The 72,089-nt window shown below is 37.6% G+C and overlaps 1 protein-coding gene and 2 long non-coding RNA genes across 3 annotated transcripts; all 3 read right to left on the bottom strand.

Annotated features, from left to right (window-relative positions):
• Window positions 1-5,512: 5,512 nt before the first annotated feature.
• LOC124153858 lies at window positions 5,513-7,329 on the bottom strand. Its single transcript, XR_006863774.1, has 3 exons — window positions 7,223-7,329; window positions 6,677-6,773; window positions 5,513-5,723 (listed from the first exon to the last, which is right to left on the bottom strand). It is a non-coding gene; the product is annotated as an uncharacterized LOC124153858 (long non-coding RNA).
• Window positions 7,330-38,066: 30,737 nt separating this feature from the next.
• On the bottom strand, window positions 38,067-40,632 carry LOC124170868. Its single transcript, XM_046549920.1, has 6 exons — window positions 40,440-40,632; window positions 40,180-40,316; window positions 39,781-40,060; window positions 39,579-39,700; window positions 38,399-38,591; window positions 38,067-38,313 (listed from the first exon to the last, which is right to left on the bottom strand). Exons 1-6 carry the CDS (start codon window positions 40,630-40,632, stop codon window positions 38,270-38,272), a joined length of 969 nt encoding a protein of 322 aa, XP_046405876.1. The 3' UTR covers window positions 38,067-38,269.
• An 11,883-nt stretch (window positions 40,633-52,515) lies between these two features.
• Window positions 52,516-62,356, bottom strand: LOC124153851. The gene is made up of 4 exons (XR_006863773.1): window positions 62,203-62,356; window positions 59,990-60,114; window positions 57,038-57,199; window positions 52,516-52,584 (listed from the first exon to the last, which is right to left on the bottom strand). It is a non-coding gene; the product is annotated as an uncharacterized LOC124153851 (long non-coding RNA).
• Window positions 62,357-72,089: the final 9,733 nt, after the last annotated feature.

Here is a 72,089-nt window from a genome sequence, read left to right as displayed (position 1 = left end):
AAAACTAATGGCATATCATTTTTAGCAATTGAATAGGAACAAAAATGCACTACATTATTACAATCTTGGTCGTTGATAATTTCCTTAATCGCAGGTCGTTGTTAATTCTTAATCTTTTCTTAATTTCTTCCCTTAAAACATGGAGTACAACCAAATGAGCCTGTGCTGGATATGGTTGGCGAGTAGAGGTAGCTTTTAGATGAGATGGAAGGTTTAGATGAGTGGCCGCTTTTAGGAGGAGACTAAAGGCATGGACGGTAGGACTATTTAGCGGGAAGTGGATGTTGAAAATGGTGTTAGAGGGTAGAATGTTTGGGAAACGAGGGAAGGAAAAGAATGGGATTTTTAGATAGATAGAAAGGGAATAGGCCTCACAGAGAACTTAAGAAGGCAGAGCTGGAAGGAGAGGGTGGCTCCCAGATCACGTCGTACGTACTCCATGGAAACCTACCTTAATCGGTAGAATAATATTATAATATTAATAATAACCTGATAACTTTACTGTCCTCTGATATTTATATTCGCTACGTTTCAAAATGGCGGACGCAGATTTCAGTATTATTTTTGCCCGTAGTAATATAAAAAGAAAGACATCGAGTTGCTCTCACATATCTAAATCAAACCTTTTGTCCATCCCAAGAAATCATCTACGACCGCACGCAGCACACATAAAATATGATTGATGTTTTCACCGTGCCGCACAGTCCGTGGTTGCTCCCTGGACACAAGAAATGCCGTAACACGGCGTACATTGCAAAGATATAAAAATATTGTTACCAGTGTATCGCTACAGAAGATTTGTATATTTTCACATCATAATGTTGAAATAATTATCACGCAGTGTTCCTCGGAATTACCTTACAGATGATTTAAGTTAGCATAAAATATATACATATCCCTATGGCGAAAGGCTAGAAAACGTTTTTGTGGCAAAAAGGCATAACTGTATGCTTGAAAACCTTGTTGATTTCACAGTGGTCGCAAAAGTAAAGTAAGAGGCATGTTGATCGTTACCAGAAGGAATATAAAATTATCAAACTTATAGATGTCCAATGCATTTCATTAGGGTTATGATATATCAGTTATGTAGAACACACAATAAATTGGTGTAAATACCTCGATACATATTTTGTTATTTTTCTATATGCCACCATTATTACCAATGTCTTATATGAAACCTTCTATTTTTTTTAGCCTATCACCACCCCTGCTAGACAAATGACTGTTGACGTTGATTGCATCCCTCCAAAAATAGGGTTTGACACCTTGGTTATCCGGATACTTGAGTGATCATTTACATCCGTCTAGCCGTTGGAGGTCAACTGGGTAATAAAAGGGATCTGTGGACCTCTTCAATAACTATGCTACCTAAACTCCTCTGGTTAATCACGTCGTTTTTCATATAGTGCGAAACCAGCCTCACAAACATTTGACCCATGCATGAACCTCATAGGCAGGGCAACAAGTCCACAATGCAGACCTTACCATTGCTTTGAGCACACTTAAAAACTTAAGGCGCGACACCTTAGTAGCCAAGCTTCTTTTGCCATTCCTTTGACATAGGTAATAACCACCCCTGTCACCTAGGCGGGGCCACGGTTAGTTTTTTTGGAAATAAATATAATGCTATAATTTTCCCCATGACCATGAACACAGGATATAACCTTTGGACCCACAATATTAGGCCAAAAAAGTTCTCCTTTCTGCTGTGTTTTTTTTTTGCTTAAATTAAAATAGCAGCCAAAAATATTAATACCTTTATATAATTCACCAATAAAAATAAAAACAGTAAAAATCCATGAGCAAAAAATTAAATTGAAAAAGCGCAGTACTTTAAATATTTAATGATTAAGGCTAACCTGCATATACTTAAAAAAATATTATGTACACAGGTAATAAAATAAATATTGCTATATATTTGCACACAAAACTAATGTCGAACAAATAAATAATACAAAATCAACGAAAAAAGATGTACACCTACAAACGTATTTTAAGAAAACAAATGCATTTGACCTGCACAACTGTCAATATCACTTTCTTTTTTAACATAATATATCATACCATTTGCAAAACATACCAATAAAGAACGTTTTTAACACTAGGAATACCGGACTTGACACCCCTCCTAGAACTACCAAATGGAGTCATTTTGACTCCTACCTTATAATTGTTTATTTTTCCAGTTTATCTATGTTTTTATGTATACATTGCTTTAGTTTATCATTATTGTTTATTATTGCATTATTTCAGACGTTATTTAAACAAAAAAAATCATATTTTTTTAAAAATGCGAGTTTCGACGGCATTGCTTTGAAATTCTTTTTTCCTACATGTTATGTTGTTTTAATAGGATTTTCACAGAGTAATTGGATAAATCAGCAAACATAGACATTTCAACACATTTTATCATCATGTTTGAATGATCAAAAATATTACCTAGGCAACATGGAAGTTGGGAAAATAATTAAATACAGCAAAAAAACTGCATTTGATAAGCCACGCATTTGGCTAAGGTGCTTTACAGTTCAAGCATTGTCGTTCATTGTCCACAGTTGCCCACAGAAATACTTTTGGCAGGTCATACAATTCCATACTGAGCGATTCTTTCTGCACTTTGGTATTGCCCGGAAATATTTTTTTGCAGAATCCCGCCAGGAGAATATTTAGCATTGGACACGCCACGCTTTTGTCGAGATCTAATTTGAGTATCAGCCGACTCTGTATAGAGCTTTTTCAAAAGCGTCTTGCGCGAAATGTTTTAGGTAGTCTCCTTGTACACTATCCATGAATACCTGCTAAGTCAGAAGTATTTTCCAATGAGTGGATAGGCCATCGCTGAGTATATGTTCTTGTGGTAATAATGTGATTTCATTTCTTTTGGTACTTCTCTTCGAATTATTTACCTTTCCCATAATGCTAGTACCCTAGCTTTTTCGCTGTTCGGCGAGTTTGACTAAGGTAATGTATTTATCTACAATAACATTTCACCATTTTTCAGAAACGTTTGCATTAGTTTCAGTACTACTAAACGGCAATCCGCATGAAGTGAATAATCTTTTCCATCATTAGGGAAGGTATTTGCAAGATATTTGCTATCATTGTTAACAGCTAGTCCATATTCATGGCCGTATTTTTCCGGCTTAGATGGAATGGACTGAGTAAAATACACCTGATTTTACTGGGGAGAATTTGTTCAACAACCGTGATGTATGGACCAGGTTTGTAACAAGGAATGTAATTATCTGTGAATCTATCCTACACTATTGAAAAGATGGCAAAATTGACAGTTTTAAGCCGCTGGAATCGATTAGATTTCTCATCAAATCATAAATAATGCAAAACTTTTACAAACCGGTTCCCAGTCGTTCATTTTAGATAATGGTATTCCCCAGTCGTTTGACCAAATACTTGCAATAGAGAGATCATTTGTACCTGATATTCAACGGGCATAAAATATGGCTATACATGCATCTAGCTCCCCACCGAAAAGAGTAAAATCTTCATAATTTTGTTTGCGTGCTTCCACAATTTTACATCACTTTATGTGAGTCAGTATACACGAATCGATAAATAATTGTAGATAATATCTTTGTTTTGTAACTCCTTATGAAAGGGAAAGTAAATGTAAATTACTGCATGTCTTTTGCACGTATTATGTCTGAATCTTCAGACTAGCTAGAAACGGTTTGAGGAATAAAATCTTTGACTTCGTCAGAGACGAAAGATCTTCCTTTTCGCCTTCCGATTTACCTTCCGGTATAGAATGCAACATAGAAAGGACTTCACGCTTTAGCCTCCTTCTTCTGGTCATACTGCCAGTCAGAAAAAATGAAAGCCTTACTTCACTAGAGTTCTGCAGTCCACTCCAGAGTTCACTGGATTCACTAATGCGAAGGACAGCGCACGATTTTCCTGTGCGGCGCGCGACAGCCAGCGCTGTCAGAGCCGACAATGACTTTATTTCATTCTACTGATTTATTTTCCTGGTTCATCCTTATATCAATGGAAGAATACAAAGGTACTTTTTCAGGTTTGAAAATGAACTTCCACGAGGTCAAGGGTGAAATAAAAGCGCTGCAGTGCAATACAGTATTGAGCTGTAGCGAGCCTGATAGGCGGGGAGAAGGGAGGGGTAAGGGATGAGGGCAAGACACGACGGCTTCTAAACACATGAATATGAAAATGCTCAATATGAATAGCATATTCACCTCTTTATCGCAGGATAAAATTATATCTGGACATTCATATGGTTTGTAATTCCAAACACGGACCCGTAAAATGAGAAATGCCTTCAAATTCTCGCAATTATTGACCTAAAAGCGAAATAATTATATATTTAAGCCATCGATTGATTTAAATTAATTATTAACATAAGAAGAAATAAACTCTAGAACAAATATTACTATTTGGCGAAAAGACGAGCAAAATACAATAGGGAGTCAAAATGACTCCCTTTGGTAGTCGAAGGTAAATTTTAAAAAATGAGTACTATTTGACTTTCTAGAACTATTTTGATCGCAAAGTTTTATTTAGTGTCAAAAATGAATAAAAGTCACGAAATTTCAGGAAATTCGGAAAATTTTAGTCAGGGCAGAGAAATAAAAATTGCGAGGAGTCAAAATGACTCCATCGGTAGTTCTAGTGTTAAAGCAATGAAAATAAATGTACAACTGAAACTTTCATTGAAATAAATTAAATTGGTAAATTAATAAAGAGATAAAATGCATTTCAATTTAGTTTAATCCTTTAAAATGGACATCAATACTTATTCAACAGATCATAGCAATGAGAAAATAAAAATTAATTCCTAAAATTTGTGCATTACAGAGAAACAAACAATAACTAATAAAAAGGTATATGATAATTTATTCTGTAATATTATCATATTATATATCTCAAGAGAACGAACTAAAATGATACACTGTGCAAAATAATACAGACGGAACAAAATTATACGGGAAAAAATTTGGATAAAATTCTGTCACTCTTCACCTCCCAAATACAAAAAAAAAATACAAACAATCAGACACCAGATACCATACTGCTTTAGCCAGAGTAAAGTCTTATGCCGCAAATAAATGTTGAGTTGTTATTTTGAACTCATTCACGTTAATAGTTGAATTGTAGACTTTCCTCTGTTTATCCCCCTCCCCACGTAGAGGGAGCAGTTTGGATTTCGAGGGGGAGGGAGGGTGGGGAGGGATTGATAGTGAAGGAAGGGACATTTAGTGTTAGTATTAGTATTACTACTACTACTACTACTACTACTACAAGCAAACAAACTCACTCACTCACTCATACCAAACAACATTCACACACCTACGATACGCCCCCATGATAATCTAAAGTGGGTACCCATCATCGCAGCGATCCCCTGACCTAAGTTCCCGCTCCTATAAAAGCCACCTAAGTAAGAAGTCAGTACTATCTAATTCCCTGGCAGATAAGCTACGCATGTCGACGACCTTAATAATCATATTTCCTACTCTCCTGCCTAAGTATATATTCCCCTAATGCTGTAAAAAAAACAACACATTACAATAAATAAATTACAATTAAGCACACAGCAATAAAAAATCACACTCAAATAGTCCAAATTCCACTGATGATAACAACACGAGTCCTGGCCTTCTGCTTCTTCGGTTTCTTCAATCTTCGGCTCTCGAGAGAGCCTTCGGTGCACCTCTTCTCCAGGGTAACACAGCATTCTGCAGAGTAACCTGTTGCAAAAAGAACAATCACTTGTACTGACGATATGACTAACTACCGTATAGAGGTTATCCCTTTGTATAAAAAACTAAATATGAAACAAGAGTAACTGAAGAGAGACAGGTTTAGTCAGCACTGGATGAGGCACTTCAAATAATTCATTCTCCAATGCATTCAAAATGATATATTGGTTGGTAATTTGGAATGAATTGGTTCCTGATATAAGTAAGAAGAATTTAAAAGTGCAATACGTTCTATAAAATGAACCCTGGGTAAATTGATTAATCAATTTCTTTAAAAAGACGAACAGCGATAATCTTACGTTTCAATGAAATTTAATCCTGGAATGGATCACAAAATAAGACTGAAGAGTAGTACTGAAGTACTGAAAAAATGAATTTAAGCATGAATGGGTAAGACCTTTTTCACATTAATACCACACGACAAAATACAACGATTCCAACAAACTATTAGAAAATTGTAATTACTATTTAAAAAATGTAACATTTTCAAGTATCAAATATAACGAAGGAAATAAGAATCTAAATGAAATTGATATGTCTAAACAGAAATAAGAACAAATAGCTTCGCAAAATTTAAATGAAGGATTACAATGAATTTAATGAACCTTTTCGGAAACTACAATGAAAAAAAAATTAAAATGACCCATCTTCCTAAAATATACAATCACATCATCTGTTTCGTGATGCGAACCTGTTAATGCTAGGTGATTCCCAAAAGAAGAAAAGTTCACTATTACTGGATCGTAAATTTTGATATCGAAATGGAAAGGCAATACGCAAAGATGAAAGGAAGCAAAACGCAATTATTTGTACTAAGCCAAAATTACATATTTCAAAACAGTGACTGACTTTTTCTTTATGCATGAATATTTTAGATTTTCTCGTGTAGGGTCAAAACATGTGCATAAGTTAAAAAGTAAATTAGTTAAATCCATTCCTACCTCAAGGGTGACTGGTCCAATCCGTTTTGAAGTCTTCACAACCCACAGCAATTCCGTTTCTCCCAAAATGGAACTCAATTTCGGGAATGAGTCACGGCTATAAAGAGAAAAATACGTATGTTAACATAAATGCAGCATTGCAAACTCTAAAAGGCTGAACAAAGAGCTCTAAAATATCAAAAAATGAGGCAGCTACTTAAAATAAAACTGTATAGCCACTAGTTAGAGAATTTTATGGGTATTTATGATAAATCGTAAAATGGAAAATGTTAACGGAGTATGATATTTATTAACTGCACTCACTTTTTATTGTCATGAAATTGTGCTAAAAATATTTTTCTAAAAACTTCCCAATAACGTTAACATTTAACTGGAAATGTAAAACGTGACAACAGAATGATTTAAAGGTTTATGTTCGAAATTAAGTGATTTTCAAAAGAAAATTCCTCTATTATTCAATGGATTTTATAAAATTAATAAGCTTATCAATTTAAAGGTGAGACCTCGATCCAATTGAATGCATGTGAAAGTGGAATTTATTCTTACTGTGACGTGATGGCGCCATGAACTTATGTTCTTCAAGAAGCGGAGAAGCATGCTGCACGTCCTCTTCGACCGTTGTCTTCTGTCTTCTTCTCTTCGTCTCCGGGGATGACTTGAGCCTGGGCAGAGGTAGGATTAGTCGGCACATACAAAAATAAAAAAAACCCTTGCACTAAAAATGCCCAAAGCCTCGCATACACTCCACGACAACATACAGGGGGTATCGTTGCACTTAAACCAAGTGAAAGTCCCATTCCTGCATGCTGCAATGGATTAGCGTGGATACAAAACTTTGGTTCAAAAGGCTAAAATTAACGCACGCACAAAATCGCCTAGCCTTACGTTACGCAAATTATTCGGCCCAAACAGCCCAAATCAAAGCTAACGCTCGCATTTTCTTCTTGTCTTCGTCTTCGTCCTTGTCTTATCTTCCGTTTTCTATTCTTCAAATCCAGAGGTGACTTTGCTGTCTTCTATACCTTGTCCTCTTCTACTGATTTCTTCTACTCTTCAAAACCTGGGGAGAGGTAGGATTAGTAGGCACATACAAAAATAAAAAAAAACCCTTGAACTAAAAATCCCCAAAACCTCGCATACACTCCACTACAACGTAGAGGGGGTATCTTTGCACTTAAACTAAGTGAAAGTCCCATTCCTGTACGCTGCAATGGATTGGCGTGGATGCAAAACTTTGGTTCAAAAGGCTAAAATTAACGCCCGCACATAATCGCCTAGCCTTACGTTACGCAATTTATTCGGCCCAAACAGCCCAAATCAAAGCTAACGCACGCATTATCTTCTTGTCTTGGTCCTCTTCGACCGTTGTCTTCTTTTCTTCAAATCCAGCGATGACTTGATTCTGTGGAGAGGTGGGATTAATATGCACACACAAAAATATGCATGACACTCCCAAAAACACAATCAAAAAGGAAGGGGAAAGACACAAAAATATGGCAACATCGCACACACACACACACGCACACACACCCCTACCTACGTTTGAGCTCATAATCTAAATAAACCATACTAAAGGTTTATAAGGCCTTTCATTTTAGTATTCATTTTGGACCATACCTTTAGCGCTATTTTCATCGTTTTTTTACCATGTTCTTGGCCAATGACCTTTGTAATTTTTATTCTCGTGATCTGGTACCAGTTGTTATAACCTCTCATTAGTTGCAACCATTTAATATGTGTTTATATTTTACCCTTCGAGTCTATTCTGACTCTTTTCATTTTGTTCATTCGAGTGACGTCACCACCGTTGGAGATCTCATATACCTTTGTACCTTGATTCATACCATGTGTTATTTGTGTGTAAATGTGAATGTATGTGTAAAAGACGGATACATTAAAACCCAGTGTATTGCAGAATATCGTCACTTATCAGCCATAAACTTCTAGCGACGAAGAGCCTAACACCCCACCCCTTAAAATTAAAGCAACATTTCATCCTCAATCTTCTTTTCGGCCGACGATTTGAATTTATTCATTTGGTGATTTCACTTTCCGTTGCTTCGAAGACACTTTTCTGCACCCTTTCATTCTGCAAAGAAGAGAAAAGAGAATTAACGTTAGTTTGTAGGTGCGACATAATCCATGAGAACATGACCGCATTGCACGATAACTTTGCTAACCTTTCGCTCAGAATATTATTAATACGTCAAAAGCAAAATTTACGGAATGCAGTAAATGATATTTATTATGTAATTATAGAGCAATGACCAGGAAATGAAAAATAATATATTATTTTATATTTAAATTGAAATGAGGCCATTATTTCATTTAATCAATGGATGAGGTTTCATTCCCTTTGGCGGATTGTAAAGTTTGAGCAAATACTTAGTGCATATGAGTTAAACAGAGGTCATACGAAAATTACTTATGAAATTTACTAAAACGTCATGTTCTTTTGATATTCCCATGCATTGATCTTCTCTTCTCTAACCAACTAAATTAACAATTACCACAAAAACCAGCTAAATTACGATGTTCGAAGGCCTTCGTTACATTCAAAGTCACTTTGATACTCGTTTAAAAACAGGTTCTCTGATGTGCTCACGGAAATATTTCCTTCAAAGCATACACTTACCATACATAGAAATACATACAAAATGAGATACCAAAGGAGTCAAAGTCAAATGGGCTCAAAATCCCGCTCTCGATGAGACAAGAAATCGTACGGCCTAATGCACAAACCAATGTGGAAAGCAAAATTCATCGTGCAAAGCCGTAAAGAACATAAATGCATGAAAAAAACAGAGACTGTTCATATTCTGAAATAAATGTTCTCTCGAGTGAGGAAAACATCACCAGTTGGGAGATGAGAAATTTCTTGCCCTGTGCTTAATCAATTTAGAGAATCGAAATGAGCATGCAATACAGAAAATTATGAGGGCACTGCTCCAGATCTCTTTGTTCGCCGCGTGTCATGAAGTAGCCGACAGTTAATACTCGTAAATCTCAACAACTACGTTTCCATTGACGTTGAAAATTAATCCAGCAGAGAAATATTCCTATACTAATTGCTAGGATAGTGCATCGAATGCTATACATCATAAAAATCTACCATTTGGAATTTCCCAACTCATTATCCTTGGCATTGAAAAAAATAAGATATTGTATTGAAGCTTAATTGGGAAAATTTCAACACACTGATTCCCTACGGAATGGGGACATGGAAATTTATTACATCAGAGTAATCAAAAGTAGTGGTTTTTGAAATGTGGAGCTTCAGAAGAATATTGAGGATCTAAAGGAGAGGACCATGTAAGAAATGCTGAAGTCCTAATCAGAGCAGCGGAGAAGAGAATGAAAACTTTGAAGATATAATGGAACCCCTTTGTAGGCGACATCTTGAGACACGATGGCTTGATGTAGACAACATTCGAGGGGCAATTGGATGGAAAGGATGGAAAAGAATTACATCGTGTTATATATGCGGAAGAGACGATAGAAAGAAGAACATGGGAAAGTAAAGAAGTACGTGAAATAGAAGAAATAAGTATGGGCGAAATGACTAGCCGACAGGAAAATTAAGCGGAGAGCTGCGTCAAAGCAATATTAGGATTTTTTACCAGTGATGATTCAGTAAATCCATATGTAACAAATAAATAGTGGACTCACAATAATAATACTATATAAATATAAGTTAAATATATAGTAATTATTTGTATCTAAGCATTATATTTACTAATGTAAGTCGAGTGTCGCACCAGTTTTCAGAGGGTAAACAAGCCAGTGGCGAACCTTCGCTCAGTTTTAGTTTTCTGGGAGGCGAACAGGCAATTTGAGAGTGATAGTTGACAAAACTGAAGGAATCTTCGGCTCGATTTTCAACCAATCAGAATGCACGCCCGCTAACAGTAATTGGAAAATGGGACGGTGTGAATGATAGTCGAGGAATCACTCTTTTGGTTCCTGAAAACCTATAATAGCTATAAATGATAGCTTGATATTTAAAAGCTACAATAAATTATAGCTTGACCTATCATTCTAGGGATGGAAAAATATCGAAATCCGAATCAAGAGCAAACGTTACAAACTAAAGAGATTCTTAGCTGACATTTAGGCTAAATTCTAGTTCAGTAAGTGAACGAGTAAGATGATTTAAAATTGATAGTATAATTCCCCTTAATATGATGCAATATGACGATGATTTTTGGGCAATTAAATGCAACATTATTGAATTAACGCATACAAAGGATGCGCTTTAGCCAATGAACCGGTAATATTAACGAACATGATCAATGAGTCGATTCATTTACTATCATTAAATATATCAAGCGTCACAAATATCCATTAGAAATTCAACTAATGAGGTCCATAAAGGAAATCCAAAATAATATTTTACCTAAAGTAAATTTACACGTTCAAACACGCCGCGCAGTTGGCTGAAATCGAAAAAATCTGGACAAAAATGATTTTTCTTCCTTTGATTTGGGAAATCGACGATTATTTTCCCAATTATAGAATAATAAGTGAACTTATCGCGGAAATAATTTCATTTCTTAGCCATTTTTTTAAGCAGGAGAGGCCTGCGAAGTTGATATAAAATGACCTCAAAAGTTTTTGAAAATTTTACTGCATTTGCGTTTTGCTTTCTAGGTGCCGAAATTATAAGAGAGTCATGATAAAAATGAACACTTAGAATTTTTAACATAGCGTAGAGGAAAATTTTGTAAAGAAAAGCGAAAGATATTAATATATACATATCAACAATACACGGAGTGGGCTCTCGGGAACTTGGAGTGATATGCGAAGCAGTCTGTTTAAGAGACTGGATTTTCCATATCACTCACTCAATTAATTATTATTTGCGGTGACTTTACGGTATGTGCCCTTTTCCCACGGTTTTACCATCGGGTCTTTGCGCGAAAGCCGCGTTCGGACGGCAAAAATCGTAACGGTTCCCCTCTCCCCCAATCCCATTTTCCTAGACGACTTTCCGCTTATGCAATCAGATTTGTTATTTTACATTGAATATTTGAAAAAGTTGGCATTCTACGGATTAGCTTTTCCCTATGAATGTCGTCTAAGCGATTGGCTCATTCATTCCGAGTGCTTATCATTAGACCCCCTTCCGTATTCCTTGTCTAAGCCTGTTCCAAAGGACATTCACATTCTATTTACCCAGTTATGGATGCAACGATATGAATCGCAAAGATTTACATAGTACAGTCTCGGCAAATAGTCCATGAACGACCAAGGATGCGTTGGAAGCATGGGAAAAATGTACAAGAAGGTATCCTGAAAAACATGCCAGAAAAGTGTCGAGGATTGCCACTAACCATGAATTTTCAAAATTATTCTGCTAACATCAGATCCTTTTATTTATTGTTCTGTGGGGGTTACTCTTAAAGTAAAAGAAGCCAGAGGAGGTGAAAAATATTCTGATTGAGAAGAAAATATTTTGGAATATTTGAAGTCTTATTCTTCTGAATAAAAAAAGAAAGTGATCCAGCACGCCTCGGTTTTTGAGAAAGTAGCAATAAAAATATTTGTTGATGGCATTTTTTGAAAATATTATGAAGATTCTATGTCTAAAATTTCAAGTTTAAAGACCAAATACCAATATTCAATCAGCATTTACCTTATGCTTAGGAAGGTACAAAAATATACCATAAAATTTGGCAAAAAAAGCATTAAATTCTTAAAAACCTACACACCAATACACTAATCATAGTAAAGTATTATCTCGAGAAAAAGAACTTATGCGTAACAGTCGTTCCGGAAACCGACAAGGAAGGCAAGGATTTGTCGTTAAATGCTGATAAAGACAGCCTAGCTTGTACACCCATTTTCACGCTGTTAGAACCTGTGTGCTTCACAAAAGTACGAAACGCCACCTCAGCGAAAGTAGCGTGGAAGAATTTTTGTGATGCATATGAGACCAAGTGTTGGGGCAGACGCCTGTGACTTCAACGAACTCTGTGGCGTCGCAAATTGGAGGCATTGCGATCAGTGGACCATTATTTGACGAAAGTAATGAATCTTGATCATGAGCTAGAAGGCATCGACGACATGGTTAGTGAATATTGGTAAATATTTGTAATTATTGTCGAGCATAATAAACTTTTATGTGATAGTAACCGGCAACAATCCAGTGAAGTCTAGAATAGAGACAATGTGGCCCTGAACATCACAGTGAACTAAAAATACCTATGATTAAAAAAAATGGCGCAAAGGTAAACAAAGGATTGATAAGCAAACATAAAAGACGAAGATTACATTCAAGTGGTTTAAGTGCCCTTTGGAACTCACAAAGTGTCTGAATTTCCAGAGAAGGATGACCCCGAACGAAATGAATTCTTTGGAGTGAGGAGAAAGAGTCGGAAATGTGACGGAGTCGTGACGAGAAATTGGGCAAGTCTTAACGGTACAGTCACTTTCAAAAGTCAGTCCCCACGGCCAGCGCGAGCAACTACGTTTTCCGCTGCGCTCGAACATCGGGTATTGCTAATGCCTTCTTGTCTTGTGTGCCTTGAATGGGCCTGTTTGACTTACTCTCACCATCCGCAAAATCTTACTGAGGCATTCTACTCTATTCCTAGATTCTTCGCGACCTACCCGATTCCGGGTGCCAGAACACAAGGCGAAGCATAAGTTCTCAGTCACGCGATATTCACCGTGATAGTATTCTGGGACAGACGATCTGTAGCGTCAGTAATCTGGCTTGTACTAAAAAATACCGAGACGTATCTGCGTCACAACGCACATATAAGGAGGAAACGAAAATTGGAATTTGCGTCCGAAAGAGTACTCTAAAAGTTGCCTCCAAACTAACATTCTAGATTATACCTTTAACACATTATTACCAAACACGATCAATGCATATTGTTTTATATATTTATAAGTATTTTAGACACACCGATGGGCGCATTCATCATTCCTAAGCATTTTCTTGGGATATATATATTATCCTACAGATTTCTACGCGTCTCATCATACGTGAAATAAAAAATACTAATGTGCGCTAATTAATTTTGTTTACTTCGTGATAACATTTATTCCAGTCGTTACTAACATTTCCATAAGAAAATATTTAAATAATGCTTAATGTATTCCAGGTATTAGTAAGTAATTAACACAAATCTTATAAGATATAATGTTCATAGAATATTAGTTATAATTTTATAATGTTCATAGAAAGTTGGAATGTCTAAATAGTTATCATAAATATATTTTCGATTGTCAAGAAAACCATCGGAAAAATTAATTACATGACTTAATGTTTGCCTCTTTCTTACTATTTTAGGGCATATTTAGTACCTATGTGTTTTATCTTTTACCCTTGCACTGAGAAGTCAAACTAAGCCTTTCCCGTTTTTTTCTTTATTTTTTTCTGCAAGAATCAGTCGTAATTGGCGCCTGGTGATATCATGCATATCAATGTCCTCTAAATTATTATGTATATGTGGTTTCGCACCAATAATAGAACTTACACTCACGTAATGAATACCTTGTGGCAGTCTTACGGGTGAACAAATACTGATCATTATCCTACAAACAAAAATACTACGCATGCATAGTTTTCATCTGATAAAAATAAACGGTGTCGGGTACCTGATGATCATTTCTGCGCAATTAATAAAAACGATATGTATTAGCTACCAAATATAAAGCTTGTGATGTAACGCTTCACGGTGTGGAAACTTAGACTACGACGAAAAATGGACAAGAAAAGAATGAAGGCATCCGAGATATGAGTATAAAAAACGACGGAAAAGGTGAGAAGCACGGAGAGGAAAAGAAATGAAGAAGTGCTATCCATAGAGGAGAGATTTGAGGAGAAGGATGAAGGTAAGGCTATGGATAGAATTCTTCCATGAAGAAAAAAAATCTGCCATGTAATAAAAAATTACCAGGATATCTTTCATAATGATCAAATATACTTCCTTTTTCATTTCAGAAGGAAAGGTATATGTTGCTTTCTCATGACCACCATAAATGATTAACTCACAATCACAACGCCACGCCGATGTTGCTCGCACAATTTTTATTAAAAAAAAACACCGAACAATACTAATGTACGAGTATTCCCAGAGAGAAAATTACAAAATTTCCTGCGACGCATTGCGGTCTGAAAGCTTTCCATTTTTCTCAATGCCCATAAATATCTCGCAACTTCTTTCAGTGAAAAATTATATTTATCTTCAAAGCAATTCAAGGCAATCCGATTGCTCATCTGAAAAATATAATGCAAGAATTATCTTCTCTCATATGAAATTCTTTGCCGGTGGTTTTTCTAGGTAAAAATTAAAATAATTCTTATTTTATATTAACATGATGGGAATAAGTTACGGTATTCAAAATGTAGGCACCACTTGTACTCCGAATAAGCTTAAACTTAGGGAGAAACTGATATTTGACTTGTAAACATTGAAAAATATCTGAAAATCCTTCACCCTCGACACGGGTGAACGCGAGCATGGATAGTAGCCGTGACTCGAACGACAATATTAACAGTGGCGTACATATTTTCGTATTTTTATCAAGACCACGCTGAGAAAAAAATATTGGAGTATTTTTCTCGAAATATTCCCAAAATTTTAATTGTACTACATGTACGGTATAAGTTTACGATTTTGTTGTCCCTCTCACGATGGGTTACTCTCCAGAAAAATCCTTAAATTCTTCTCCGCTTTCTTCGAGTGGTGGAATTGTTTGGTTGTGGGGGGGCGGCAGTGTTCACCAGGACCTTCCTGCCTCTGAAATCGTGTTTGGGGCTCTGGGCGAGGGTTAAAGTAGTCAACTTGCCCATTTGCGCTACCCGATCAAATCAAATCGGTTCCCAGCGGACGCGTAAGCAATACGCGAAGGTCGACTTCGGAGAATATTAGAGACGGCTGCGCCAGATATGTGGACCGACTTCTGAAAGTGACAGTACATAATGAATGGATAATTCCTGGATAATATTATACGTAGACAGCTGGTGTAGTCACTATGCATTACCCAAAAGGAAGATGGCTAATTTTTCATCTCGGAGATCAAATCTTGAAATATCTGTTACTATCAATGAAGTTATCAAGGCTGCTGGCAGTGATAATGTCCCCAATTAATTGCCAAACAGTCGTGAAATATAGTCAATATCCGCTCTCCTGTATGTCCCAGAAACAGCTACTAATTTGCTCTCCTCTATTTTTACTGTTCGAAAGGGGTTTTCTTTATTTCAGCGAATGAAGAATTCCTATTATTCCATAAAAATGGATGTACCATCGCCGGTGATTTGGCAGCTGTGAACAAAGACATCGGTGGGATTTATCAGCTGGAGCTTGAAACTAGGGAAGATTTAATTGAGCATGGGAATCAACAAGTCTGCCTCATCCTTACCAGTACACGACATGATCAGGAGAAAGCAAATCTTAATGCTGAGGCTGAGGATCTGTGGAATCGGAGACAGGCACACCAGGCAATATATGATTAAATCAAAGACATTTGCTTAGGCTGTCAACTAAACAGGCATTATTGAGATAACTTGCACTCCATTCACACTTGGGAAGATGAGATGATCTCCATTTGAAGAAAGCTTGTCAAGCAAGAAATTGGATGTTGTGCATGCTGATCTGTGTGGGCCAATGAAAGAAAAATCATTTTGAGGGGCAAGATATTTATTGCTGATAATGAATGGCTATTTCAGAGAGATATTAGGACATTTCCTAGAGCTTATGTGTTGCAGCTGTTTATAGAATTTTTATTGTCTGTTGAGAATCAGCTGGATGAAACTATAAAACTTCTATTCGAGGGCTCGAATCCGTAGTAAATATATTGTTTCACATTTTGTAAGAGACATTTTTAACATCAATACAGTATATTATACCGTTGGCTAAAGAAAAAGTGGATATTTTGTGGACATGGATAAAAGTGGACATAGATATTTTTACGTACTAAATTTAAAAATTATCATATCCATAAATTATACTTGGGTACTCGTGCATTTACTCCTAGGCAAGAAGCCAGTGTAAAATGAATGGGTACTTATGTTAATTAAAACGATAGTACAAGTGTGGCGCCAGAGTCTCTGTCTCAGGTTTTGTCTTCTAAGATAGGGTGTCTTCTAAAGCGGTAAGCAAGTGAAAGCCAGGCATGAAGAGTTTAATTCCCTGAGGGTAAATGATACTTTGGTACTCGTACATTTACCCATAGGTAAGAAGACAGTGTAAAAGGAATGGGTACTTAAGTTAACAAGTGACAGTAAGGGTAATGTGATCAGGTACAAGGCAAGATTAGTGGACGAAGGTTTAACTAAATATGGCGTAGCTTTCTTTAAGACATTCCCCCAGTACTCAACGTTGACGGCGCTTTTTGCTCTACCAGCCTACTTGGCTGCGATATGGACAATAAGGACATTGAGATGGCATTCTTGAATGGAGCACTGAAAGAAGACGTGTATGTGATGCAACCGAAGGGTATGGAAATTTCAACAGAAGATAAGGTATGCAATTTAAAAAAAGACATTTTATAGTCTAAAACAATCGTCTTGAGTATGGAATGAGGGATTACGTTCTCTTCTACATCAGTTAAATTATAAGCAGTGTGTTTGCAAAAAACAGAGGGAACTGTATTCTTGTTTTTGCGTTATTTGCTGACATTATTTTCGTTTTTGGAAATTATGTTAAAAAGGAGATACTCAAAGGGAGTAAAATTTTGAATTATAAATGTTTGACTTGAAAGAACTCGGAGCAGTAAAAATGTCCTTGGTATGAGAGTAACAAATACAAGTGATAGCAAATTGGCATATCAAAGTAAGTGCATTAATGAAGTGTTGAACAAATTAAAAATGCCTGGCTGTGAACCAGTTGTTACACCTATCAACGGGAACGGAATTGTAAAAAGGCAATTGTGATACTAATTTCCCATATCAGTGATGTTTGTTTGTTGTATTGTATTGTATGTTTGATACATATTGCTATTTGCTTTATACCAAATTTTCTTATGCTGCTAACGGATTATGCCAACGTAATACATGTTACAGTGATGAAAACTTAAAAATGGAAAGATAATGTTGCGCTATGAAAAGGGGAGTTAGGTTAATGTTTATTTAAAAAAAGGAAACCAATCAAAGCTTAATGTACGGTTATATATATATGCATCTCATGATAATTATCGTCTAGATCGAAAATCATAAACAGGGTTTGTTTTTAGTTCAACTGAAAGTATTGTTTTATGGGATAACAGAGAGAAACTGACTGTAATAATTTATAAGACAGAAGCAGAATACAGTGTTATCACTGAAGGTTCCAAAGAATGAATTCACTTAACTAATCTTCTCCATGGTTTAATTGGAAAGATGAATTTTATTCCAATTATCTTCAATGATAACCAGTCTGCTCAAAAACTTGCCATGAAAAATCTAGAACTAATTAAATTGATGTACGTTATCACTTTGTAAGAGAGGCAGTAGAATATCAATTGCTTGAACTTCGGTACTCAGCAGCTGAAGAAATGATAGCTGATATTTTAAATCTCTGAGAACATTTAAAATTGCAAAACTTCGAAAACGGTTGAGTTCAGCTCAAAATTTTATCATACGACAATTGTATCTTTCTGGGCTAGGAGTGGGTTCTGGTTAGCGTTTGTAACCAAGAACCCACTTAGACACTGTTTTGACGTGGTTGTGTGTTTTCCCGTTAGGCCGAGTGAGTCAGTCTGTTCCCTGGCCTACTAGAGAGTAGCTGCTCTTGCATTGAACTAATTCATTGAATTTTTATGAGGTAATAAAAGCCTCAAGTGCATTGAAATCAGGCTGAAATCGCAAGAGCGTGAACTATTTAAGGACATCTTCTAAGTTAATCAGTCCATATTAGTGATGGCGCTCTGAAACTTCCTCCCTCAACGAAATATCTTTGGCCCAACCCAATAGCCTTACAACTGCAAAAACTAATCAGTAGATTAATTTTACCTTTCAATTAGGAGTAACTCTATGTTACCATTTATATATAATTAAGGGAACTGTGGCTGAATTGAAGGAGTAACTTTGTTTATATTAGTGAAGGAATACGCTAGAGAGTATTGATAGACGCAAAAGAGGCCTTTGTAAATGTTCAGGCTGATAAATCCTCCCTACACGTAGCAACAATGCATTAATGTGTCATCTTCAGGTATAACAGGGCTATCGCAAATGTATAGATCAGGAAAACAAGGGAAAACTCGTGGTATATAAAATATTCTTGAAAACGAGGAATAAGGCTAACTTGTTGCAGGTTGCTATTCTGTGTTGTGTTTCAATTGAATATTCAAGTGAGATAACTCGCGATAGGAGGACGCCAACTACTATTCCTGCCATCACGAGAGGGAGAGGACAGCTGCTCTTTTTCATATGTGTAATGGCGCGAGATGAAATGATCAGTAAAACGATACACTTTCTTAGCCACAGGGGTCATAATTTAATCTTTTTAACGGCTAAATTACTGCTATGCAGAAGGCTAGTAGCACCAACCGCAACTATCCTAATAAGTTATATCCACTACACTCATTACCAATATGATGGTATCATCTTTTGTAACTTATACCTTAGTTTATAAAAAGAAGTCCCCCATTCGAATTTTAGGACTGGGACTACACGAGGGAGCATATCGATCTACTGCGATAAATTTTCTTCAAGATAGGAAAATGGAATGAGAGAACGATTCGAAGTTACAGAAGGCCAGAAAATCTGAAGGTGGCAATTCAAGGAATGATCCTGGACGCATAAAGAATCAGCGAAATAAAATGGCCTGAAGTGAGAGACTTACGGAATGGAAGCTAAAAATTATACACACAAGATCGCTGAAAAGGTAATGATGAAGTGAACATAGTGCTAAGAAAGAGAGCAGATGAAAAGCCTACCCACAGTTTAATGAAATGTCGGTGATGGTCAAGATATAAACGAAAAGCCATTAACTACTGCAACTCCGAAGGTTTGTAAGCCTATACAAAATTGCTATAACATCCAGAAGAGGAGCAAGTCTATCAAGATATCTCAGAAATAATCAAGAAGTTGACAGGTAAATAAAATGTAATTATTATTTGTGAAAATAATTCTATCATTGGGGAAGTTAATACGGGAGAATAGCCGGGAAACAGTAATGATTTAAGCAAAATTGTGGACTGCAACATACCACAAGCTAGTGGTTGCAAATACAACATTAAATAATCACAGCCGAAGAAGACACACAAGGTAAATGCCAGTAGATATGAGAAGATTCTTATTTCATTAGATTCAAGCAAAATAAGATTCCGTAACCAGGAAAAGGACGGAAAAAGATAACGTAGTGTCCGACCGACAGTTGCGGCTTTAACTCAATAGAGATGAAATGTCACCTAAAATAATAAAAGAAAATGGAGCATAAAGCAGTAAAAGAATTTGGCAAGCAGCAAAAATTATGGGGCAATCGGACAATCGTTATCAGGTGTAATTTTAGGAAGCAGAGGAAAACAAAAGAGCATCGTATGCGACTGAGATCTCACAGATAGAAAAACATTTATAGTATGGAAGGAAGTAGTTAAAGAGGTTCTTTACAGTGCAATAACAATCAAAATGGAACACCATAAAAGTCATGGATTAGATTGAAGACAGTGCTAGAATTCGAAAACTGAGGAATTCTAAATGATAATAAGGAACGCGATTTGTCGTAAAACCAGAGAGGCTTAGAGAATGGTGTGAGAGGAATAAACTTGAAGACGCACATAAACATAAAAGAAATCAGCGAGGTATTACTCAACATACTTGCAAATCACTCTATCGCCCAAGTAGTTGACAAACCTACGAGAGGAAACAAGCTATTAGACCTTTTAGCAGTAAGCGATCCTAAAGCTTGAACTTGAAGCTAAAGAAAGTTACGCTGCTCAACGCTCAATAACCAAGAAATCAATGCGAACTGCATTGCGAAAGTTTAAGAAAAAAGTACTTGGTGAATTACTCGAAGAAAATCCGAAATCCTTTTGGTCGTACGCGAGAGAGCTTCAGGGAAAACATTCAACCGTAGATTCGTTATTTGATAAAGATGGTAAACTTGTCACCGAAAATATTGACAAAGCTAACACTTTAAATGCCCACTTCGAAAGTGTATACACTACTGACGATACTCAATTCAATTTAGACATCCCATATACTGAGGATTTGATGGAAGAAATATCTATAAAACGTGATGGGATAACTAAACAACTACAATCGATTAAGAATAGTAAATCTCCGGGTCCGGAGGGAATACCCGCGCGTGTCCTCAAAGAGTTAGCCCCACAGATAGCGCCTTACTTAGAGATCATATTCAAGAAGTCACTCTCCGAAGGGAAGTTACCGCCCGACTGGAAAATTGCAAGCGTTACACCCATTTTCAAAAAGGGAAACAGAAATGACCCAGGCAACTACCGTCCAATTTCACTAACATCAATTATAGGCAAGATACTTGAACATATCGTTGTTAGTAATATTATGACTTTCTTGGACAGACGTAACTTCCTCCATGACTGTCAGCACGGATTCCGAAAAAATAGATCCTGCGAAACACAGCTCGCGCTCTTTCTTCACGACATTATAAAATCTGGGGAATCGAAAAGACAAGTTGACGCACTATTTCTAGATTTTAAGAAAGCTTTCGACACTGTACCTCACAACAAACTTTTATACAAATTACAGTCATGCGGATTAAACGAAACAGTTGTAAACTGGATACGCGACTTTCTCAGAGATCGTAAACAAAAAGTAGTTCTTGACGGAATTAGCTCTGATGTTGTAAAAGTTACATCAGGTGTTCCACAAGGAAGCGTAATCGGCCCCCTGTTGTTCATTATATACATTAACGATCTCTGCTCCCGCATTAGCAGTAAAATACGTTTATTTGCTGACGATGCTGTCATCTATCGCGAAATTAGTGATCACTCTGACTATGGAAATCTATCATCGGACTTAAACAACGTTCATTTGTGGAGTCAAGAGTGGGGACTCGAACTTAATCTGAGCAAATGCATGGCGGTACATTTTTTGCGGAATTCGTCCAACACTAACAATGTTTATGCAGTGGATGGCATTAACATAAAGGCAACAGACGAAGTGAAGTACCTGGGAGTTACGATAACCTCGAACCTCACGCGGGGAACACATATTAAGAATATTTGCGGCATAGCCCTGAAGAAATTAGGATTCGTCAAGCGTATTGTGGGAAGATTTTCGGATGAGAAAGTAAAAGAAAGGTGCTATTTCGCTCTCGTCCGACCGCACCTTGAATATGCAGCGAGTGTATGGGATCCAGTGCAGAAAGACTTAATCCGCGAACTGAATAAGATACAAAGGAAGGCTGCGCGTTTCGTCAAAAACCGCTACGGGCGTACAGACAGTGTTACCCAGATGTTAAGCGAATTAGGCTGGGAGCCGTTGGAGACTCAGAGGCTGCGCGCTAGGCTTAGATTGCTTGAACAATTAAGAATGGATATCTTTAAGAGCGACACAGAGAACATAATCTTAGAGCCACACTATATTTCCAGGTCCGACAGAAGCGATAAATTAAGAGAGATTTTTTGCCGGACGGATAGATATGGGAATTCGTTATTCCCCCGAACAATAAAGGACTTTAATAAACGCTTGTCCCAACCTCGTTAGAGCACTTCTTTTTTTTAATAGCTGTAAACGGCTGGTGTCCTAACACCCCCTGCCACACGCCTTTTAGGCGGCTTGCGGGGTATTATGTAGATGAACATAAGGTACATGGAAAAGTAAAAGTTGCCTTGAGGATTGCTATGGAACCACTTCAAATATTGAGCATAAGATATAATGTTTCAGGTGACGAAAAAGGAGAACTAATGACTGAAAACTAATGCAAAGTGAAGAGATGGATTGAATACCTAGAAGAATTGTGCAAAGCAGGGCGACTTAGTTCGAAAGCAATCGAAATGGATATCGAGTCATACTTTGACGTAGCAGTAGCGTGCATTGGAATTCAATGCTTAGAATCCTGAGAGAAGTCGGGTTCTTAGCAATGACAGGTGAATCATCCATAATTCGTTTAAAAAACCAAGTAGGGGTGGTAAATTTAGTACCAAGCTATGAAGTATCAAGCATTAATAACGGACTGAGCCCAGGCAGTGATATTTCTCCCCTAAATTCGAAACTAAACAACTAAAATGGCGCCGTTTAAATCAAAAGGAAGCCGTCAGGTGTCTTCGTGGCATAAACATCCTTGCAGTGGCGCCGACTCCATGGGGTCTGAGACCCCTCAAAAATTCGTTATGGGTGTGAAGAAAAAATGTGTCAGACTTGCCGATTTTCCCCGGAGTGTCCAGATATCGAGATTCGAGTTATCAGGGTTCTAATATTGATCTTATGACTCCTCTAAAATGCTTAAAAAAAACTTAAAACTCACTACTCATAAAATTTCGCAGGGCAAGATCCCCGGTTTGGACCCCCCAATATTTTTTGCAAGTCGGCGTCCCTGCATCCATGAGCACATTGGCAGAAGCTTACGAAAAATTTAAAAGATTTTGGCAAAGTTAGGTAGGACAATCATTATTGCCATCTGAGAATCATCATCTAATATTAGAGTGTAGCAAACGACAGGTAAAAATAGCATATTTGGCATTCAACTAGGAAAACAGACATTGGAAGAGGTTGACCAGTTATAATAAATGGGAAGCTGAATAACCAGCGATGAAAGAAACAAGAAATTAATCATCAGTAGAATAGCCCAGGCGTAGAGAACTTATCTGATAAATGAAGGATATGCTCACTTGAAGAAGCAGATAATTTGAGCATAAAGTAAGGAAAAAATGCATTACAATTCACAATTTGAGCCACTAATCCATGGCAGTGATACATGGACAATTACAGAAGAGTAGAAACAGATGGTTATTCGGCCGTGTGGAAATTAAATGGATCGTTCGGTTGAGAAATGCTGAATTCCTCGGAAGAGTGGGAGAAGAATAGAAGCCTAGTGATAATTTGGTAGAGGACAGATTATTGTAACCGGACGTGTATTCAAGCGTTTATCTTGGTGGTCTGATAAAGGCAATCCTCGACGGACAAGTGGATGACAAGAGCGGGAAAGTAAGGCCTCGGATATCGCATATACGGAACCAACAAATGAAGGCTATGAAAGAGAATTCGAGAGATTCCATTTGCCTCCGCCTGGCATCATTCAATATTAAAATGTAATCAGTCAACATATACACAAGCTGAGTAACCTAGTAAATTATTTATTTCCTCTTAGTTGCCTTCTTAAGTATCACAGTCACAAAGTATCACTCTAATTAACAACTGGGTATTCGTGGCATAAATAACTATTGGAATATTAAAAAATGATGAAATACCGTATAAGAAGTTCATTTTTGCAAACTGTACAGCATTTAGTTCAGATGTACCAAGTAAGAGACGAAAAGAGAAACAGAAGACATATGCACAGGAATATTTAAAGATCTATAAAATAATTTTCATAAGGTGAATGATGTTGACTCACCATACATCTCCAGTCTTCTTCTTCCTTGAAGCTTCATCGCAATTCCCCCATTAAACCCCACCCGTTCCATGGAATTCACCCGCTATCCCTATATTATTCGTTCACCTAAAAAGAAAAATTTTCGCATTAAAGGCTGGCAATATTCGCGCACTAGAAGTTTACAGTTAACATAACTACAGCAAACTATCTTACTAACAACCTCCGAAATGGCGAAATGTGTAGAAAAAATAAAATGCCAAACAAAGTGCTCTAAATCCAATTTTGATCGCCAATATTCCCTTACTTTAGCTCCTCATAAAATGTAGATAACCAATAATTGCAGAGCGGTTTCGGAAAGGCAGTCAATTACCTTAACTAAATTAGTTGACTGCAATTTCGTAGACTTAAATATCTAAATTCTTCAAAATACCTATTATAAGCTGAAGAATAACTCACCAATCAAGTACCAATTAGAGAAAATTATAAAAGGGCGAATTAGGTGTGATATCTGGCAACTGAAGCAATCACGGAGAGAAGCTCCATTTTAAAATTAGAAGCTGTACGGCTGGCATGAAACACACTGTTCGACGTCTACTGTTAATACCTCAAATTTACAGTCACAGCAATAACAATCATATGTTTGACGTTCGATAAAAAAGTAGCTAAACATACGGAGTACTGGAAGTAAGATACCGGATTGCCGTAAGGGCCTGTATTGATACCGTTATTTTGGATGCTCTACGAAACACAATGAATGTAAAGGTAAAATTAATCACTGGTCACTTGTTCTTTCATTTTTCGACACTCCAAACCGTTATGTGAATTTCATAAGTTACGGATATTCCACTCGGGAGCGAATACACACGAACTTAAAGGGGGATCTAACAATACCGTATAAGAAGTCATTTTTTGCAAACTGTACAGCATTTAGTTCAGACGTAGCAAGTAAGAGATGGAGAGAGAAACATAAGACATATGCACAGGAATATTTTAAGATCTATCAAATAATTTTCATAAAGTGAATGATGTTGACTCACCATATATCTTCAGTCTTCTCCTTCCTTGAAACCTCATCGCAATTCCCCCAATAAACCCCAACCGTTTCATGCCATTAATCCGCTATCCCTATATTAATCGACCACCTGAAAAGAAAAAGTTCGCATTAAAGGCTGGAAATATTCATTACAAAGAAGTTTACAGTTAAGTAACTACAACAAATTATCTTCCTCACGACCTCCAAGGTGAAATGTGTGGAAAAAAGAAAATGCCAAACTAAGTGCCCAAAATCCAACGATGATCGCCATTATTGTCCTACTTAAGCTCCTCATAAAAAGGAAATAACCAATAATTAGAGAGCGGTTTCGGAGAGGCAGTCGAACACCTTAACTAAACTAGTTGAGTGCAATTTCGTGGACTTAAAGATCTAAAATTCTTCAAAATATCTATTATAAGCTGTACAATAACTCACCATCCATGAGCAAATAAGAGAAAATTATAAAAAGGCGAATTAGGAGGAATATCTGGCAACTGAAATAATCACGGAGAGAAACTCCATTTTGATATTTAAAGCTGTACGGCTGGCATGAAACACACAGTTCGACGTCTTCTGTTAATACCTCAGATTTACAGTCACAGCGATAAGATTCGTAAATTTGACGTTCGTTAAAAAATAACTAAGCCTTCGGAGTACTGGAAGTGATTTCTGTAAATTGACACGGTTATATTTGATGTTCAAAGAAACACAATGAATGTAAAGATAAAGTTTATCACTGGTTACTTGTTCATTTCATTTGTCGACACTCCAAACCGTAACTCGATTTTCATAAGTTTGGGATATTCCACTCGTGAGCGACTACACGAACTTAAAGGGGGATCTAAAAAGTTGAACAATTCAGTATCTGTCTCATAAAGATGCTTTGGCAGCGAATCAAGCATGGCGTTTCATCCATTGCCGCAATGCTTTCCACCAAAAGAATTATTTCCAATTCAAAAACCACACGGTTGAACATACGATTTATATCGGAGAGGATGTTTCATTATCACTCGCGTTCCATAAAAAAAATACTCTGAAACTCATTTTAACTTCACAACAAATTCCTCGGATGGCGTAAAAAGTTGGAACGTGAAGAAATTTGCGAAAGAAATTGGCGAAATAAAAATTGTTCACTCAAAAAAATAGTCACAATGATCACGATTACTTAATAAATAAATTTGAATAAATAGTATTTACGAATTATTCCTCCACTTGAGAGAATTGAAACTGCATTGAAGATAACACAAAGAAATTTTCACCTAAGGGATAGTTGATGTTCTCACCTCTTAACCCCATGAGAGCTCGCCGCGAAGTGATGTCCAGGAGCAGAGGGAGGGAACTTCTGTTGGCCATGTGACGTATGCATGTGACGTCACGATAAAATTCTAACCGATTTCTTTTTAAAGATACGAAATAAACAAACAAACTAATGAAGATCGTAGATGTTAGGTTATTTAAAATTAATATAGTAAAATACATCAATAAAGACGTCGATATTCCACAATATTCATAATAAAATATATATCCCGCGGAAAACCAATACAACGCTTAACCAATAAGATTTGTTCACAAGTTAGCACAAAAATAGCGCGGGATTTCCTTAAAAGGCAACGGTCGCTACACACGTGATCAATTTTCCAGAATATTCTAGTCTTCTACGAAGGTCAGTGGGTGCGTTTGCAGAACACGTAATCGCCTTACGAAAAACAATACATTAGACTGTCAACGATCTACATTCAACAGTCGTTTCTTATCCAGCACTTCCCCTTCCCCCTATTCACGAAGAAAGCACAACACACCCCATTTCGTCACCAACCGTCCATGCAGAAGGGTCATGTTTTTGCGAAATTAAAATTTATAAAGTTAATTTTCTAAACTATTTCAGCCGTTACTTCGTTCGTTGAAGTCACCGTTTCATTCCGGGGAAACGAAAATGGGGAGCGGTAACTATCAACAGAAATGAAAAGAAGAAATGCAGCGGTATTGATTAAGGTAAGTGAGAACAATTAATATTTTTGGTATGAGTTAACGGATATTGTAATTGTAATTTTAGTGTAATCACGATAATAGTCACGCATAAGTATGTCACTCACATAGTTCATCATGTAAAATAATTGCATACGAAAGTGAGTGGCAGATATAAGCAGTGTATTGACATTGCGGAGTTCATGAGCGAAAAAACATTTCTAATCTAACTTTGCGATATATTGCGGTATATTCCATCGATTTCCCAGATGCGAATGTACTATTCGATATTCATAAAATTGCTGCCCTACGTTCAATCGCAGATAAAATTTCAAATGACATCCACAAATTATTTGTTGCCTTGTTAATTAATCAAGCATAAACAGTGAAACCTATGCAGTGCCAAAACAGAACCTTTAATAGCAATCACGGCCTCCAATCTTCTAAAGACTGTATGCTATTACATTAAGTCAGAAATTTTCTTCCACCAAGTCACAGATTTCGCTAAATCTTTCTCAGCCTTTTTGCATCTGTTCATTTATAATACCGTTAGTTAGTATCTGACACACTTTTCTTGCCCGCAAAGTAGTGTCATTAAGACTGAATAATTATACCATAATTCTTTCATTCACATGTCGATAAAATGAAAAGCTCTGGATTGTAAGGTATGAATAACATAATAGCATTTATTTTTTCTTGTCATTCGCAGATTCGTTTCCCAGATAGTCATGCCCAACTCAAGCACTGCCTTGGTGGAATAACCTGATGCCGTCATCATTCCAAAAAAAAGTATTGCTGAATGATTCATTGGGAGCAACACCGGAGTCTCTACAACTAACTAAAGATATAATATACTCGCGAAAGCTACTGCTAAGGAAAATTTAATTTAAATTTAAATTGATTTCTTTCCGTGAATACAGTCTAAAATCTTGGTCTTCGTCGTCGAAAATCACTGCTGGTAAGTCATATCGTTATCATTTTCATTATTAAGTTTGTCACCACAAAAATTAATTTTCGTTGATATAATCGACGTTTATATCAATTAATAGTATAAAAACTGGCATCTTGAGTATGTTTAAACATGTTTTAAATTATTAGAAAGTTTTGTTAATTTTTCTCCAAAATATAACCTTTGTTATTTACAATTAATTGTTCACTTTAGGTGCCACTCAGAAGCATGGCTATTGGATGTTTTAAGGTTATAGCTTCTAAGCGTAGGAGAGTCTATTAGCCGTCAACAAAGCCCCATTTTTACAATAAAATGTTGCATACCGCAAGAATAAGCAATATGAAAATAATTCAGTGCATGTCAGCTCACCAAGTTCATACTTCGCTAACCCCCACGATAGCGATTTTCAATTACCTACTACCTGCTGACTTAACGAGTAGATGGATTTTAATAAACACTTTTTGCGTGAGTAATTTTCAAGAATATTTCACTAGTAATTCGGACTGGACCTGTGAGGTTTGCTTATCAGTATAGTGTAAATCTATAATATAGGTCGTAGTCAACTAAAATTGAAGAGACAGCCTTCGTCTGCCTGTGGACGTGAGTGAAGCTGACAAAGCTTTCGTGAAATCAACGTGAATTTTTCAAGAATTCAACGTGAAAATCACGATGAGTTTTAGGAATACTCTAGGAAAGTTGTCTCTGGTTTAACTTCTGCTCCCAAACTGTTTAAAAACTTCGAATTTCCATGGACTACGCGAAGAAGCACAAAAATGGTGAGGGGTTTAACTTTGATAAACACAGAAATGAAGCAAATATTTGGGCCGAGTCAGCAATAATGGCTTGTTTTGCGTTGAAGAATTGGACGGTATGAAAAGAATCTAGTGAAGGTATGTACCATCAAAATTGCAAAGGAATATGTCAAGAAAAAGAGAACAAATATAACCAAAATTTATAAGGTGCATTCGGTCGAGCTGTTGTGGTAAGACCTTTGAAGTAATGTCATTCACGAGAGAGAAAAATCATCTTAAGCCAGAGAACATTTTCCAGCCATCACCATAGGGGGTGAAATGGGAGAAAGACGCGGTCAAATACGGTCGTGCCCGCCGCGATCACTGCTTGACGTTGGTTTGCACGTTCATGGGTCAGGAGCGCAGTGGGAAGAGGGGAAGAATACTTCCCCCGACCAAAAACGACTCTCACTCTAACCCATGCGGTGATTCAGATGTTATTTTCTATCTTACCCAATTTTTGCTCGAATCGTACTTCCTTGAGAATTTTGCATGCACGTAACTTCCACTTTAAGACACTTTAATGCAGTTTAAACTACAAGGACTGACACACGAGTGCAGTTAAATTTAAGTACTATAATATGAAGAAGTTTATTGTTCTTCCAATGAATTCGTAATTCAAGTAAGTCGAGGCTGTGAAATTCGATGGCCGGATTATACGATCATAAAGCTATAATAATTGCATTTAACACCCATTGAATTTATCTGAAAATAATTTTTTTAGTATACCCGTTACATTACAAAAACATTAGACCCAGAATTCAAAGAAAATTTTGCATTTTCAAAAAGACCCCACATTGTGTCAAAGAATTTTCATTTTCGTCAGAAAAAGTGGCTGCTAAAACATATTTGTTTTAATTAAATTTCTGCTTAAATTTTGAAGGTTCACATTCATTACGAGAGGAGAAGGCTCCTTTCAATTTCAACCGATGAATAATCCATCGGCGGCAGAGCTCAGCTGTACATCGATGATTCCCAAAAATACACTTATTCACCAACACTTCACATTTAACAGACAACTGATAATGAATTTTTTAATGCACCCTTGGCACTTTCACTTCACTGAATAGCTAGATAATCACTCGTTCCTGCCCTTCAGTAACACTGCAGGTAGATTCACATTATTTCCATGAGATAAGCACAGTGCTTACAGTATGACCAATGAGAATACTCCGAAGGGTTGAGGCTAAGGCTTCACAGGGATCGTTGAAAGCTTAATTCTAGGCTGGTACTCTCACTCAATGTATTCATTGAATAATTCACTCTACCTTTCGTAAAATCTGAAAAGAAGCATTAATTAGGCCATAAGCTATAACACAAAACATTTGTATTGATTGCACTATACCTCTAATCATATGGCAAGAAGAAATTGACAGCACAACTTGTAAGTGGTAATACATCGCTTAACTAGGCCTGGCTGTTGGAGCCAGATTTTGATAATAGTTAAAAAAAAATATGAAAAGCCAAACCAAGAATGCGGGCGCAAAAAACACCATTAATTTTGACCAAATCGTATTGCCAAAGAATGTTAGCTTCTTGCACAAAAATTATGATACAATACGTAGAAACAGCATGGAATAATAGGTTTTTCACGAGCATGTGACTTACCAGTACTCTTCAGGGGCAGATCATCCACCTCTCGGCACTAACTGATCTGCTTTGAGACTCAAACTTCACTATGACAGAGTGAGGAGTAGGGAAAAACCAAGAGTGACGCGCACTGGTTCTAACTTACAGCCACGAGAGGTAACGGAGGTCGCGGAATTAGTAAGGATATCAAGGGAGGTTGCCTGGCGCAAATATCCCAGGGCTGAGTCAAAATTGTTGGCCTTGATTTTGAGTGCATCACGAAGGCGGTCGGGAGAGGTTCTGTTTGCACGTCGTTGGGGGATTTGGTAGTTAGGGGGAGGCACCAAAGGAACGTAGGAAGAGTGGGGAGGGTGCATTTAGGGCGCCACCCTCAACACAAAAAGACCCTCTCTCGTTATGTCACGTACAGTCACTTTCAAAATTTTAGGACAAAGTTGAGGCGCCACTTCTGCTTCTCGAGAAATTTTAGCTTCCATTACTTCTTGTTTTTCCTTGGTTAGTCAAATTGATCATTATTTTTCGATTTATGTCGGATTTAATGATTATTTCGTGTGCATTAATGTATTTGCACCGGTTTTCACTGATGGTTGGTATTGTACGTATATAAGACTTCCTCTGCTATCAGTTGCCTAGTATAGTTAACGTGCGATGGAGATGGTGGTGATTGCAAGTCGAATCCCCGACGTGGAAAATATTATTCAAAGTGTTTTTCAGGTCGATCGCCCCTTTTGTATTTCTTTATAGATTTTAAATTACCTTAAAACCGTTGCAACACTTTCACATACTTTTTTAGCGATAATGTATCACATAAAAGTTTGGAATTGGCTAGGATTAGGAGTGTAATTTCTATGAATAGTTAGTATATTTTGAAGGTTATGGCTTTCCAAAACAGGGTAACCTTAACCTGGTGGCAAAGAGCGCATAACAACCCAGCATCAGTGTTAACAAAATTGTTTAATACTGGCGAAAAAGGGTCATTATGTGAGCTGATTATTGAAAATTCATCAATTGGTTTTAATTGTTATTGGTTTTTAAGGTTTTCTGTAATGAACCACATGCTGATCACATTGGAGCGCATTGGTCTAGCCCGTATTAAAGATTGGATAATAACCTAACCTCGGCATTAACGTATTCTTGAAAGACCGGGGAGAAAGATTCAGTGTTTTCCTTTCATTATTAACCGCACTATGTTCTGGGTAACTTAAAAATAAGGCTTACTCTAATTTGTTTAAATTTCGTTGTTCTTCGTATATGAAGTTCAATGAGTAATAATTTAACAATTAATGTGATAAAATGGTTTGATAATCTAAAATATGAAATATAATTCAATTTCCCTATCTATATGTTCACCGGCTGTCAATCTCAAATATATCCCATGCGCTCTAATGCACCTTGTATCATAATTGATAAAAAAAATTGACAAAATTATTATCAATTTACGAGATGAAGGAATTTGTATCATACAGTGTATTCCTCATCTTCCACAATTATATTCTTCCTAGTTATATGCTGTGAAATTTTATCTCGTAAGCTAAAATGGTGAAGTCCAAATATGCGTATTGGTTAACTAAATTATCTCCATTGAGTAAAAGCGTTAAATGTTTTTGTCGGTCTGTTGAGAATGGCTTGAGGGCAGGTTTGTTATGTTGAACACCATGCTCCATCACCCGCCTTCTAGCTGTTGCGTAAATCCAAATAGCGCCTCCTTGGATAAGGCAACTACTCTATCGAGATAGAGAATTATTATTCACGATCAAATGGCGAATCCTGATGTCCTCGAATTGTGGGTGGCTTCAAGTCTGTCGCTCCTTCGCCTGTCTATCAGTGACTAGTCGCCTTCATTGATACGCCTTAACCAGTGATAAATAGTAATCCGGGACAAATTCACCAGCCCATCTAGCAAATTTTATGCCGCACTCCACCATACCCATTATCTATTCGCATAAGGCTGGACTCAACCGCGTGCTCCTTTGCTCTTCCGTAGCTCATGAGTTCAAGACTGGTTCTGAAATATCGATGAAGTTGTTTGCAACACACATGCCTTTCTTTAGGTCGCTATTCCATTGTTTATGGTTTCCATGTCCTTTTCCCGTGATTACCACATCCAAACAATGGCAATCTTTAATTTTCACATTCTGGTAATTCGTGACATGGAGAAGTGGTAAGAGCGTTACATTTGTCTGATGAAGAATCAGGTTTTTTTACTAATTTTTTTTCTCAAAAAATCTATGACTTCTATTTATTGAATATCATAATTATTATTCAGTACTTCCTCATAGTTTACAGAGATTTTAATGTCTTTTTAAACCAATATATGAATACAAGTTAAAACGAAAATTAAAATGAATATTATTATGTGCGTTTTAATACGCTTATCTTTTGCTCGCTTTGCTACAGTTTACGGTTCCACGATACACGTTTCCATAATTATCATATGATAAATATTGTCTGATCATGCATAAGCGTTCACTTGAATTGACGTGGTGACATTGCATGCGCGTTGATTTACTGCCTATGGACTCCGGTCCTAATCCCAGGGTGCACAACATTTTTCATGAAACATTTCCTCAGGCGAGGAAAAGTTTTGGTTGCTAATGAGAATATTAAGAACTTTGCTTATTAATTTGCTTGTCGAAAAGAATAATTAGGATTATTTTACAAAGTGCATGCTAGCAACTTTGTCTAAAAACAATTTAGTACTCCTATAGGATTGAAATACTCAAAAATGCGCTCAACATAACGCAATGACGATGTAATGGTGAGTCACTACAATAAAAGGTGCCCCCTTCAGGCATTAACGCTGGACCTATCCGTTCTGAGAGATGAGCTGGATAGTTGCATTAATTGAGAACTAGAGAACAACGTGAAACCTTAAAGAAGTGGCATGTGAAGGCAATAAGTTCTCAAATCTCACAGAACATCCGAGAAAGCCGAGGAGATCTCCTCGGCTTCGAACTCGAGTTCGAAGTAAATGAATTCTAGCAAATAATTATGAGCAATAAAATCGGAAAAAATAATAAGTTTCTAGTAATGGAACAAAATGTGTTACTACTTGCACCAGTCTTTGAAAAGTGGAATAACGCTAACGCCGTGTTTTTATTCGTCCTATATCACCGGCTGGCCCTCATGCCCGAATCTCTTGTCTTTTAAATGTAGCCATTCTTAAAAAGGATAAGACCACACTTGCCTTATTCCTAACTATTGTGTGGCTCATTATAGTTTTTAAAAAACAGTATATGATTCTGTTGCTGCGAATTTAAAATTAATTGAACTGTTTAAAGAGATAAAAAACGAGTGAATGACCTAAAAAAATCCAAGCAATTTTTCCACGTTGGGGATTCGATCTCATAATCACCTCCCCTCACATCCCCTCAACGTGGAAGGCGTTTATAGAATCCCGTGCTCATGTGGGAAATCTTACGTTGGGCAGACAGGGCGCTCCGTGACTTCTCGTCTCAAAGAACACAGCCGAGCGATATTACATCGTGACACGGAGAAGTCGGCGATAGCAGAGCATGCTTACTCGGAAGATGGACATCGAATTTTAATCGACGAGACGCAGGTGTTAGCCCAAGAAAAATTCTATCATCGACGACTAATTCGGGAGGCTATTGAAATTGAAAAATGGCCCCGAAAATTTCAACAGAGTGGACGGCGTTAAACTCAGTCAGACGTGGAAAACGATTTTCCGCAAGAGAAGACGACGAATATGTTACCAACAAGGTTATTCGCTAGATAAGAAGAGTCCGCTCGTCGCTCAAGGACAGGGGTGAGAGTTCTGCTGACGTCAACTCCGCCCTCCCCCCCCACTACTCCGGTGGATGGGGGAGGTGGACGAGTATATTAATTGACCACCAATTTCCGTAATTTCATTCATCGCCTGAGGATGCGTCCTGCAACGGTCGCGAAAGCTTGCACGACAAAGCGCAACACGCAGCTGCACCCGGAAGCCGTTTTCAACGATGCCCCTCGCTGCGAAAACCTGCGTTCAAAGCTACCCTCAAATACAGTTCTATGCAGGGGTGCAGCTGAGAATTAAGGCTAGGGGGTGGGGGGTTTAGGCACATGGAATACAGGGGGGTCTGAGGGATAATTGCGGGGGCTCTCCCCCAGAAAGTTTTTTAGGTAAATGGTTCAAATTGGTGAGTTTTACAGCTTCCCGAGGGATATTTTACTAATGCTTACACTATTCTACAAGAATTAATACTCCAATCAGGTAAAATGGATTAATCTTTTACAACATTTCAGAGCTCTGGTGGTGGGAAGTTTTACCCCCCCCCCCCCCCCCCCCCCAACCTCCCCTCGCTGCGCCGTTGTTTTTATGCTCACGTCCCTGGTGAAAATAAAGTGTGCAAAAACCGTGCAGAAAGTGTTCAAAAAGTGTTCATAGAAATGTGAAAAAAGCGTGCAAGAAGTGTGCATAGTACCTCAAAAGTGTGCAAAAAGTGTGAGGAAAGCGTGAAGAAATTGTGCAAAAAGTGCGTATAATGCGCTTAAAGCGTGCAAAAAGTGTGAGAAAAGAGTGCAAAGAGAGTGAGAAAAGAGTGTAGAAAGTGTGCATAGTATCCCAAAAGTGTGAGTAAAGCGTGAATTGGGACTACTGAAAATGCAAATAATGTGAAAAGAATGTGAAAAAAGTGTGCCAACAGTTTGAGGAAAGCGAGAATACTGTAGAAGCATGCAGAGGATATCTGAAATGAATGTGCTACAAATATGAGGGAACTCAGAATGCATGCAAAAGTGCTAGAAAAGCATACTGATCAATAACCATTGTCAGACTGAAAGAGAGAACATGTAAATTTTCACCTGGAATTTGACGAAACTTGATGTCACAAAACTAATTTCAATATGAAAAAGATTCATACCTTCACATTCCAATTTCTTGGACGGCTCCTAAAGGAAATGCACCATCATACTTGAAAATAAAACAAGTTTTCTAACAGAATGTAGCCAGTGAAAAATAAAGAGGCTGATAGGAAATAGGTGCTTTAACCTGGATCCGCCCAAAATATTTTTTTTTGAGATTAATAGTTCATATTCTAAGGGTCTCATTTTTACTACATTCTGAAAATATTGCGATAACTACACAACCGATCAACGTTGATCGGTTGTGTAGTTTCCGAGATACAGGCTGTGACATAAATGTCACATTGGGCGGATCTGTTGTCTTTTGGTGCAATCTAATATTTCCCCAGAAAAAGCAAATATTTTTCGCATTTGAGCTGCACCGTTCATTTAAATGATAAAAATACACTAGAAAAACGTATTATTAATTACATACACTATTTTAAAGCTTTTGTTTAAATTTAAAGTAAATTGTTTAACAATTTAGCAATAATTTTCAGAGTTCCATTGCCCGCGATTCATAAATTTTTCGCTGTAAATTGTGATTTTTTTAAGATGCACAAATTTTTTGGATTTTTACAATGTTATTTCACAAATGTGGGGTTTATTTAAATTTATAATGTTTATATTATAAACTTGTCAAATGCACATCCAGAAAAATTATTTTAAATTTATGTAAAGTTTTCGGCAGGAGTGTTATGAAATTACAGAGCCTTGAATTGACACAATGAATGGATTTGTTGAAGGTACATTTAAATAATATTTTTACATGGCTAATAAGTAAAACAGTTTTGTCTCAATTTTGGAAAATACATAGAATAAATATAGGTACATGTTTCAAAAATATTCTCGCAACACATAAGAGTGTAATACAGTATAAAATTGAATGAAATTTGAATCAATTTGTTTCATATAAACTAAAGATTGATTTAGAGTTCAATGCCGGCGTATACGTACCATTTTGAGAGGTAAGTAGAAAAGCAATATTTGTCCATATTACATGCATCGCATGCAGTACATTTGACGGAAGCGCAATGTTCTCGAGCATGGCGACACAATCTTTTGTTATAGTAAAACAGAGACTAATTGATCATTAGCATCATAACATATTTCACTGTTTGCCTCTGTTGAAAATGAAGTAGTACGGCCGCTATAATTGGCTTTGCATCGATATATGGTCAGTTATGTTTGCATTATTACATGCCTATCTCTAATTGTGACATGCAATGACCAGATTTCACTCGTGAACAGATTGTGAACAGCTTAAAATTGTTAACAGCTACATCCAAAAGCCAAGGAAAAATATTCCACCACCACCACCAAAACTGATTGTCTTCCGCCGAATGAATTGCATGCAAGAATGGATACCAAAATACGCAATCATTCTCCTGCCTAAAGAGAATTTTCTCAGTGGGAAAAATTCCCCTGAAACGTTCTTTAAATGTAGTGATCTACGGCGAAGGTCCCAAAATTTGTCTATTATGTCGGGCATCGCATTGTCTGCACAGTGAAGGTATCTACTCATCACAAAGAAGCTATTCTTTCGCTAGGCTACGGTAACCATTGAGTTGTGAGCACCCCCAGAATCTTCCCAGGAGCATCGCTTGGATGGAAACCAGTTACAACCTCATAACAGTAAAATTCCAATGAAAATTTTCATCTCCTCTTTATTGATGCTAGAAGATGAAAAAAGAGTAGAAGTAGTATAATAATCTAATTCTGCCATGAGAAAAAAGAATGTCATCCGAAAAAACAATTTAAAAAATGTCTACACTTAATTTTTCCCTCTATTCAGGAAGATCTGTTTCGGGGAATAACCTATTTCTTACAAAATGACCTTCTTGTCGCAAATTGGCAGCTTCTCTTTTTACTTTTTTCATTGACTTCGAATCCTTTTCCTTACATGTAACTGGTACCGAAATTCTTCCAGACTTCTCTTGAAATTCATTAGTATTATCATTATCAAGCTGCAAAACAAGCTCCACTCTTGCCCGAAGTTGTCTTCCCATTAAATTTTCCACAAGTCCATCAGCCTGGTCATCTGCAATGTCCTAATGAGTGACAATTGCTGCTTCTGCTGGCTCAAGGTATATTGTACTTCGTCAAAGTCTTCGTTTTCCAGAAGCTATTTGGCTTCACACAGTGCTGAGCTATCGATATCCCTAATATTAAAAATTTTAATTCAAAAGTAATTACCGGAATAAAAGTAAATAAATGCAAATTTATCGAGTTATTGAAAAATAATAAATCTTTTGGCGGGAATACGAAGGAAAAAACGTTGAAAATGCAATGAATTCTAACTAGAGCAAAAAATTCGAAACTTTGAAGATTTGCATAGGGATCCGCCCAATGTGACATTTATGTCACAGTAACATTTATCAGAGTATATTACAGAAATGGAAAGCAATACCAAACATATTAATGTATTATTAATAATTTTGTATCATTATGTTGATACATACCAAAAATTGTCGCTGTAGCGAATATAGTTAATGAAAAAATTAAATATTTACACAAAGCGAACGTCCATTTTTAGTGTCTAGCGAAGGTACCTAAGTACCAGGGGTACTTAAAGGATAGGTCTTCACTCTTACTTGACAATTCTTTCCTTGAATTGAAGCACTTAGCTTCCTCTTTCTTATAAGGTATAAAACACAACAATATACCGTGCCTGAACGATGCAAGAGCCATTGCAGTGGAGCGATACAGGGTGTGACATTTTTGTTACATTGGGCGGATCCAGGTTAAGAAATAACGACAAATATAGAGATATGAAATATATGTAGACATATATATTTCTAATAACCATTAAAAAATATTACACAAGTGAACAATGCAAAGAAATTAATATCATACACACAAATAATGGAAATTAACAATTTTCAATTGGTTAGCATTCCTTCTTCACCCTCCTGCCATTCATGTCTGTCGCTCGGTCGGCCAACACCCCTGGTAATTTCTGAAGAGCCTTCTCTATGGTTGGTAGTTAATGTTCACCAGAAAACTCTTGAAATGTACTGAAAAATGAAAATATAATCTGGAAACTGCACCGTAAACTAGTACCAACATTCCAGAAATGCAAGAGAATCATGCAGTTCTTACCTTTCGCAACTTCTAGGAAAGCCTTTGGAAAAGGTCTTAAATTCTGGCTAGTTTTTCGTGGTTGCACACGGTATAATTTGGCCTCCTCCCCAAAGACGCCATGCAAAATGGCCACACACCAGTCTGCTACACACTTTGACTCCATCGCTTTCCACGATGAGAGGAGGCAGAAAATTCCTTCCCCTAATGAGACCTACAGAAATGTTAACAAAATTCAATTAAATGACCAAACAATAATTTTCTCATGTTCAGATGCAAAACATTTATTTTATTTCCATTCCACCGAAAACAGCACTAATTGGCCTTTTACATCAGGGTGTGATAAACATTTCAACAATTGCCAGTGCACAAACAACCATGCCCTGGGTAAGGGAAACTTACCCATTCGGGACTCGAACCCGTGACCTCTTGTTTGGCAGGCGAGGACTTTACCCTGCTCCCACCACATACCAGAACATACTAGATAAAAAACTCATCATAATGACTGAAGTCACTTCCTAAAGTTTTAGAGCAACATGGATGAATGTGTGATTCTCACCAGGTGAGCTGTTCTATAGGAGCCACGTATCAATGGCTAAACCTGCCATCTTCCTCAGGACCTGGGTGGGAATCCTGCGAAACATTCATCCACATGGTTCGCCAAGAAAGCAGCAAGTTTTACTTTAGAACAGTTTATGGTGGCACTTCTGCTTCAAAAAATTGTGGATTTCCTTAATTCTTTTGTTGGCTATGCACCGTAAATATTTGGCTTGTCTATGTAAATATTTGAGCTCAAAGGGAGAAGTTACTTTGTTATGGCCAATTTCTCATTCTTTTTCAGTTTCAATTGGATTAAATTGTTGTTCCATGTGAGGTCAAAGTGTACAGTTGTCCCCGTTTTCACTGAGAATCATAAGTGACATAGGCATAATTCAGCTTATTCCTAAAGGCCTGGTTACACAGTACATTAACACGCACAAGTATACGTACATTTGCATGCATTCGCTCAAGTTGGGTGCTTACACAGTGCATTTTGGCATTCATTCTCGCGTTCATATATTTACACATTAACTAGTACGTGTTATTGTATTCATTAATGTTATGTACTCATTCATCAGTTTATGTATTCATGTTAACATTCGTATTCTCTTGTCTAAAAAGACAAAGATACCAATTCTTACTCCCAGTCACAGTGTCTTACCTTATCGTCAGCCACTCCCTGTGTTGAACTTTCAGTTACAACTTTCTGCACCGTTCCTGATGCAACCCCTTCTAAGTTGGGACCTGATCTCACAGGGGAGGCATTGTTTCTCCATTTTTCGTCTAAAAGAAAAATAAATAAATACAGGTGAACGAATTGAATCTATATTATCAAAAATTGTAAACCGTAGCATCGGACTCACCGGAAATGTTCCTTAATTTCTCCTCCACCATCTCCAACCTCTTCGTCACCTCCGACAAAGCGGCTTGTGCCTTCAAGCACCCCTCCGCGGAAATCCGATGCCTCTTCTCTACCACCAATTCCCTCTCTAGCTTTAAAATCTTCTCCCTTAGCTCCTCCGTGGAACTACCACTATCAGGCTGGGAAATATCACCATTGGTGCCCACTTTCAGCCTCCAATTTAAATTAAATGAGGCCCACTCCACATCGGCCTCTCTCCTTCTCCTTTCCCGACCATTTTTCTGCATCAAAGAGAAACGTGTTGTGCGTTACTGAGAAAATCCACCATTGACTACTACATTTTCACTCCAATTGATGCTAAGAATTAGCAGCTAACTCGGGACATTGATTCTACACTTACCGACTCCCTTTCTGCAGAGATGAAATCAGCCCTGTCGTAGTCAGTGCTGCTGACTGGGCCATCCGTCAGATCGAATCTTGTCCTCGGCCTACAGGGCCTCTTCGATTCCAATGAAGCTATATGAGCCTCTTCACTTTCTATAAATATTCAAAATCATTACAAATTATACCGTACATAATCACATCGGTGCAAATAACACGCCACCTCCAATAAGCATTCTGTTAATAACACAGCTATCGTTTCAATAATATTCAACTTACCTGCCAAACGTTGTATAAAACCTAGATATCTGAGATTTTCCCCTTCACTCCACTTCAACGATTGGGTACCCCAAGTGTTCAATATCGCACTCTTCCACAGTCTTCTCAATCGGCACCACTCATTAATATTCCCTGAACTTATACGGGTGGCATTGGATGGATTACTGGAATTGTTTTTCCCCGTCCAGTCCATAACACTTTTATAAGTCTTTCTTCAACTTCTCCGATTACCTCCCTGTGTCTCAGCAAGATATTACCAACGTAAAAAATGTGATCAGTGATTGACATTTTATGGTACCATTATGTAGATAACGATAATACTGTAATATTTATACAGACTATCGCATTCATGCAATGACAATCCTGTAATCCTACTCCTAAATACCTTTCTTTAATGTCTTTCTCTTTTGTGTCATTTGTCAATAACACTGACCGGCAATTCATCGTGGTGTTCACCGGGGCCAGTGGCGCAGCGACAAGGGGGCCTTGGGGGATAAAACCCCCCCCAGAGCTCAGAGAAATGTTTAAGTTAAATCTATTTTACTTAATTGGATTAATATTGCTTATAGAATAGTGTAAGGATTAACAAATTATCCCTCAGAAGGCTGTAAAACTGAACATTTTGAACCATTTATCTTATTTTTTTTCTGGCAGAGGGCACCCTCACCTTCCACTTACCCTGGTGTGTATACCACACCCCCAGGCACCCCACTACTAGTTGCACCTGAAACCCCCCCTAGCCTTAATTCCTAGCTGCCCCCCTGACCAGGGCTGCTGTCATGAATATGAGCATGAAGTGTGAAGTAACGTGGGGGTGGGCACCTGAAATGAATATGTCTGCGGAGCAGAAATTCACGGGATACATCATTCACATTGTGACTATGTGAGTGAAGAAAATAGTTTTCATGTAAATTCAAGTAAAATTGTAAACTATATAGGAAGGTAATCCCTTCCATGGCTCTACAATGTCTCACCCTCAGTAAGCTGACAAAAATATCCTGCGAAAACAGATGAGGCTAACATGGGGTTGTTAAGACATCATGACCCCCAAAATTCTATCAAAAAATTCAATTTTTATCAGTGGAATAGTTTTTGTAACCATTTAAAGAAGTAAAGGGAGTGTATATGCTAATGCGTGCCCTACTTTGAGGGAATTCCACACTCCCCGGACTTAGGTTATGACCCCCCAACCCTAATTTGAGACTAAATCCACCCCTGCCACTCAACTAAACCCCCACCCCTGTTACCAGGGGCATAGCCAGGACGATATGTTGGGGGGGACACGGACCAAAGGTCAGAGGGGTTGAACCACCGTCTGAGAGAAAATACAAATAATTTTATCCCAAGATATCACATTTTATTCTATTGTGGCACTTAAAATTAATCAATTGATGGGACACCGGAAAGCTTTTATGCTGGAACATATTTGTGGAGTAGAATAAATTTGATTCATAGGTTTGTAAGCACTAAGCTTATAGGAAGGGCCAGGTTCGTAGAAGACAGATTGATATGACAAGTCTGGTTCCACACGTTTAATTGTCACTAGCACAGATACAAACTCCCCCTCTGAGATACAGCGTAAGACTCTCCAGTCTATTCCCTCCAAGAGGCTTCCCCCCGTGTCGCGTCCGTCTCGTGACCCTCTCAGCGTCCTCCTATTGGCCAGAAAGAGGCCGCATGATTTTGCACATCATACGCCTTCCCACGCCAAGATACTGCAACGTGTTACGGCATAAAGTGTTGGAGGAATACGCGGAGACCAATTCCCACGCGAGAGCCAGTTGCAAGTTATTAATCGGAGTAAGGTGTCAGAGTCATGCACGAGGATGGATCCCACGCAAGAGGTTGCAACGTGTTATGAGTTTCAGATACTGGACCCACCACTCGAACGTGACTCTGCGATTCTTCCATTACACCGAGAGCGGAACCGAGCTGGCACAAGACGGCGAGCGACTTCCTTACATCACTTCCCCCCAAAAGTGAATCGCTGAATTATAAAGAATTATTGTTTATATTCAGCGATTCATCCAAATGAATTCAGCCTACAAAATTTAGATACATAAAACTATTACAATACTACCCACACAATGTACTGTCCATAAAATACATAGTTTCACAAATTATAAAGTTTATGCAACAACACCATCTAAAATCGACTACTAATCATATGAGAATTAAAAAGTTCATGTTCCATTGAAAATTCCAACTAAAAAAAACACTTAGAATTCATTTTCGCATTAAAAACTATGGTAATAATAACTTTTCCTGCAGAGCCCATACATGATAGAAATAGATAGGTAGATTAAAAAAACAGCTCAGTATTTCACCCACAAAATTCAGCCCCCAAAATTTATCCAACCCCGCCGGTTTCTTCACTTCTCGACCAAGTCCATCAATGTCTCCATCTCCTCCTTGACATGTTGGTATTCCCTATCCATCCTTTCTAACGCTAAAATACATCCCCGACCATAGCTCTGCCTAACTTCCTCTCCCATCCTACCTCTTACTTCATCGAAAATGATTCTAATCCTTTTATATTCCTCTTTCATGGAACCCAGATCAAAATTTATAACTACCATCCATGAATGTTCAGTTAACACTACATCCCGCTGTCTTTCAAACAATATTGTACTATTCAACGGCATCACCTCTTGGCCCCTAATAGGGTCCAAACCACAACACAACAACACACCAGCCAACCCAAAATGTTTAGGGGTCCACCATATCCTCTTCTTCCTCCTCCCATCTTGTCAGCGCCTCCCGCGGGCGTAGATAATAGCGGTGAGAGGGTGCGGGAGGGGGGATCACGTAGGGCGGTGATTCGCGACGTCCTCTTCTGGGTCGTAATCTGTGAAGATAACGACGGGGAAGGGGAGGGGGTTCAGTGGGGACGACTCCTTCCGCCTCCAATGGGGGAGCGGTGTCGTCTTGATGAGGGGCAGGGGGCGGAGGGGATTGAGGACCACAGGGGGGGGCGGGCACCTCTTCTCCCTCTATGGCCACGACTTCCCCTCTCTCCGCGCCGCCTTCTCCTCCTCCTGCGCCTTGCGTCACCAGCTGATCCCCTCCGTTCTCCACCCACTCGTCCTCCCAGTGAAGGGGGGTGTTTACAGCTGATGTCGGCTCTCGCGAAGAAATTGACCATACTTTACCAAAATAATAAGCAAGCTGGAGCTATGCATTGCCGCTGTAATGTCAGCATAAATTTTTATATAATTTACGCATTCATATTCTCATGGAAATGATAGTTGATCGTGATATGAAATAATATAGGAAATACTTTCTCCTGTCAATGACTAGTTTAAGTCCAGCCCTGTCGCAGTGGTTTGAGCCATAGTACAGATCCAGTCATGTTACCCAGCCCAGTCACAGTCCACTTTTAGCCACAGTACACTTCCAGTCATGTTTTCTAGCCCTGTCACAGTCCAGTTTGAGCTATAGTACAGTTCCAGTCCAGTTACCCAACCCAGTCACAGTCCAGTTTGAGCCATAGTACAGCTCCAGTGATGTTACCCAGCCCAGTCAAAGTGCAGTCTGAGCTCTAGCACAGTTCAAGCACAGTGATCCAGCACTGTTACAGTACAGTTCTTCTCAAATTCTAGCTGCCATAGTACAGTCTAGTACAGAAAAGTGTACTGTGACTGTGCTAAACACAGAGTTTAGTCCAGTTACAGTGCACATTTAGTGCAGTCGCAGCACAGATTTTTTTGTATGGGTAGTACTGAAACTTCATCAACAAAAACTATCAAGGTGGGCATATTTGTGGCAACTAGACAAATAGCACTGACGTAAATTTTGGTGGTTATTATGTTGAGTGCCCGTTGATGTGCAGAATAGGATTTGTCAATTTTTCTCATAGAACCTAAGTGCTTCGATAGCAATATTTTTAGTACCATAAACTTTGTTCATATTAAGGAAGTGGAACATAACAAATTCAGTGAGTGTCTGTTAGGAATATGGTTTATCTTTCCTTAGACTAGTCAACATTCGAATGAGTGTAGTCGTTTTGGCCACTGTTATCTCTTTGCTGTTTTCTGATTGGATCAGGCAACCAATCTTCAAACACCCAAAAAGGGAACTATATATCTCTGCTAATTGTCCTATCTTGATTTAATTCTGCTTCTTGTTTTCAATAAGATATACAGGGAATGCAATAGCCACATCAAGACTCAATTATTGATTCATGGAAAGAGTATTACAGTAAAAACTGTGCTATGGCAGCTGCACTGTGGCTGTGCTATGGCAACTGCACTATGACTGTGCTAAGGCAACTGTACTCTGACTGTGCTATGACAACTCCACTGTGACTGTGCTATGGCAACTCCACTGTGACTGTGCTATGACAACTCCACTCTGACTGTGCTATGGCAACTGCACTCTGACCGTGCTATAACTGTACTGTGATGTTTCAATTCAAGTGCAGTTTAAGTAGAGTCACAGTACAGCCCTTTTAGCACAGTTACAGTGCAGCTTTAGTACAGCCACAGCACAGATTTTTTTGTATGGGAATGAATGTTGGGGATATAGTCCCAAGGAGAGCGAACGTCTCCGAGTGGCCCTACATGCAATTAATAGGAGTCCATGGCTATATAATTGGCAAGCCCCAAACAAGACCATGAGAATCTTTCATGAATAAAGCCATACTTATTGCATGTCACCAGGCCTCATATCGTTTTTACATCCTCTATTTCGCTGCTCCACTGATATCATTTTTACATCAGACAAATATATGTATTCAATATCACTTTCAGATACTTCAAACGATATCACTTTTACACCAGGAAAAGATATCTAACATATGGCGTTTTTGCTTCGGCAAACTCACCTGACGTAAAAGTGATGTTGGTGGTATCAAAACGATATCAGAGTGATGTAAAACTGACTCTTGATGCTGCCTGGGAAGATAAGAAAATGGTTTTGGAACTAGTTTCAACCCTTTAATTATCTAAAAAACTTCATTTTTCAAAATGATCTTTTGCAAATTTAGGATTTTTCAAATAATTTTGTTTTCTTTCATGAAGCAAGAAATACATTCCAAGTAAATATGTTTTCATATTTTTGGGAGGGTGGTCCGGACCCCCATAGACCTCCCCCCCTTCCCTACGCCACTGCCTTTAGATTACTTACCTGTAGTTTTTCTCTGATGTAGAGATTCAAAATTATGCTGTCCCTAGAATCGACACAGCAGTATTATAAGGTTAATCTTTTAGCAATCATTAATATTAAGAAGTGCTTGCATCCTTAAAGATTTAAATTAATTTTTATTGGAATGTATTTCTTAGGACACTCGTAATTTAGGATTCTAAAAATGCATAGGGAGAGGATTACTGGTGTGTTTAGGCCATGGTATTACGCCCCTCCATTTCCGCTGCTGATCAGAGAGTTTTTCTCCATGTTACTCATCTAAAGTGAGGGACCTCTTTTTCAGGTTATTTGCAGGATTTTGTAGTCCGTCCTTGCTCCAGTCCATCAGGTGAATGATGTGGAGTACATGTAATACATATTTTTAATTTAATTCAGAGTGTGTGATTTTGGCTTTGAGTTTGTGCATTGGAATGTCCATCAGGGAGCAAGCTTATAAATTAAAAGTGTGACAAGTTTTCTTGTAATTGACTCATCATCATGCCCATAGCAAAGACCTTCATGACCAAAACTAAGTGCTATTTAAGTATATTACTTTTTATAGCGTATTTTTCAATTATTATTAATTCTTAGAGAAAATAGGTCATTAATAAATTTCACTTATATTATTGGCCAACTTTCATCATTTTAGTTTCTTGTACATTATGGCAATGATGTTTAAATGGTATTTCAACCCAAGGTATGGATGCCACCCTCTTCCTATTTATTAATCTTAAAAATGTGGATGTAGCAATAATTTTTCAAGGTACCAGGCAATTTCTATTCAAGGCTTATGTAATTGCACTTCTGAAACTTAAATTGTGAATACCTAATGGACTCTCCGATCCCCTTGGTGAATTTCATGCAAAGCACACGAAAATTGATTGCCAAAACACAGCTCCCCCAACTCCTCACCTCACAGAAAAATACTACTATGTATTGATGTTAACCACAATCTATGAAGATACATCACTATGTCAGCTTAATAATTTAAAGTTTTAAATATTTAATTAAGTTATAATTTTATTCCCTTGAAAAAGTGACCAGCAGTCGGTCGCGAAACGTCAGGGCTATCTCCTTTACGACACGCGGCATACACCCGTATGTGAGATATTTTTAATAATCATCAGAAAGCTTCAATCTAGGTATCTTTAAATCAGACATGCACAATTAATCATGGAATTCCTTAAATTTTCAATTTGAGAGCTTTCCATAAAAATATTTCCCTCAAATAAGGGGGCTAAATAAATGTTCATGCCCTTAGAAATGCAATATGTACTAGCAGTGTGTGATTTTAACTATTGGGACAGCCTTTGTGTGTTTCAAGAGGAGAATGAATTGTACGGGGGTTTGACTTTGAGATTGAAAGATTATCTCATACGAACTGACATTTCAGGGGAAATCACGACACATTAAACTCAAATTAACATTGTATAGAACTAAAAAAATGAAATAACTAATATAGATAATACAATATTAAATCTATTTTTTGTCAAGCTTCATTCTTCTATGAAAACATTTTTCCTTTATCTTTGTTTAGAGATGAAAAAAATAGATGTAAACTTATGTTCCCAAGCAGAAAAATAAGCTTTGGCTCCTCAGGTGTGTAAGCTGCAGCCCAAAGTAGATATTCTAATGCATTTCAGACTAATGCAAGTTTATATTCAATTACCAGAATCACGGAATATTTTTCAAAGCAAGCTATTATTACAGATTCCCTATTATTGTATTATATTGTTGTATTTCGACATTTGGAATGTTACACAGACGGGGTGCCGACTTACAAAAAATATTGGGGGGGCCCAAACCGGGTACTTTGCCCCAGTAAATTTTATAAGCAGTGAATTTTGAGTTTTTTATTATTTTAGAAGAGTCACATGATCAACATTAGAACCCTAATCACTCGAATCTCGATACCTGGACACTCCGGGGAAAATCGACATGCCTGACATATTTTTTCCTCACATCTGTAACGAATTTTTAGGGGGGCCCGGGCCACCTCAGGCCCCATGTAGTCGGTCCCACTGTATACAGAGGTAAGGCAGAAAGCTGTATACTATGGCTCATTAGAAAATATTTTGGCCAGATGCTTTGAAAGTAATTAAAATTGCAGGATACATACCTCCAGCAAGATTCTGGTCAACCAATTTTAATTTAGTGTTCATAATTTCTTTTATGCCTGCGCATAGTAAATTACAGTAAAACCTCTTTACATCGTAATGGAGGGGACCAAAATTTGGGCAATTTGATGTATGGAGGTTCACTATAGAGAGGTTTTAGTGATAGGAACCATTTTATTAATAAACCATAATAATAATATATTTAAACATACATGCATGCATTAGTGAACATATATTTACAATTTAATGATCACACAAAGGTAAAAGTAACTTGTTCAAGAGGGCTTTTTAGGAAAGAAATTAGTTATTGGGTTTGCTTAAGCCTTTTTTGAAACTCTTTCGATATAATGTTTTCAATTCTATTGAATATAATCATATTATGATCGCATTCCTCCATGCTTGATAAAAACCATTCAATTACATACAATGAATCCTAAACCTCTTTTTTGGTGGGAACTGTAATTGATTCCTCATTACCAACATCTTCCTCTAAATCCATCTTTTCCTGTATCGTGCAATATGTATACATCTCCTTCACCACTACCTTCCAACTCATGTGGGGAACATATGAATAAATCATTATTAGCATTTACAAAGTCTTCAAATGTTGAATTTGTGTCAACTATTTTGTTGATTTTATCGTACTCTGTAGGTTCATTCTCAAATATCTCAGTTTCCTCCTGTTTGCTACCACCATTAATGAAGCATTTCTCAAAAATTGAGGATATTGATTCCTTCCACGAAAGGCACAGCCTGTTCATAGTCTGAAGGATGTTCCACGAGCACTTTTAAAGTCGTTTTCACTATTCACTCTCCATAAAAAATAAATCACCAGCTGTTTTTGATAATGTCTTTTGAACAAAGAAATAATTCCCTGGTCTAAGGGTTGTAATTTACTAGTAGTGTTTGGTGGAAGTACACAACTTTTATATTTCTTAAAATAATTCCTTAATCCTCTTATTTCACTGCCCACATTTTTTATTTGTGCAGCCTAGATATACAGTTTCTTCTGTTTTTCCTGGGTTGTTTAAAATAGATGTCAGGGTAAATGATGCCATTCCAAAGGTCACTGCTACATCTTTCTCCTGCATGCCCTCGTCGATGGCTCGGAAAATTCCTCGGAATGTGGTAATGTCAAGCAGCCGCCTTGTTTTATCTGTCGAATCCGTCATCAGTAGCTTATAATTAATTAAGTACTTTTCGTATGTTTTCATATTTTATGGCAAACAATTGAAAATACTCCTTATAATATATTTTAGAAAATTGATTTATCATTCTTATAACGTATGACTTGTTAAAGATTATAAAAAATAAATAAACAATTGCAAAAAATAAACAAGATGTTGAGCGTAATTTTGAAAATTTCGTCGAATTCCCTTTCTCTAAAATACAATGCTCATAGAGTTCTGTAGAAAAATTCTGTCGAGGGCACAAAGAAACGCTAGGTCTGCAAAACGACATGATTTCCTAGTGAGAATGCTGGGCGAACTACTTCAGAATGCGGCGGCTACGGTAAAAAATTTCATTGCTCTACCGCGTATCAGCTAATTAGCTGTCTCCTTCACCTAACATTGTCGCGCATGGAGTGATGTTCGTTCAGTATTGCTTGAAATTGACGTCCCGGACTCCCGATGGAAGAGTCAGATTTCGCGGCATAAATACGCACGCAAGACATATGACTGTCGCTAAGCGCAATATGCGATCGTTCACGAAAGCATCGAAAAAAATACCAAGGCGGCAGTGAGAAAGTGCTACACCGGGAAATATGGGAATAAAATAATTGCAAAACTGTATTTGATTTATTTCGAGTCACAGTAAATTCATGAAATATTTTCATTTTAGAAACGGAAGTAGCAATGCGGTTGAGTAATAATGTCTCCATGAATGGGAGTGAAGTTAGTTGAAATATTTCCACCGACAAAGGATTATAGGCTGCGCTGATCGCCCCTTATATTAATTGAACATAATATGTAAGCATTTACAGGAAAATAAAGCCATAAGTAACAGAAAGCGAGTGCTATCGCGCAATTTTTACCATGATTCGAGAGAAAACGATGCGTTCTGTCTTCATTTGCTGGCACTTAAAATGATTAGGATAGTTTGTAGCCTTTTTCTTATTTACTGTTAGGTATGCTCTCATATGGAACAAAACGGCCATAACTAATGGTTAACGTGAAAATTACAGTATAGTAAAGGTGTAAAAGAAAAGAATAAGCGTGAAACATTTATTGCTGAAAATGTCATTCCATGTTCGTTATCGCGGCTGCATTAATGGTCTCTAGTTGTCTCGGTACGAAATGCGGAGGTAGTTAGGCCGTCTCGGGGGTGTCTCGTTGCTATGATATATAGAGGTTTTACGATATAAAGAGGTTCACTATAGAGAGGTTTGCCTATAATTTTACATGTAAATCTGACGGGACCAGAGGGTTGGTACGATGTATAGAGGTTTACGATGTAAAGAGGTTCACTACATAGAGGTTTTACTGTAATTGAATTAATGTTAACTATTAACTTCAAAAATCAATGAGCAATGTCTTACAATTTGTATTAAAACTATTGGTGGTATGGTATTTGGAGGAGGCGACCGCTGAGAGGAGATGACAGCTGAGGTCATTTGCGCCATGAGGGAAGGGGTAGGTAAGGAAGGGTGGAGAGAAACCTGGCGTCGGCATTAGCCTGCTCTTAATGAAAGGCGCCAAAGAAGGGACCACGGCTTAACGTCCCATCCGACGGACGGAGTGTTGCGCTTGAAATGTCCTCCACACAACATTCAAGCAGGGATCGGGCAGTCTCTGAAAATTCTCTGCTGCTGCCGGGATTTGAACCCAGGCCCACCGGGTGGGAAGCCAACACTCTAGCAACCACTTCAAACTATTGAAATTGCTGTTTTCTTTTCTATTGGAACCGATGTCATTAGTTCATTATTAGTCAATTTTTTTGCAGCTAAGGATGTAGATATCTTGTATACAGTCTTTTTCCTGTTTTATGAAATAGGTTTTGCAAGTTAAATTTTTACAGAGGTAAGTAGAGATGATTATGATTAATAACAAAGTAATTGATTGATATTTGGTATATGCTCTTCTCAGGAAAACCTAAAACACCATATCTTAGAGAAAGTTAACTTATGAATGGCACAATGTAAATGCCTTACTATATTTATTCACCATTAAAGTGATAATACTGTCGTGTGCCGATTACTTACCCCCCCCCCCCCCCATCCATAAAAGGATAACATGGCAATGACCACAAATGAATGTCAGAGTGGACTTCAGAACATGATTGTCTGAATGCAATGACACACTTATTGGAATTGTTGAGTTTGACTTATTATAATTGGTTACTGGGCCATCAGGAATTGGAATACAGGCACAGTTAGCGGAAGTATCAAAATAACATTTCCACAAATTGAACACGTGACCGATACACTGGAGACTATACTTCCCAAAGTCATTCCCTACTGTAACTATGGTTAGTAACAGTGATTTTCCCTGATGCGAACAGAATAACTATTCTTATTACTACCACATGGGATGTGTCTTCAGCCATTAAAAATTCAGGTGAGCCAGAGTAGAATGTCCTTTGAATACTGCACTTGCCAAACACAGCTGACGACCCTTCATTTGCTCTCAGGGATAGCCATCTCCCTCAATAAAAGTGACATACTCCTCTTAGGAAGCCATGACCACCCAACTTGCACCAGACTATTGCATCTATTTGAAAAATGATTCTTGATACTTTATTTCCCCAAAAAATGATGCATACCTCAAAAATAAATTTAAAAAATAAAATAAAAAATAGAGTAAAGTGGTAAATCAAAATATCAATATTTTCACTACCTATATATTTTACATGAACTGTCGTCAAATAGAAGGCTTGAGAAGGTAAAGCTGATGAGAAATATCTGCACTATGGGTCACCTGGAGGGCGAGTGGTACCATATGGCACCCCCTGCCAAATACCCTGGGCAAGTTACGCCCATATGTGTTGGTGGCCCTGCACCACTCGCTTGCTATGCTCTTATGGTATCACTCTAATGGATTCAACGGGATGATTGCGAGGGCCAAGTGGGCAGGGGCACAGCTAGGAATTAAGGCCGGGGGGGTTCAGGGGCAACTGAAACCGGTGCGTGTGGGGTTGTGGTATACGCACCAGGATAAGCCTTAGGTGCGAGATTAATAAATTGCGGAATTTTAAGATAAATGGTTCAAAATGGTGAGTTTTACGGCATTCTGAGGGATATTTTATTAATCCTCACACTATTCTATTAGTAATATCAATCCAATTAAGTAAAATGGATAAAACTTAAAAATTTCCCTGAGCTCTGGGGGGGGGGGGGGTTATCCCCCGAAATCCCCCCCTAGCTGCGTCACTGCAGGTGGGCACCACAGTCTGACGTTAATCCCAAGTTATATAGGAGCTGGCCTCGTTCTGGCTGTGGCAAAGTTAAGTGTATCGCTTAAGTACATTATTTAAAAAAATTAATGACGATGTAAGAGAAATATTATTGTCGACGAAGAATAGATTTTAGGTCTCACCAATCCCTTTGCGAAAGACACAGCCCGAAAGTTTTCATTTAACATCTCACCAATCCCCCCTTAATTAACTCTTTTCAGTTCAAAGGAAAATCACGGAATTTACCGCCCGTTCCACACGAGATGACAACGTCGATGTACTTCTTAATCCTGTTCTTGCGCGGGGAGAAATTCTCATTAGGGTAGAGAAGTTCTCACATTAGTAAATCAGAACGAACCAAACGACACGCACGCGTAATACCTTCCCTAAGAAGCAGCTGAGAAGCGGTGACCCGCTCAGCGATCATGACGTCATCAACTTACCTGCGAAAGGATATTGGTGTCACCCCATTGGCCACGTATTCCTCGAGAAGAAGGAGATGGTTTGAAAATCTGGAAAAAACAGATCTATCACATTTTCATCCCTAATTTCAATTGTAATTGAAAAAAAATGTTAACAAGCCCATGGCATTCCTCGGAGATATTAAGAATAGTAACTATTTATAGCATGAACAAAATGACAGCCATATAGCATAATAGAGCCCAGTGGCGAATCCAGAGAGGGCAGAGGAGGCCACAGCCCACCCCCCTTGAGTATACAATAAATAACCCATACAGCACACAAGGTGGAATACACATGTATTGCATCTGTAATACAGTCAAAATACACGAAGACCGGATGCTGTATTTAACCGTAATACAGCAGTAATTTCTGTGTATTTTAACTGTAAATATGCTTCAAATGTCCTCTAGTACACGTATAATACAGTGTAATACATGATAACCGAATAACACCACTGTTAACAGTGGTGTTATTCGGTTCGGACCCACTTACCCCCTCTCTGTATTTGATAGCTTAGGGGAGGGATGGAGGAAAGGAAAGGGGTCAGAGAAAGGGTATTTGCGAGGGTGTGGTTTAATAATCAGTTTTTCTCGGTTTTGTCCCCATACAAAATGCTTGAAATGTTGGCTTTCCACTGACAACTGGCAACTTTAAATCCAATTATTTAAATATTAAAATATGGGCTTATAAGGCTCATGAAAGTAGGCAGATATTAAAAATCAATCAATGACAATGCGATTCAAAGCACGTACAAGTCGTAACAACAAATTACATTAAAGTCCCATATACCCCACCTTTCCTACGAATGTTCAATGGTTCGCGAAATTTAATAGAACTCATGCGTGTGACTAATATCCTGGGAGGAGCAAATCAAGTCATTAAATAACCATTTGTGTTGTAATTCATTAATTGATAAGCTAGGCAATGACAAAGTGATTTTGTCGTGCCATTTTTTAAAGCAGTTTCCCAAAATGAAGGAAATTAACATGCATGCGAAATTCCCATCTAGTCCTAACAGCTACATACAACGAAGCTGAACAGGATTCAATATCATAGGCGGATCTAGGGGGAACACTAGGGGTGGGGGAGTACGTGGACACGCGCCCCCCAGGCCCTTTTACATGCAAGGCTTTCAATTCAGTACCATTATCATTGCATTCGTTTTGTGCTACGAAGTATCCTTGCGCCCCCCACCCCAGAACAAATACTGGATACGGCCTTGCTTGTTCCCTCCCCGCCAGAACGAAATCCTGGATCCGCCCGTATTCAACATCAACCTAGATGAAAATGTTACAAGTTGAAAGAGATTTAAAAATTAACATTTACTTAAAAAATAAAAGCCCGCCATCATTACCCGTAGATATAAGTATGAAATATTAACGTAACATCCATGAAATTAACGAAATGAAATTTATCGAGGATAACATAAACATGCTTTCAAGTGAGACTGAAATGTATGCTTTGAAAAAATCTAAATTCTATGCAAGAAATGTAGTAGGCGAGTAGTCGAACGGTATAATTATGATTAGGAAGTATCAACAAAGAGCAAATGAAGGCATCAAAAACATATAGTTTATTTCATGAAAACAATGTTACGTCATTAACTAATGTTAAATGAACATTAGATAAAGGAGGCCAGACACAGACAGTACATAAAGGTGGAGAAGTTCTCCGTTACCAAGAGATGTTTCGTCCTCCAAAACACCCATAATTCTGCGAGTTTATTTGAAGAACAAAATCGTATACGTCTAGATAAACTGTAGTTTTCCACCAAAAGTAGGAGCCCGTGGCTACCAAGGAAAATAATACATGAAGATGATCACCCAAATTCTCTGCCCCAATGGTAAGTTGTAACGGATAAATTGTAAGTTACCAAATGGGGGAAGAAGGTAGGAAAATGGGATAGGTTGTATGGGTTTCCTGTTGCCACCCATAGAGGTACAGTCGCATTCAAAACTATTGCAACAAATGGAGCGGCGCCACTTTCGCCGCAGTTTTGAAATCGAGTTTCGGTATTTTCTATTGCACCACTGGGAGCGAGATTTGAGCAACATTCCCACTTCCCGCAATATTTTTAGAACAACATCATTAAAGGGAAATGTATGCGGGATATGTGCAGTGTTTAATACCACATAAATTGTGCAGCTCATGCTAGATAATAAACCTACGTCCAGAACGTCACTTTACTTCCTCTCGTAAGTTGGCCGATTCGTCTAAGTATATTGTCTTACAAAACGCTGAAGCTTTTCGATCAGCGATAGCGAACAAAACATACACGTGAAATATCACAGCAAATAATGCCACTGAGTGTTAAAATTCAGTTTGATTTAGTGACACTAGAAGACTGGTTCATTCGCTTTCCTGACAAAGCTTGTAATGAATCCCCTCCGGAGTCAACGAGTGAGATGGACTAGTGATTAAGGAGAAGACTTACTACGGTAGTATTCCGAAGTCGGTGTTACGAACCTTTCCGCAATATTTTTTTTTCAGTTACATGGTATGGCAGTAACAATTTTTAAAATCCACTTTAACGCATATTAACTCAATTAAACACTGCTGTCGTTATACAATTTTTAATGAGGAAAATTCCCTTTTTTGCTCTCCGCAGATATCATTTCCTATCTTTGGATTCATATTTGGACTCACCGTTTACCTTTTACCAATATATGGCTCCGTAGCCGAGTGGGTCTATACTGTGCGCTGTAACATCATGGGAATCTTGCGAGGGATCAAGTCCGAAGTGATCAATTTTTTAAATTTTTTAAACATAATATATGCAAGAGAATGCAATTGATTTTATCAACATAATAATGGTGGTGACTAAGAAAAATTCAATACTGAATTGTTTTGAGGAGTAAAGTTTTCTGAACTCCGAGGTAATCCACACATGCGTAAATCCTCACATCACATGAAGTAAATTTAGGAGCAGTAACACAGGGAAAAAACAAATATCCAAGACGCTTACTCCAGCGAAAGCTATTATATCTAAATTAATTAGCACATCATGGAGATACACTCATCTTATACCCAGCGAGGAAAAGAACCGACCGAAAGGTAATCTAATAAAAAAGAGACGAAATAATATTATTTTCCAATGAGAAAATCAAATATTTGCATTTACTTTTTCAATCTCCCATCTATAAGTTTTGATTCTTACACTCTAAAATCTAAATCAAGGAATATATGAATCACCGACATCTTAGTAAACGCACTAGCAAATCACAGACTTGCACAAATAGTTGACAAGCTCGCAAGAGGGAATAAAAATTCCACCATTAATCAGTAAGCCATCCTAAGTTGATAAAACAAATTGATGTCATAGACGGTATATGTGATCACAAATTAATTTTTGCGGCCTTAAAAATTGGAATAGAGCCATCTGTAAAACCAAAACGGAATATTTCATTTCGGGTAATTTTTGGGGTAAACATAAAGATAACAGATGAAGTGAAGTATCTAGGAGTTACGATGGCTTCGAACCTATTGCTGGGAACACACAAGAGCCCTGAAAAAGTTAGCATTCGTCAAGCGTATTGTGTATTTCGCAATTGTCCGACCATATCTTAAATATGCAACGAGGATATCGGATGCGGCGTAGAAAGACTTAATTGCTGAACTTAATAAAACACAAAGGAAAGCTGTGAAATTAGTCAAAAACTGCCACGGGTGTGCAGGAAGCTTAACATAAATGTTTAGCGCATTACGTTAGGAGCCGCTAGAAACCGAAGACTACGAGCCAAGCTTATATTGCTTGAGCAATTGAGAATGGATATCTTTAACAGTGACACGGAGAACATGATATTAGAACGCCACTACATTTCCGGGTCCGACAGAAACGACAAATTAAGAGAGATACTTTGCCGAACGGATAGGTGTGGGAACTCGTTTTTCAAGGACTCAAAAACAGTATAAATATTGCTGTTTTATTTATTGAGGCCATCTTTCGTTTTAAAGCATCTCTTTTAAATGCTTAAGGGGAGCCCCCCCCACCCCCCCATGGCTACCAAACTGACAGGAGAGTTGCAACATGCCAATTCCAAGACCGATTGGTGAAGACATTTGAATAAACACAACAAATTAATCATTACTTTCCTTTACCATGAGGAAGGTCCAAAAAGATAATTTCAATCAGCAATTTGGAATAACAATAACGAGGGAGTTAATTTAACTTAATTTAAGAATTTTTGTAAAGTTTATTAAAGAATAATAATTAAATAAATTTAAGAAATGAATTTAAACTTTCCATATTGGTTTTTCACCCTGATAAAAATAAACTTCCTCATTGTGAGTAAAATGAAAGGTAAATGAAGGGTAGTAGCCACCATGGTGGGTAGTTACCCTTGTTCAATCCATGTTCTACACTCCGTGGAGGGTAAGGGAAGGGAAGGACAAACCTTCTTCTACCCTTCCTTGGAACCCATTTGCTTTCCATCCATCTACCCTGCATTAAGGGAAGGGTAGGCCTATACTTCTTGTATCCTTCCTGGGAACTACTTCGCTTACCATTCATCTATCCTTCATCCAACATCTATTGAGTGCAAGGGAAGGGTATACACTTCCTTGGGACTCCTTCCCCTGCCATCCGACTGCCCTTCCTCTACACTCAATTAACGGTAAGGCAAGTGTAGGACTATCCTTCGTCCATCCTTCCTTGGAACCTCTTCTCTGTAAAATAACATAAGCAGCCTTTGATAGCAAAGCTAGACGGGATGCACAACAAATATATAAAAGTCCTCTAAGGGAAAGTAGTTGCTATAATTGTGTGAAAAGGACCTAATATTTCTACGTGGCTGTCAAGGAGACATCGCGAGAGTGATGTTCGGGATTTGAATCCCGATGTTATTTTCTGAAACAAATAAATATATAGGCAAGGCTACCTTGGCAGCCGTAGGTGTTAAGGTCTCACGGGGTGTGGGTACCGGATTCAAGTCCACACGAAGGGTAATTTTTTTCTGTCTTCTAATTTTAGAAATCAGTGTTACAACTCATCCCCATTCGTTTAATTTAGTTGCAATTGTAAGAGATTAGCTGCGATAATTATGTTGCGACTTTTTTTATTTTCATATTAGTTTATGGATTTTTAGTTTTCATATTAGTCCTACCCTTCCTTTACCCTTCATTGAGAATGGTCCAACCCTTCTTCTACCTTTAGCCTACACTCCAGGAAGGATAGGGCCTACCCGCCTATGCTCTAAAATATGCTCCGTCTATCCTTGCTAAAGGGTGTAGGAAGGGTAGTCCAAGGAAGGGTAGTTTAAAGAATCAGAAATAAAAAGATAACAGAGAGATTTATACATATCTAGTGAGCCAGATATAATTGCAACAATAAAAAGCAATTTTTTAAGATGGATATCATCATCATCTGGAGTTTTGCCTGTTAGCAGGTCCCTTGCGCCAACGCTGTCTCCATTATTTCCAGTTTCTGGCCATTTCTTTTTAGTCGGCTATATTTTCCCATCTTTAAATTGTCAACTAACAGCCGGTATGATAAAACAGCCTGTTAACTGTAGGCCAATTGATAAGACAAGTGACTGACCAACACTGCGTTTGTGAGACCAAGCGCCGAAGGATATAAAGAGATGTGGACTGGAAATAGAAATGACAGAAGAGTGAATGCGTTTCGTTTGCGAGGCCAAAAACCATTATGGGTTCACATGGTCACACGAGTGAGTAAGTTATGTGGGAATCCAGAAGCTCCTCAGGCCAGCAATGGGAGGGAGAGATGGAAAAAGAAAGAGAAAATAACAGTTACCTAAATACTTGTCAAAAGTAAGAAAAGCTTACTTTTTTGTTTTGTCTATTTAATGCATCGTACACTCCCAACAGGTATGAGGCCAGCAATTTTCTCCTGGGGAGCTTAGCAATTCCTACACGAGAAAATCGTACAAATCATTAAACCAGCTACACATATTTTTCATTGGAATCTTGGTGAAAGTTAAATTCGAAATTTTTTTGCCGGCATTAGATATGGAATATAACTAATGAGGCGAGGGCATAACTACACATAGGCCTAGAGTCTACCGATACTGTGACAAACGGTAATTACTGAGTTTATGCCTAATAGCAAGTCGGCCAAAGTATCAGAATTCTATATAGAGTTTAATTGCAATAATTCAATTTTCTTTATTTCGCTTGTTCTAAATTAATGACTTTCAACACTGTACAGTTACTGAATTTAAATAAAATATTGAATATTTTATGGATTTTGTTGTTTATATTGTGTGCTATACTTAAAAATGTGCACATGAAAGAATTATGATACTGTGCTTAGCACCTAAATATTAAAGAAAATAACTATACTGTAAATAAAGAAGTCAATTTCTTTGAAAATATTTTCTCTTAGAGCTGTTTGCATTAAGCAGATGTTTGGGTTGCATGTGTTTGTATAAGCTGGACTCCAATGTATTTGGAAATATGGAGTATTCGAGGATGGATTGCCCTGGGCTAGTGGTCTCCTCAACAGATGTATCAACAGCAGTTGCCGTAAAGGAAAAATTTTGGTGGAGAGTGAAACCCCCAATGCTCTTCCCTCGCCTGACATTCAGTTGCAAGAGTTAAGGCTACTCCATCTTCATCGCAAACTTCTCCAAAAAAAATCAGCTCATGTTCGATAGCTCGTGTTCATTTCCTATGGGGTCTTTCAGTCAGACCCAATATTACAATTCTACCAGGTAATTCTGTAAGTGGATGGAAAAGATAAGTTATGACAAAAAGGTATTTCTCATGCAATCATTTTCTCATAACTTTTAAGTGAAAAAATGCAAAATTTACCTCCTATTTTTCATGATTTAGTGATGTTGTTAAGTTCTGGTTCATTAATTCATTTAGATAAAGAGGTAGATTTAACTGTCCATTTTCATCCTTTTCAATAAAAAGACCAATTCTTGATGAACCTTCCCAGCATATTACAGTTGAGGACCTCAAATCCGGAATCCAGAAATCCAGAACATTTGAAAATTCCTCTGCGTAGTGTTTTGACTTGCCATTCCAAGTGGCTTCACTTTATGACCATCAAATGATTCTAATATTAATGACGTGGGTTTCAATTCCACCTTCATCAAATTATCACTTTTACAATTGTCCAGTATTCTGTAAGGCAGAACACTCAATCGAGCTCCGGTATCTAGTTTAAATTTGACGTTTACACCATTAGCATTAATAATCTCAGACCAGACATTCGAATCATCTGTATACTTAAACTGCTCACAACACTTTCAATTACAAAATCATTAAGATCGTGTTCAACACTTACGTCTTGGGCAGATAAGTCAACTGATTTTACTTTAGTATTATTATACAATTTTCTAACTTTACATGCAATTTCAAATGATTTTGCTTTCCACAATTATTGAAAATTTTACCAAATGCTCGACATTCTCCTTTTTTATGCTTATAATTGCACGTTTTACGCAAATTCACTACTGTCTTAGGTAGGTACTTATCAGTATGCCTCACTTAATCCTTCAGTGCTTTAGCTCTCGTTCTTTTCCTGCTGACTGCATCCACGGGTTTGGTTCCTTGCAGGGTCTCAGCCTGATGTTTACCCATCTCAGCTGCCTTGCAGATCTCTTTTATGCACCCTGAAAGTTCCAAATTGGTACATGAGTTTTAAGCTAGTAATCCGTCACAAAAAAGACCGATTGAGCTCGAGGTATGCGTCCTCTTAAAAACTAACACTAAATATCAGCGCTGATGTTGGGCACTAAGTGATAGTTTTTGTATGAGCACATTTTTTTCGCATAATAAATCGAAGCGGTTAACTAGGGCTGGCTACTAATAAACAACGGAGCTGTGACAAGGCGACGTCACTGAAAATGAGTTCTAAGAAGTGTGTAAGGAGTTGTAGAAGACCGTAGCTGCTTTGCAAGAGTTAGGCAATTAAAACTATCCTATCTTGAGACAAAAGAAAAACCAAAGCTTAAAATATAGGATTTATTCAAAGATAAGATCCTAGCTTAGGCCGAGAAGTTCATTCCTTGTCTTGGTTTGTTTGTGCAGGCCGAAGCAAGGACAAAAGGTAGGAGCTTAAAGGTTAGGAGGTAGAATGGTATGTATTAGTATATGGGCACTTTACTCGAGCAGAGAGGTTCAGATCCAGTTGAGTCTACCCGACTCGCCCCAAAAAGAAGTAATGCGAAGTTGGGTCTAACCGGTCATATAAACGTGTGGAAAATACCTGTAGACTGATTGTGAATGGTAAATAGGTCTAACGCCTCAACAGATGAAAGTTAATAGGAAATAAGTAACATTTATGCAAACCGGAGGTTTTTATTGAAGAAAATTGGCCACACCATTCCCCTGCAGTTAATTTTATGCCCTAGAGAAGCATTTCCGCCCCTCAGCATTTACGGAAATGGCAATTAATATGCATGAATTTTTCTTGACTTGACTTCCGACATACTGTTAGTGAGACGCGTCCATCGAAACGTCGGCAGAAATTGGGGAACCTAACCCGGACGGAAACCCAGAGAGAAAAAGCCATCGCTGCAGCTCAACGGGAAAGCAGCAGCAGAAAAAAATACTTCTCAGGCACTATAAATTTCATCGTTTAGCCCAACTTGTTGAAATCGTTGCGGTCTCGAAAATATTCACACATATGACAGAAAATAATCATCAAGATGGACTTTTGAATTATTTTTGGAATGTTATGTGACTCGGCACAGGAAATAGAGTCATTCGACACTTGAATAAACACTTGAAGAGGCTTCGCATTAGTGTTAGCCATGTGTGAGAGTGTTACTATATTACCTTTACCGTTATTCAAATCAAGGCCGCAGTCGTAACGTAGTGGGGATAGAACCACCCATGTAATTTCTGGGAAAATTGAAAATATTGCAATTGCTTTTAGGTGGCTTACCAATGAAAATTTTCTCTTGAACAGATTAATGAACAATTTTTAAAATAATTTATGAAAACCACAAAGTCACTCGTCAACGTATATCAGGCTTCATACCTAATATCACTGACAGGTATTGCACACCACCAAGTCGGTATGGAAGTTAATGAACCCCCTAAACAACGATGTACAACGACTGCTCCTGCCATACACATAAAATGTCCGGGTAGGAGGGGTTCATTATGAGGGATTTCGCATATGATCATTCTCCCTAAAATTTCGATAGGAAGAGGAATTGATACCTCCCTGACTTTCCCACCGCTACCACGCCAATGACCTCAAGCTATTACCATTATTTCATTGAAAAAACATTACGAAAATACTTGCTCGCAAATGCGGATGAGTTGATCTTTACCATTAAGTTCTTAATGTAGGTAATATGTGGAACTTTCGAAACCGTAAATAGATGAAAAGTGATAAGCAACACAAAAAAACAATCCGATTGAATATTAACGAACAACACAACCACCCACTCAAAAGTGCAGCAAATTATCTCATTTAAATAATAATTTTGATGCTTTCAAAACTATCATGGAGATTAGTGAGCGACCGATGTTTGCGTCCTTTAATTGCACTGCCATTTTAATGAAAAAATCACATCTCAAATAGCGAGATTTTACAAATGCCTATTACTTTTTTTCGATTCTTCCCACCCTACTGATACAACCAGTAAAAAAAGTACGAACATCATCGTAAAAAGCCCACATGACTTTTACAAAGTAAGTTTATCCTATTAATTGTTCTACCGCCAATAAAACATTTTCGTACTCACGTAAATGGCCATCCGAAGAGTTTTTATGTTTCTTTCGTAGTCTCCTTCGCACAGTCTTCTTACACCAACTCCGTAACTGCTGAGGAAGAAGGTGATCTTGACGAAGAGGGTTGGCTGGTTTATCAGCTGTCTAATCAAGAAATAAGTTGCTTGAAATGGCACCAAGGTTCGTGACGAATAGACTAGAGGGGGGTTAGACATGATAGGAGGCGGGGTAGGGCAGTTACTGAGGCCGTCGAATTAAGGCAGGCTCGACATCAAATAGCCATGACTACTGCCCAATTTTACGTCGCGGAGCAGACTGTTACGAGAGGCAATGGAATAATGCAATACTCGCGCGAAATGATGATAATCTTGTGGATGACGTCTTTGAATGACCTTTGAAGCAGATTTTTCCCCCTCCCACAATGGGATGATTTTTCTGGAAGGTCTACGCGCGAAAAAGGTTGAAAAATTGCATCGAGGCCCTCGCGTAAGGATACAGTTTTCCGCTAAAGTTATTCCGCGAAGACTTAAAATTAAAATTCGTTCTTCCGCGTAACAAATCAATTTTCTAATCACACCTAAACGTATTATTAAATTAATAAGCAACATCAAATATGAAAATTAATAGATTTAAATATTTTATAAGTTATTGATGTTATGATTTCGCTTGCTTTGTACTGTTTTTTTTTAATTTATCGGAACTATATACCGTGGCGGTCAGTTGTCACGTGACACTCGAAGAGGCCCACGATGCGTCTCCTGTAAATCTTTCATCAGTCTGGCGGCAACTTGTATTGAGTTAAGAGGTGAGTACGGGAGTGTTCCCAAAAAGTTAACAGCTTGCATATTCTACATTCCTCTCAGCTGTATATGGTGTGTGATTTCGACTTTAGGCATGTGAAAATAATTGTTGTAGCGAGTGACTGTTGAACCCGTAAAGTAAATTAATTTTGCGGAAAATCGTGTTCAACGAAGTGCTGAGAACCAGTGACCCCGTATCTCCCCCAAGACCGCATACCCCGTGACCAAACTTATCAAGTATTTCTCATATATTATTCGATGTTTGAGGCTACGTAATGTAATCGTTATCGATGTGATGATCGTGAATATATTTTTCGGAGGGAAGTTCGTTTACATGAACCGTTCTCGTTTGGTCATGTTTTGGGACTTGCAAAATACTTGCAACGTATGAAATATCCATTTTTGTGTGTAGTGAATTTCTCTCGCCTCTCAAATTTTAAATTCACTATTTCTCGGCCAGCGTGAACCAAGGTCGTAAGACGTGCTTCAGAAATATTTTGACCGGGGTTTCAATGTAAGCTTTTGAATCGGCGATTCTCGGGACTGTACATTTCTCTATACCGTCATAATCTGTTGGTACTTACGTTGTCTTTTCAAGTGTTCACCGGTGTATTATATCGGTTGCGTCAAAAATTGTTAATCAAAGTATTCGTATATTCCATATCTACATCTACATAATACCCTGCGAGCCACCTCTAGGGTGTTTGGCAGGGGGTGATCAATCACCAGCATGCAGCATGCATTGGACTCCCACATGCACACCACACCGTCCAAAAAACGTCACGTATACTAACAAATTATACTACTATATGCTGTTAGAAATAATAATTGAATTAAGAAACATGCATTAAGTTTTACATAGGTTAGTAGGCTACACTACAAGTCATTTAATCTATTTATGAGTTCTATTGCTGCCGTTATAATCTCTTATTGATCGTGGAAAAAATGACATTCGGAATCTGTCTGTTCTGCAATCTATCTCTCTTACTTTATTTATATGATCTGATCTTCCGTAGTATGTTGGCGTCCGTAAGATATGGTTAACTTCGTCAGAAAAGACACTGCTCTTGAATTTATCTAAAAGGTTTAGTCTATTTTTCAATCTACGGTCCGACAGAGATTCCCATTCGAGTTTATCTAAGAGGTCAGTTACACGAACAAGACTATCGTAACGACCTTTCACATACCTGGCAGCTCCTCTTTGCACGTGTTCTAACTCTGTTATTAAGCCTTTTTCATGAGGGTCCCAGACACTGGCAGGGATAGGGATAGCATTGAAATATAATAGTTTACATCATCATTTGTATAAATTTTGGATCATTCCCCTTATTATACTTCATTTCTCCGTGAAACTCGGATCACATTGTCCGTCTGTGACGCGAGTGGCGACTTATGTAAAGCCATTTAAATGCGCGGTGGGTGGCAAGACACTTCTACATCTACATCATATCTATGTAGTGATGTGAATCAGAATCTGTAACATCATATCTTTTGTCAATCTTCATTGGTATATTCCACCTTGCAGCCACTTATTCCACGGATTGGTCTAGGAAATGAGTACATTGATACATAATACGGAACGCTTCTTTGAAACTAAGGTTGGGCCATAATTCTGAGGGAGTTGGAAATAAGAATTAGAAATTAGACAACAAGAAGTTAGGAAGTCTTTCCCTGCATGATTGGTCCCACCAGAACGGTTAAATTTACCGGAGATGTAATGACGTCATCAACTCGTGAAATTTGGTCGTTACCTTCGCGTGTTTTTCATTTTAAACTGAGAATGGCAGAATGAAGAATATTTTTCCTCGTAACTTAATAATCTTCGGATTTTCCTCGTAACTAATACAATGTCCCCACTTCCATATACCGAATACGTATAATGAATTGCAGTTTCAGGTCTGAAAAATCTACCCTACTGAGGCATTTTGCCTCCTAAACACTGCAGCGGAATACATGGTAGCGTGGGTGACTACTGGTGACTACTAGTAGCGCTTGGTTTACTATTAGGCACGACATTTTTAAAAATTCTCAGTCGGTAGGGATCGGATTCCAATAACTTTCTTTAATTTCGTTTATTTCTACTTTAAAAATGTATCAATATGGCTCGCTCAGATATTCTCGCATATTTTAATTCTCTTTCCAGTGACAACATTTATAGTGTGACTAGAGGTTTACAAAGGATAGTAATCGTTTTAATCGAGCACTAAGTGAAGGCGAAATTTAATTTGTTATTTTTCTATCTTTACAGCAATGCAAATCCGTTGTCGCTGTCGATTGCGTGAAGTGAAATCAGATTTTGCGGGAAATCCTTATAAGGTCACATGGGCGAGGTGTGCTGATTAAGATATGGTAAGTCAGTTAAATTTTCGTTCATTTTTATTTTATATATCCTTGGTGGTTCATTCTCTTCCTTTAGCAATTGATTAATGTATACTCCGCTTTTACTTCACATTGTCTCAATGCACTCGCAAAGTAGAACTATTTAATAACGTAGTGACCATTCATTTGGTGATTCACGGGCATTGTAAACTTTTTCTCGGCGTAGATTTCTCTGTCTGCTTTGTTCCTCCGTGAGGGAGTCTCTCAGGAAAAAATATCCAAAATATACTCAAAAATTTAATGCAATGAGGTGGCATTAGGCAGGGTCTTGTATCATGAGAACATTCACGAAACCTTTTTAAAATTATGTTTCAATCATCAACGAATGAAACGTATGTTTCAGCTTCACAGTGATAAGTTAATAGTCGTCATGTTAATCCATTGCGAGGATTTACAGTTTTTTTCAGCTTCATTCAGATAAATAGGTTTACCTATAACCATGAATAATCATCATTATAGCTTAATTTGAATGACTCGCGTACTGCGATTTACCCAGCTTACTTGTCCCCTTTGCCTCCTATGCACCATTCTTACTTCGATCTATTTCTCAGCTCGAGTGATACGTCTTTATTTGAGCTCATACTTGTTTTTGACAAAATAGACCAGTTCAGGACTTTCTTTTATCGTCGATTATGATAATAGCACTGACACATTTTTCCGTTTACTACCCGTCGTCCACTTATCGAGAAATTCTCGGTGAAAAATCGAAAGTGTCGAGACTTTGACAGAGATTTTGATACCGTCACAAATTAATGCGGAGGGAGTCACCGCCCCTAGTTACTCCCACGCATCTCTCGCGTAGCAAGCGAAGTTAATTGCCGCTTGTTTTATTTATTTGTTCCGACGATAACACTTTTATTACTAGAATGAAAACAGTATAAATATAGTAAGATGCGGATCAGCAGAGGCGGATCCAGAATAGGGAAAAGTGGGAGTTAGCCAACCAGCAGTAGTGGGGGTCCGAAAAAAATTACTACTCTATCTAGTACGAATTGGACACCCAAGGAGGGGGCTATGGGGGGGCTCCCTTAGCCCCCCATAGATTCGCCACTGTGCGAAAAATTAAAAAATAACTGCTTACAAAATAAATACAACAATTATTAGCCTAGGAAGGTTAGGCTATTATTATAAGAGAGCAACTAGACGGCTCTCCAGTTAGAAATGCTTTCCCTCTCTGATCGGTTCTGATTTATCAGAGATGTAATGGCATCACCAACTCATGATATGTGGGCGGTACCTTCTCATATCTTTTCATTTTAAACAGAGAATGGCTGAATGAAGAAGATCATTTTTCCTCGTAAGTAATCTTCCCACTCATCAATCTTCTCACTAATCAACCGAATTCTCATAATGAACTGCGGTTTCTTGTCTGAGTAATCTACCCTATTGTGAATTTTTGCCTTCTAAGGGCCGCAGCGAAATACTTAAAATAGCGGTGTGGGTGTCTAGTGCTTGGTTCACTGTTGGGCAGCCCAGGCTCTCATTTCACTTCGTGATAATTTTTTTTCAATTTCTCAGTCGGTAGGCATTAAAGTCAAATAACTGTCTTAGGAGCCGTTTATTTTTACTTGCCCAATGCATGATTTTAGCTTGCTTCGACTGACTTGCGCACCTAGACCCGGTCTGTTCTCGTATTTCTCATCATGGCTAAAACTTACTTCCTTGTTATCATACACATGAGTAGGGTTCCTTTCCCCAAATTAGGCGTGAAAATGCTTAAGACTTCTTATCTCTGCTGCCTAAGGGAATAGGAGGCAATCTATAAGTATATTTGTAAGAAAAGGAAATTCTTAATACTGATATAAATTCATTGATCTAGGACACGTCACAAAATACCAAGTGCACTTCTTACACATTTATGCAAGGATGCACAATAGTTGCCACTCATTATTAGCATGTTTCAATCAATTACAGGTCAACATTGACTAATGATAATGACTCGTCATTTTCATTTGTTACAAAATATGATTTTGTTTAATTTTTATTTCTCTTCTCTCGAATGTCTGAAATTATAACTACGCCGAACCAACCGCAACTCAAATATCGTTCTTTCAATAAATGCTCGCATAACTTTAGTTTTGAAAGACATCAAATGAATGTCGTTTCAAAATCTTGAAGGGGAAGTTTTATGGCTTAAGGGATGTTATATGGAATGTGAGCTGAGGGTTGGTGGTGTGATGACAGGGGAGACCTTAGAGGTATGGATTTGATCCTGTGAAATCAATCAGGAGTTTTCCGGTGAAAACATTTGTGGTGGTAAATCGGTAAATTTGCGATTTTTTTCTATTGACCTCCCACATAGGGTCTAGACTACGAGCAGACTTTTATGCACAATGTATTAAGCGCAGCTTCTCCCTTTTACTTCTTCTCAGTACCTACTCTTCTACATCTGTATACTATGCAGCAAGCCGCGTCAATAATCGTGTGGCAGGAGGTGTTAGGACACCAACTGTTAACGAATAAAAAGGAAAGGCTGTAACGAAGTTCTACAAAGAACTTTTAAAAGTCTTTTATCGCGCGAGAGGAAAAGAAATTGAATTTTTCATCCATTCGAAAAAATATCTATTATTATCGTTTCTGAGGGACCTGGAAATATAGTGTTGTTCTAATATGATATACTCTGCGTCTTCCTCTTCTTGCCCTGCCTGTTTTCCAAAGCGGAAAAATGTCAAGCGAATTATGCCTACTATCTGTGGCCTGTCGCAACTACACATTTACTTTTGAAGCCCATAGTACAGTAATGAGTCGATTATTCAGTCATCTTTTTCTCCTACGGTTTCATTCATAGATGTAGCCATATTAATGCAAGCGTATAAAACCCAAATTTAATAAGACGTGTTTATCGTTTTAAGTTTCCCGTTTATTTTAACCATTGGCTTTGACTTGCAATGTTGAAATTCCTACCCTTTATTTTTATCATAAGTCCTCCATAAAAATTACATGTATTTCTTCTTAAACAATTTAAAAAGTTAAATATCATGCATACATAAATAATTTTGGAGCTATTGTTGACCTCAGAGTCTATTGTCTGTTGGAGGGATCACCTTCAGAAATACAATCGTAATTCTGTGCAAATTGCTGCGAAACAAGAAATGCCTTCCAGATGAACTTTTGATACATTAGAAACACATAATAAATATGAACTAAAAAGACTTAGCAATAAAAAAGGAATATGGTTTGAAAATACTTCTTTTAGATATCCCCTATAATATTTTTTTAGTGTACAGCCAGGTTCACTTCCTTAAGGATGGTATTTATGTTGTTACTCTCGTAGTCGTATACATGTTGTTACTCTCTTTGATTGTTTTTCGCAAACTATTGAAAATTTTTGGTCCCAGGAGAAGAAAACTGCCTTTAAAAAATAACATTTGGTTTGGGAAATACATATGAAGTATTTGTTCGTAGATAGTATTATTGGGGCTTATGCAAGACTTTTGGACTACCTCCTGCACCACGAAGGTAGATAACCTTAGCACCGAATAGATTTATCAGTACCTGCAGTTTAAGAATATTAGGAAAAGATAATGATAGGATAGATAGCTCCAGCAGCAGGAGCAATTGTGATTGCTCTAAGAGCTGTAGGTGTACGTTTGAGCGAATTTTTAAATGCACTAGCCGAGCTCAACATACCATAATATACCCCAGAATATACGATAGCATAATAAATATTGTAAATTACAGTTAAAGAACACTTATTGCGAATCAAGTAGTGTTTCATTCTAAAATTTTTCAAACAATTTGCAATATTATTTGTATAATGCTTCCATTTGAGATGCTCATCATTTGCTAAACCATGGTATTTGTATTCCTCAACTCGAACCAGTGTGAAACTGTCAGCATGTCATTTTAGTACGCTTGGAAGAACGTTACACAAGATTAGTCAATGGGGAAGCTGATGTTTAAATTTAAACATGATTTGTATTTTCTCGCTTAACTTAAGTTTGTTCGATGCAAACCATTGGTTGATATCGTTTATATCACATTTTATGTTTTATTCTGCATCGATCCAGTTCACGCTTTTGTAAGACAGGACTAGGTTGTCCGCAAAGGCGGTTAGTTTACCACTGTAATTTAGATTACTCAGATGATTGATTTACAATAAAAATCATATTGAACCTAACGCTGATCCTTGAGCCACTCCAGAACAAATATTTTCGTAACTTCTATGGCTATTGTAGTACCTTAAAACCTTTAAGCGCGCAGTCAGGAAACTTTCGAAATGACTTTATAGAAATTCTGCGAATTTCTGCCAGATTTGGTTTATCCGAAAACATCTTGTATTTTATTGTATCAAAGGCTTTTTTATAACTATGCATACAGCAGCGGTTTATTTATTACATTTAATGGACTGGAAAATCGGGTTGATAAAGTTTTTCAAGCGTCCTGTGTACTTTTACCTATCCTAATACGAGGTTCGTCCTATAAGTCCTTAGAATTTCCGAAAAATTGCTCTCTTAGTTTCCAAAATCAATGTTAATCAGAAATTAGCACTTGTGACTCGTCAGCAGTTGAAGTTTGAGCTGTATCCATCCCATAGTTCTTTGTTGTTACCGATTGTAGAGAACAACTTTTTCTTGCAAAAAAGTATAGAGCTGAAAGGAGATCAATCATATATAATATTTGGTCCGATGCAATTTGTTTTTATACCTTTTTTTTAAAGACATATGAACGACCCTCGTACAATATTGACTGTGACAAAACTACTTCCTTTTCCGGAAAATTTACCAGTATTCTTTTTACAAGATTTTCAAGTACGTTAGAATAGATTAAGAGCAAAGAAATCGGAAGGTAAATGTAAATACCACGTAGTTCGAATTTTCGTGAACGGGAACAATAATTTCTTGCTTTAAGAATGCAGGGAACCTTACATTTGGCTAGCTTTGATTGAAGAAATGGCAGAGTACATCTGCAATGTCTTATATGATAATTTTATCACACAAGCATTTAGTTGATCCGGACGGGCAACTTTTTTAAAGATTGGCTGTTGGCAATTTTTAATTCATCAGGCGTGGTGACTGGTTTCAGAAAGGAGTTTAGGCTTAGATGTTTTTTTTACAATTTGATGAATTATCAATCATTGAATTATTTTTTACAAATGGATAGAATTTAGGAGACTTAAATTTGCTAATGAACTCCTTCTTGAAGTCAAAATCAATAATAACTGGATCATTTAAGGTCCGATTTCCTTGTATTAGTTTATGCATCCGAAGTTTGTTTCGCTCCCGTTAATTCCTCGAAGATACTCCACTGTATCTTTTTAATTCGATTTACCTTGTCCAATTTTTCCATGCAGTAGGAGTTAGCCGCATTACGGACACACATACACAGTTTTTTCTTATCTTTAAGTACTCTTTTCTCAAGCCGTTATTGTGCGTGTGATGACGTAGATTTAAAAAAGATTTTTTTACGCGCAACTTTGCTCATCGAGGAGTCAGTGATCCAGGCCTCTAGTTTTACGGCACGTTCATTCCTGACCATACTTAAGACTCATTTACACATGTTAACAGTATGTTTGAAAATGTAGTAAAAGTTAGGGAAATTTCATGATCTTCATACAATACTTCCCATGAATACAGTCGAACATTTTCATTTAATGATTTACGGCAGCAATACCATAGCAAAGTGACATTAGATGGTGTACTTTCGTTTTCTTCGCGAGCAGAAAGATTGGAGATTGGGTTGGACTCGAGAGTGATGCTTTATACCTAAATGCATAACCTTGGCTTGTAGGTCTACATTAAATGTGTTGAAGAACCGAGTGATTACCTGATCTGAACAGGTATCACATTGTATAGTAATTCTGGTTGCTTCATTGATTAAGGTAGTAAAGCCACGTGATCTCATGAGATTTGTAAACTGCTTCGAATAGCAGCTGGGCATTACTAACTGAACATTCATATCACTGACCATTACTAATTTTTGAGATATGCCCCTTGATTAGGGTTCAAAATCTAAAACAAATTGATCAATAGAAATTTTTTGTCCCTGTAGGCGACAAAGAGTTCAAACATACAAAACATGCATGAAACATTGATCAACAAGCAATCAGTAGGGCTTATATGACAAGGCCTCAGTACGGTTGTTATGTCATGTCTTATAAAAGCTACCACACCTCTTGCTCTTTCAGAAGTATTACAATTTCCTTAAGAATAGCACCTACCCACTCACAGTATATACATTAATTTAATCAGATTGTATTCACATTTCATTCAAAGCTATAGTATCGAATAATTGAGCCATGCTATTTAAATGTGAAAGTAGTAAATTAAAGTTGCGTCTAGCACTTCGGATATTTTGATGGACGATCAATAGGGAATTCATTCCATTAAAGGCATTTACAGTAATATTTATATCCATATCATTGGCTTATATTCTAGGTATACCTTCTATTTCATTGAAGTATGAATCACAAAAGCAATTATCAAAGATTTTTTACATCATACATGATGCTAACTACAATTGCTGGCTCCTTTTCTACTTTTCTCAAATAAATGTTACCTCCACGAATCAAAAGATAATTATTCTTATGTGATATACTAAATTGATTATCATTCTGCGCCACCCCACCTTTCTACCAGCACAAAGGGTCTCATTAATGCAAACAAATATGATCGTTTTCTACAGTATGCAGACACTCATTAGTCCCATTTTATTGATGGGACCGTGTCGGTGACCACTTACAGGGTTGGCACTCAATGCAAGCTGCTTCATTTGCCTTTACG

The sequence above is a fragment of the Ischnura elegans genome, chromosome 1 (assembly GCF_921293095.1).
Source record: "Ischnura elegans chromosome 1, ioIscEleg1.1, whole genome shotgun sequence".
Classification (NCBI taxonomy): domain Eukaryota; kingdom Metazoa; phylum Arthropoda; class Insecta; order Odonata; family Coenagrionidae; genus Ischnura; species Ischnura elegans.
This window is presented reverse-complemented; position numbering and strand designations above follow the sequence as displayed.

Bases quoted from the DNA above. Each gene is read 5' to 3' on its own strand.
- LOC124170868 (XM_046549920.1), bottom strand. From the start codon at position 40,632: ATGGACTGGACGGGGAAAAACAATTCCAGTAATCCATCCAATGCCACC. The intron at 40,061-40,179 runs GTAAGTGTAGAA...TCTTTGATGCAG, and splicing joins TCTCTGCAGAAAGGGAGTCG to AAAAATGGTCGGGAAAGGAG. The intron at 39,701-39,780 runs GTGAGTCCGATG...TTTTTCTTTTAG, and splicing joins GAAATTAAGGAACATTTCCG to ACGAAAAATGGAGAAACAAT.